We start from the raw sequence: 57,669 nt of genomic DNA on the forward strand, positions 1-57,669 counted from the left end.
CCAGCTTTGTTTCCATGAAGCAAAGACTGTATCTTTTATGTTGCACTAATATGGTTTCAATGGTTCTCCAATTTTCCAGGGAAGTACCTACTCGCATTTCTTAAAACAATCGCTCATCTAAAAATGTTTGTCAGACTGGTTATCATTATTGATTTAAATGGTGCTCTGATCTGTTTACTGATTTCAGATGAGATGACATTTTCACTGGAGAAATCAATAATATGGATAGATGACTTTTTTGAAGTTAAAAATGTCTTGATCCGGACTTATAACAAACAGGCATTGGATTACTTGTGGATTATTGTGATGTATTTTTATCAGCTGTTGTGTTGGGACTCTCATTCTGACGGCACCCATTCACTGCAGAGGATCCATTGATGAGCAAGTTGATGTAAATTTCTACCAAAATCTGTTCTGATGAAGGAACAAACCTCATTTACATCTTGGATGTCCTGAAAGTCAGTGAATTTTCAGCACAACTTTCATTTTTTGATGGATGATAATTTTTGTTGTGTTCTTTAAACTGCACTGAGCATCATAAAAGTGTAACACTGCAACATAAAGAATCTGCAAGAGCAGACAGAAATTTTACCTGGGCGCGGAACACACTTGACCAGTTTCCACAACTCCTTTTGCTTCAGCCTAGCTCATGTACAGCTGCTGATGGTAATCCTATTTGTTCCAGAGGCCATTAAACAATCTACTACAACTTCTTAAAACTGAGAGGAAGACCCAAGAGATACACAAGTTCAGCGTCAGGAACCACAGAGAGGCACACGTCACATTCAGAGACCTACGTCATAGCAGTAGCCCTCCTTCGCGTGGACCGTCCTAACCCGCGTGCGTGTGTAATTAACAATCACACTGTTTCTCATATCCGTCAGCTCGGTGATACTCAGGTGTGGGGTTAGTCACTCACTGCACATTTCAGTTCATCCGGTCGTGTTATTTCCAATTCCGTCTGGTTTTTGGTTATCTCAGATTCTTGCCTGATTTGTCTTCTACATATATTTACTGTACATGTTGCATTTTCGAGATGCCAGCTGCGAATACGAGTATTCAAGGCTAATAATAAACAATAATGCAGCTGGTTTCTGCGTTCAAATTTGGCTAATAAAATATCTAAAATAAAATCTGCAAAAGAATGCTGGAGTGTAAATGTTGGTCATTAAGACGTACATTTGTCATCTTATCTGTTAGCACCACGGCTCTTACCCTGGCCACTACATGCCTAAGATGAACGGGAATCACTCCATTCCAACGCACTCAAGAAACTGTTGCCTACATTCTAAAGCCTATTTAGAACTGTAAGTTATCTTCCAAAAGACAAGCTCTTTGTAATCAATTAATGCTAGGGCAAACTACTGTGGAATGAGTGATGAAATGTGTTATGTGCCCTGATGTCTGTATGTAGAATTGTTCTAAGTTAGACATCGAGAGGAACCATAGACAGAATGAATAAATAGAACTAGAACCAGAGGTAGAACAATAGATAGAAGTTAGAAGGTTAGAACATTAGAACGATAATTCTTTCGACACACTCATAAATTACTAAGTCATCTTCGTCATCGCTTTTTCCTAAAGGCGAACTGACAGGTTATTTGGTCCCTGTCCATCAGTACTTTTTAATAGCATGTGGCAATAACATGGATAACTCCTTAACCCTCCAGTAACAGAATGCAAGATGTTGTCATATAAACCATTTAGTGGCATGAGGGCTCTCTTCAGCGTACCAACCACAATAACACAAGAAACCAAAACAATCAAGGGCCTTCTCCTTCGCGGAGTAACCCATGGTGTCACACACAGGGTTATTGTCTCCTAACTGATTCCGGGTTGTCTTCTATTTTCAATCACTGTGGGTGCTGGACGCAGTGGTTTTTGGCTTGATCCTTCAGTGTTGAAGAGTGACACAAGAGACCCTCAGCTCCTAAACAAAAGGACGACCAAAACAAAGTGCTCATTGATGTGTAAATAATATACAACATGACCTCATTTTTAGTATCTTAAGTCAAATGGGAGAAGCTGTAGACCTGTGTGTTTTTGTAATGGTCATTTAATTATTATTTTGTACAATGATGCCCGAGTTTCCTGTTTTCAACATAGTGGTGGGGATGTTTTTTTTTTTCTTTTGTAAAGAAATTTGTAAGGTGACTGTAATATTGCAATTATAATATAATATAGCTGTCTTTTTATGTCTTTTAGGGTTTTTTCATTTACTAAGAGTGAATCAGTGTTTGTCCCATATCATAAAAGCAACATTTCACATCAATTTGTATCTCTCGCTATGTTACACATGACGCATCACTGAAAGAACAGTAACCTGTGTGCCTTTGGTATTTGGATTTAATCCAACAGTACTTACATATCCCGTAACAGCACATGGAGCTGGATTTCGCACTATGAATAGCCAAAGCACTGTATCATTTGTCAGTTATCGCATTTCACATACCGGAAACACTGGCTGTACAAGATCATGACCCGCATGGGAGAGACAGAAGTATTACTTTTTATGGTTAACCAGCTCTGCCATTCCACAAACTACATAACCTAACCTGCAGAGTGCAGGTCTGAATTGTGACAACTTGTACTATTCATTTTTGAGGCTAATTTTAATGGTGTACAAACCCACTGGTTCCTCATTCCAGCAATAAACTGGATTGCCTCATTCATGACTTTGTGTGCTACACATGTAGGCTTTGTTGCAATTTACCCAAAGAACTAGATTTGCTAAAGGTCCTTAGTCATAAATTTTTTTAAATCAGCCTACGGGGTTGCTTGTATGTTCCACTAAAGTGAAGTCAACTTGTTAAACTCAAAAAATAATTATATGCGCATTTGGATTGTTTGTCAGTATAAGCTTCTTTTATCTTCTTTGTACATTCAGACAGAACATGTACACTTAGCATTGTTTACTGTGTACATGGCTGTTTCGCTGTGATTTGCATTCCTGGGGCATTCTAGTGACCGCAGTCCTTTTAGAATTTTATTTTTACAGTAGAAACCATAAAGCTTACATTTCTCAGAAGTGCAGTATAGGTTGAGAAAAAGAGGCAAAACATTTTTTGAGGCTCAATTAATAGTCTGAGCATTCAAGTGAACCTATTGCTGACTCCAAGACTCTTGGTCTATGGCTAACTTCTGCCAGAATCATGCTCAGATGTGAGTCTCAGTGTTCAGCTCACAACACAAAGGTCCCCTGAACCACTCAATTCAAACAAGGCCGAAACGAGCTTGCATGCGAATGTGCGCAAACTCTGCTTGAAGAACAGCCCTGAACTCTGAATAGTCGGAGAGAGAGTGAAAGGTGGTTGGTGCTTCTCGTCCCTTCCACGGTAGACCTGAGTATAGGCTGTGTTCTTGTCTCTGCACGGGCCATTTTTCTTTTCCAGTTGCGCCTATCATTCCGGTTAGACTTCCAATTCTGCAATATTTACTAAGTCGTAACTCAGTGGGGACGTACGCCGCTCAGGTACATGGTACACATCTTTTTACGTTTCAACAATATCGTGTCTCGAAATGGGGGGGGAATCTTACTCTGTATCGGGAAAGTTTCAAAGTATTATTAAACTTATAACGCATAGTCGACGTGTTGTAGTCGTTCTATCTCCTCATCAAATAGCAATCTATCAGGCGTCGAAATAGCAATTAACATAACTATACCTATTTCCGCACGAGTGTTTTTATATTATCAATGTTAATGGACAAAACTGAATCAGTTGATCATATCTTGCTAACAGGTTTTAAACATGATAAATGCACTGAAAACTTAGAACAGTGTATCAGGTTATAATAATTCGCTATTGTAACTGGCTGATACAACAAGTCATACACCCACTTGACTAGGGTTTTAAGTGCATGGACAAAACAAAATGCGCACATGAAACGTACCAAACCCTTTTGACTGAATGCGCTGCAACAGCATGACTGACTTGTCGACGGTGTATCCCTTCTCGGATTGCCATGTTTAAGACTTTGCACGAGCCCATAAAGGGTCCTTTAATTTCTCTGTTCAATACTTTTGATTGTTCACCTGGCTTGTTAGGGAAATTCTCAGTTCGTCTGACCTGGTATGATTTCCACAAATACCTGGAATGAAACACCATACATAACATAGCTTGCACTGCCCAGACGTGCGTGTCAGCCTCTTCTAAGTGACATACACAGCCGGATAAAACGGTAGCACATTGTATTGTTCAGACAACTTCAAATCGGGTTGTTAAGCAGTGAACGAACAGCGAGAGCGGCATATAGCTGATTGTCACCAGTGGAGAGGTTTCCCTGAAACACAATCTTAAAGGTGGATAGGGTTCATCATCATTCCTCAAACGTCGACAGATATAGTCCATCGTCCCCAAACGCCTCGTTAAGGACTTTCATTCATCTTCAGAACCAAAATTAAGATAGTTCATTTTTCATTGAAATCAAAAGCTTTCATGACCCTGCATAGAGAGCAATGTAACTACCCCACGTTCAAGGCCGCAGAAAGGTAGTAAGGACATTGTTAAAATATTCCATGTGACATTAGGTGTGTTCAAACCTTAATTTTATGAGCATCATGAAAATATCTTTTTTGTTGCAAAAGAAAACAAATAAGACTTTAATTCAACATTTTTTGTACTCATCTGCGCTGTCAGTCTGGGGATGTCATGTTTCACAACGCATGTTCTTTTTGTTGTCGCATTCCTCTGCGTGCCAACAAGGCACAGGCGCCTCTGGGTTCTAACGTCGACTTACCTCGAATAACACCCTGTCGTCCGTGCATCAGCATGCAGCACATATTTCCATCCGCATGCATCGTTGTACATCGTTGAACATGCGGCAATGAAACGTGACACGGAAAAGAGAAGAAATTTGTTGAATAAAGTCTTCTTTTGTTTTTTTCCCCCTTGTGCACACACAAAGTATTCTCGTAGCGTCATAAAATTCACCACTTACCACTACTGTCACATGGACTATTTTTAACAATCCTCTACCTTAACTACCTTGCTGGGCCTTGACTGTAGTTGGCATTTGCATTGCTGTCTAGGTAGGCTCTAGCAAGCTCCTTGGATTTCATCAAAAATAATTTTGTGTGGGTCTGAAGATGAACGATAGGTCTTACTGTTCTGTGGAACAATGTAGAGCTGAATTAAATTAAATGACAGAATTTTTCATTTTTGGGTGACTATCCCTTTAAACTACGCAGCTGTCCTATTACTGAATTTGCATGGACATTATTCCGCATTCCATGTCTTTTCCTTGGTCTGTTTGGATATGGTACTACTTTTTTACGTATGTAAGTGATGTTTCGGTTCAGCTCAAGCTCACGCGAGGGCAGTGGGGGATGTGCAGTTAGATTTTACTGCAGTGCTCTATACGAGGTTAATTTATAACGAGAGATCAAGCAATTTCTCAAGTGCTCCAGCAATGATGTTATCGCAATAATGTGTTTTCCCACTTACAATTTGTTCGAAGTAAACGTGGTCTGCTCAAGTCTAAATGGTTGCTGATGTTTTTGTTGTTGTTGTTGTTTGTTTTGTGTTTTCTCAAGCTTTTGACATTGTTACAATTAACTTTAATGTGCATGTGCACATGGTGGTTTATGTTTAAAAGCGTTTTCATTTGCTATAGATAATCTGGAGTAGCAAAATAAAAATTTAAAGGTTTACAGAGCTTAGTACGAGGTATAAAATATTAATTAACAGTCACAGTTTGCAGTGGTTTTATAGAATTATAGACCTGTAATTGTGAGTATATGGGTAAGCAAATGAAAAAAAATACATATGAATTTTTTCTGCTGGGTTGAAATGGGGATTTCCATTCCAGAAATCACAAATGCATTGGAGTGTCCAACAGATGATCAATGGGAACATCCATTTACATAATGGGCCTGTGAAAGTGAAGCACATATGATGCTGTATGTGAATTAAATCACAGTCATTGCTGTCATTAGCCCCTTGTGTGGCATATAACAAGTGATATCCTGCATTATAAGGACACGGTTATTGAGAAATGCAACTACAGAATGTTACCAATATTCTATCAACCAATTAATTTAACAAAAACAAACAAAAATTGTATAATAATTATTTACTTTAATACACATACCGTTTATATAGGTTTTGGGCTTCTATGATTTTTTTAATATTTATGAAAGAAGTCTCTTAAGCGCCTCTTATTATTATAACTTAAATTTAACTTGATGATGAGAATATGATTGATAGTAATATATATATCATAGATATAATATAATAAATATTATATATGGACAAATCATTTTTTAATATGCTGACTTGCTGCTCACGAAACATTTATTATTATCAATGTGGAAACAACTGTGCTGCTTAAGTATTTTTTGAGGAAATGTATAATGTGAGAAAAAAAGTCAGAATTGGGAGATAAAAGTCACAACGTAGATATTATAAACTCAGATTTTTTGTCGATCTTTCTCTAAATTCTGAGGATCTTGCAAACTCTGAAATTGTTGTTTTTTTACATCTCACAATTCTGATAAAATAATTAAAAAAGAAAAATAATAATAAATAAAACACACAACTGTGACTTTTTATCTCACGATTATTTTTCACACTATTCCAAGGTTTATAGCTTGCAGTTTAAAGTTTGCGTCTCAGAATTCTGTCTTTTCTTTTATATCTCACAATTCTAAAAAGTTTCTAAAAAATCACAGTTACCTTTTTTATTTTATTTTTTTTAGTTTTTTTAATCCTGGGGAGGAAATGGGCCTTCAATATCATGTTGTTCCAAACCTGTATGAATTTCTTTCTTCTGTGGAGCCGCAAAGAAGGTATTATAAAGAAGTTTTCAATTATGTTTTTCATTCACTAAAGCACAAATGGAACACTACACCCATTGACTGTCATGGGGTAATATATAAAAAGATAAAGAGAAAAAAAAAACACTTTTTTCAAAAGGGCTTGGAATGAGCACAATGGCAGATTTTTTCATTTTTTAGTGAACTATTCCTCTTGAAGTCATGAAAGATGCTCCATTATTGACGCCCCATCATCGAGAGAATAAATGTACATTAGACTGTCATCACATTGCTTTCTGTCAAATTGTGCACAACATTAGTGAAGTGGAACCAAACTACAAAGTTCTGTCGACTCCATGAAGAGCAACATATCCACCGACATCAGTCTTCTAGCTTAGACCTTCAGCCAGCTCAGTTGCACGTGTTCCCGAACATTATACACACTAAACACTGGGGGCTAACTAAATTCATCATCCAATTCCTCCACCTGGAGTTCGATCGTCCCTAATCTTTTTTTAAGTCACATGCGATGTTAAATCATTCCTTCACATTTGCATGCATGCATGGAACTGTCTGTATTTGTTTTGGAGTCAGCTTCCAATAACAACTAAGGAGAAAAGTTGAACTCACACACATTACGTTTTATTGGAATAACTAATACAAATTACTATTGTAGCACTTCCGCAATCAGCTGTTACATTGGAAATGTGCTCAGGTGTTTCCCACTGATTCCTGGGAGAGCTTGGATCACTGTTTTTCACATACACTACGTAACTGAATGGTATTTCAGAACCTTTCCCTACATGACAGGCCCGAGTCTTAATCAAGAGCTTGAACTACACTGAAGTTTCTATAGGAGCCTTTAAGACCACTGACTATTCCAATCTGTGCTACGCTGAAAATAATAGGCTTGTTGTTTTCATTTAACTCTTTCATCCATCATATTTGTTGGTGGGGGGGGGGGGGTCTATTGGCCGCTCAAGGGAGTGATTCCTGCAAGATCCTTAAACTGTGTTTTGGACTTTCTTGAAGAGCCTTACTCATTCATTCCTGCTAACAATGTCCTTTCAGACTTGACATAATGGAGTGTTGTTAAGGATTTTCATGGCATTTTGTACTAACACTTCTTGCTGCATTCAGCAGTAATTTAACATGTAGCTTTTTAGAACTGACAGATTAAAGGTTTCTTTGAAGACAAATTTCAAAAGCATATACCTAGCCATCTTTTGATTTAATATTCAGACTTTAATTGGTTTGTAGGATCATTGCATCTACAGTATATGGATAAGAAACTTAACTTAATCTTAAATTTCCAAAAAGAAGATGGAACTGTTTGGATCACATTGTAAACTAAATATCAGACTGACAAAATTAAACACATTTAATTGTGACATAAAAGAAGGGGATAGTTCATCCAAAAATTAAAATTACTGTCATTATTCATTCATTATTTAATTGTCATTATTAAGTCAAAATTGTCATTATTTATGATGTAAATTATGTCATTATTTATTAATGACTACTTTTCCAACAGTTTTTTCATTAAATATATGATAATTTTACAACACAATTTGTTTCCATTACATCTCAAATTATACTATTGTGTTTAATATCATTTTTGTAATGGGAAAAGACATGTTTAAACACTTTTAATAAAATCGTAGACTCCTTTGTCCTTGCTACATGGTTCATTAGCTACAAATTTTTTTTCTATTAATGTCCCAAATTAGGGTTATTGTTCACACATTGTTTTCATAATTGACAAAATTACAGCTTTATTTGGAAAAAATATATAAATATTCTTCTGTATTATGCAGAGACAGTGTTTTAAAAAATTAATATAGAAATCCAGTTTTTCACGATATAGAAATGCACTGATTAAATTGCAATGGATCAAGAGTTTGTAAATATGTAGGCAGTCATATTTTTATGATGGATTTTTTATATTTACAAACTCTGGGTCTATGACAAGAGTAGAATAAAATAGATTTTGCAAACACACAGTCAAATTTACAATTTTCTATAAAATATAATCAATGGATAAAAGGCAATTGAAAAGCGTATAATATTTATTTATTTATTTTTAGTTTTTAATGTAATTTGGGACATAAAAAATGTCCCTGTAAACTGTGTGAAAAAAAAAAACCATAGCATTGATATGCATGTGATTACATTAGCTTTTGAAGTTGTTCAGACAACCAGTATTAGTGTTCCAACCTCAAAGGTTAAAATGCCATATAATGTGTCTGTTTTCAAACGTAATGTTCACATAAATAGTAATTGTTTTAGTACACCACACCGACTCAAAGATGATTGTATCTCCTCAACATCTGTAAGAGGTTTAACACCAGTACAAGGGTACAAAAAATTTCCTTCTCTGAAATGTAAGCAATGGCTCACCAGATGTTTTCAAAGCTATCACAACAACTATGCATAATACAGCCATGTGCCTCTCCGAGGTCACTAATTATAAAAAGCCTTTAGATGGCAGAACAGCAATATTTCTCAGAGGTGACAGCACACAGGCCCCATTTGCAATTTCTTTTTTTTCTTGACCTTTTTTCTTACAAGTCAGCAGTTTCTGTTTTCTCAATGTCAACACCTTGATTTAGACAGCTAATACACATAAAAATGTGAAAACGCATACATTACAGCTTTAAAATTCAATGGCTGGGGCAGAAGAACATTTTATGTAGAATGTAATGTCTTTCATAGTAGAGAACCACTGTTCTGGATCATTCAAACAGAACCTTAGCTTCATCTGCATGAGAACATGTGTTGAGAGAAAATACATATTCTGCCCTTTCGAAGGAATTGCAAACAGACTTGCATACTGCATAAATGTAGACGTGTTCTGAACAATAAAGAGCACAGCTTAAAGGAATAGTTCACTCAAAAATCTAAATTTGCTGATAATGTACTCACCCTTAGGTCATCCAAGATGTAGATGAGTTTGTTTCTTTATCATAACAGATTTGGAGAAATATAGCTTATATTGCTTGCTCACCAATGGATCCTCTGCAGTGAATGGGTGCCGTCAGAAACGAGTCTGAGAAAAAACGTCACAATAATCCACAAGTAATTCCACATGTCTCCAGTCCACCAATTAAAGTCTTGTGAAGTGAAAAGCTGCGTTTTTGGAAGAAACAATTCCATCATTAAGACGTTTTTAACTTTAAACCGTCACTTCCGGACAAAATATAAGATAAAAGTCCATAATCCAGAATAACGCTTCCTATCATATCTGTTTGTGTATATTGAGTATTTGTGAAAGTGACAGATTGCATACAAGAGGGAGATATCTTAACCAAACACAATGCAGAGAGCAATGCTTCTGTTGACAGTTATACCACAAAATCGGAATAGCCGAGAGGGAATTGCTTTGATAACGGGGGATCACAGATAAGAATGTGTATGTGGAGTGTGAGATGATCTCAAGACAAATTCTATCCTAAGTTACGCTGTAAAAATATTTTTCGAAGTTTTTAAGTAAAACAAGATTATTAGAGTACATTTTGCAAAAAATAAAATAAAATACTATTTCAGTCTACGTACTTGTCTACATTATGTTTATTTAATTCAATGTGTTGTTGCTTTGTAATTAATTATGAAAGTTACTTGCAATTTCTAAGTGAATGTTTCTGTTTTTGCTTTTTTTTTTTTTTTTTTTTTACAAGAATCAAATATAAAGACTGACAGCCAAACATTACTTTGAGGTTTCAGACCACCTTCTCAATGTAAACAAAATCAAAACGCATACAGATTTCTTAATTATACAGTTAAAGTTATTTTACTTTTGTGAAGTCCGCTGTGGGTAAGAAATTGTCTGTACCAGTCCATGCAATAGTCATGAGTACTGTATATTATAAATCCAAAAAACGTGGTTTATCATGTGCATTGGTTAATGTCTATTGCTGTATGACCTACATATGCCGCTTGTGACTTGCATGTCCTCTTCTAAACAATTCAAGATTAATTGTCTTTATAACCTATGACACTCAACTATTTTGCCTCCAAATACTTTGCTTAAAAGTAACAATTTTGGCATTTTCCCCTCTACTCAATCCACTTCACCTGAAGGGAACATGGCATAAGCTTGAGTACTCAGTTCTTGTTTTGAAATCATGTAAGCTGATAAAGCATTTAAAAGCAGTTTGGCAAACTGGTTAAACACACACAGGACTTTGGGAATGAGAGAGGTCATATGGGCCATTAGTGTCACTCAATTTATGCTCAAGAGCCCTTGAGTCAAAACTAAACAATCTGCTAATGGCGTAACAAATGAGGTGTTTGTTCTAGACATTAAACAGTAGATATAATCTAACTCTATATTTCTTCTTAGCAATTTCATCAGTATTTATAGTTCTATAACATTTATAATGATGACTGCAAACTGGACTTGATTTACATACACTATAATGTAACATTTGTAATTAAAACACCCTTTTGTGAAGGCCTGCCCAGTCTAACTATTAGTAAAATTAATGAATGATAATTTAGCCGTAAAATAAAATGATCCACATGCTGACCTTTCACCTGATGATCACATCACCTCATATTTGGCTATGAATAAAAGGTCAGGTCATGTATTGACTATCCTGTCTCTTTGAATTTAAATCTAGATTTATTTACACTAGCCCATGAAAACCTCTGTGTGAACACACCTGCCTGAAAAAAGTGTGAGGGAAAAATTAAAAATTGTATTTAAAATTGAATATTAATTCAATATAAAAAATTCAGCTATGTATCCTACAAACAGCAAATATAAACAAAGGTGTCTGTTCTCCTTTTGTTCTTGGCTGTTTGACTGAGAAAAGTTTTAAAGGGAATCGTCGTTTTTTATATGTAAACTATGACTAAAAATAATAATAATATTAATATTTATATTATAATACAATTCAGTTGCTAATTTTCAGAGATATTAAAAGGTGCAAAGACAAAATTCTTCAACGTTTCTTTTTCAAAACTGTCCCGGCATTTGTTGCTGTATATCAGTACAGAAGCACTGATATTGTTATGCGCTATCAGCAATGAATGCGCTACAGTATATTGCTGTATTAATATTTGGAGCACATTGCTGTTTCATCTGCCCCTCCAAAGATCTCTGCACAGCGCTGCTATCAACACTGTCAAAACCTGGTATAGCAACCTAAAATTCACACTTGATGTAGTTAACATCTAAATTAATAGATTTATTAAAGTCATTAAATTATTTAAAAATTAACTGAAGCATCCTGAACAACTTTAGGTTACAGGTTTTACTTTAAGATTTTAAGGTCAGGACCTGAGATAAGCATTCATGTGACAGATTTGATTGAGTTTTGCAGATGACTAAACCATTTGGATTCTCTGCCCATTTTCTGAGACATGACTCACCCCTAATATCATCACCCACAATGCACCGCAGAGCTCCACCAGCTCTCCTCCATTAGATGATCTAACTCACTGGCTCTTCTTTGACCATGTCATAAAAAGCAAGAGCACAAGAGAATGCAGAGAAAAAGAGGCCAGTAATCTCTGAGCTGGAAGGTGGGACTCGTGCCTGAACAGGGCTGGCCTGTTTCCCCAATGCTGTGAGAAAACGCCATGGCAACCCAGTGTTTCAGCACTCAGACTGACAGTGGGAGGGAGTTTATATAGCAAGGGAACGCGAGAGAAGCAGATGTATGCTGGAGGTCATATGAACATCGCTGTCTCCAGCCTCTCATCACAACAGCAGCCAAACTTCTCACTCAGTACTCACCACAATCAGTTATGTGTGTTTTAAAAAAAAAAAAAAAAGGTATTTCATGTGTTGTTTTAGTTCTCCACCGGTTATTTGTCCCAATTATGTCATTGCGAAGTTTAAACAGACTTCGTCTTTCATATGTAATACTGCCACCATCATTTAACTGTCGTTATTGAGCAAACTACACACGATTAACTCTAAAAAGCAGAAAGTTATCCTACTCGTCTTTCACATGTATTTTTTTAATTATGCCAAAGGAAGGCCCACCTAACATGATCCACATTACGTCATTCATGAGAAAGGTCCAGGGTCCTGCCGCCAAGTCTATGTAAAACAAAAAGGGGACAGGTCAGAGTTTAGGTACGACCGTGTGCTCTGGCAACACGCTCATCAAGAGACGTCACAGCTAGTGGCATTTTATTCTCCAAAACCAAAAAATCAGACTGTACTGTATTCAATCACGCAGTCAGACTTTATATTCACCTCACTTGGAGGATTTCATTACTTTATCCAAAGATACATTTGTAGAAGGTTAATGAAAATTATGTCATTAATTATGGCCCCCTCATGTCAGCCAAAGCTACAAAAGTACAGAATTTTTTTTTTTCCCCTTTTGGGCAGGCCATCTCTCTAAGCTGCTCCACCGCTTTTGAGAAGAGGTATTCAGTGGGGTGTGACACAAACTGGGGAAAGCGGATGTATAGCCAGCTTCGCTTTATGGCATGTAATATCATCAGAGCTAGTCATAAAGCAACCACAAAAGTAGTCCAGTTCCATTTTTGTGCACTACAGTATATCTGACTGTGCTATAACTGAGAACACATACTCAAAAAGTATTTTTTATAAAAATAAGATAACATAAAATAAAGTGACCTTATGGTCTGTTTGATATGACTTGTTTTTGTTGTTGTCCTTAAAAGTCCCATCCAATTTGTGCACTATATTTCCACAGATGTGATGACGCAGAAACATACACACACACACCACGAAAAAAATTAACCATGGTGAAATAAGTGACCCTCTTTTAGTCTTTTTTTGGACTCTTTTTGAAAGAAAAGAAAGAAAAGAAAAGACAAAGAAAAGAAAAGAAAAGAAAAGAAAAGAAAAGGAGAAGGAAAGGAAAGGAAAAGAAAGGGAAGGAATCCAGGAATCGAAAAGAATCAGAAAGAAAAGAAAGAAAAAAGAAAAAGGAAAAAGATTGGAAAAGAAAAGAAAGAAAAGAAAGAAAAGAAAAAAAGAAAAGAAAGAAAAGAAAAGAAAAATTAAAGAAAAGAAAGAAAAAACTAAACTAAACCTCAACAAAACCAAACAACCTTGGTGAAAAAATATATAAATTAAAGTAAAAATAAAATAACAAAATACAATGATCTTGGTGAAAAAATGAACCATAAAAATAACCATAAAAAAATAAATAAATAAATAACAATAAAATATATAAAGATAAAAATATATAAAGTAGAAATCAAGATGACTTTTGTGGAATAAAATTACCCATTATATGTTTTTAAATTAAAGCATTTTATCAGATTTATAAAAGACAGATACAGCTTAACCGCTAAAGAGTGCATGAGCACACAAAGCTTGGTGAGCAGTGATTGTCTGCAAAGCTGTGACATCGACATAATAAAAATAGTAACAAAACTTTATTGACAATTAATTTGTTTATAAAAATTTGTCACTGAAATGCCGGGAACAATCATACACAACTTACACAACTCTGCTCTGGAGACAAACAACTGCATCCACTGATGGTTCCCTCACACTGGGTTCTTTGGGAAGCTGACAAGGTTTATCTTTCTCTCACAACCAAAAACATACTTCTTTGATGGCATTGTTGATTTCATGTGTTAAAAAACAAGTGCAAGTCCTGTGCAGCGCTAAGCCGACGACTTATCTTGTAACCAGAATGAAGCTCGGTGATGGGCTGCTCTTGCTCTTGCTCTGGTTGCTGTGTGCGTGCTCTTCCGGGAGAAATGCCCATACAAGGAATTCCCACACCCTTCATGATGTCATGAAGAGTCCATGCTCGGTTCTTTCGCGAGAAAAAAACTCCCAAACCCAGACGGAGTGTAGTGGCACAGGGATAATACTCTACCACCCCCCAACCCCCCGTCCCTTAGGAAAGATTTTAAAAAGTCGTTTAAGCCTGCAAAATCTTCATTATATCTATAGCTATGCCAGCAGTGTGATGAAGCCGATAAATGTACCTTGTTATTTTTTACAAAATGAATATTTCTTAATGCAAACGTATGTCCATTTCAGTTTCTATCAAACCACTCAGGCGCCAGGACTGACTTATTCAGTGCCTAAACAACAAAGCGACCAAATATTAAGCTTTAAACGCCAAATGACTGAACAAAACTAACCTTCTTTACACAGCCAGTCCCGGCCTGAATCACAATGTGGAGCCAACATCACAATAACCTTTCTCTGAGAACACCTTATCCATCTCTCTGCCTCTCTAGGAGAAAATTCTTATTATGTCAGTCTTGCATTTCAGATGAACAAAACGAGCATCTATGGAAGAAGGTGTGGTGGACAATAATGAAATCTGAGAGTCTTTTATTATAATCGCCTGTCCTTTAAGCTCATATTTAGTTATGAGATTAGCAATGAAAACAATCTCTCATTTAATTGTGCTTGGGCAGGATAAAATTGACCTTATACCTCTTGGCTGCGTCCCTCAGAATGGGGTTTTTTAATGCATTCATCATTTGCGCATGAAAATTCAAATGCTTGTGCAGAGATTCCATATAATGCCGATATCAGTTCAAGTGTGGGGCAAGGTGGCTTTTGAGGATTTGGTGGTCTTGTATATAAATCGGGATTGCACAAGCAGAGGTGTTCTCATATACGGCAGTGGGCTGGCCTCTCCCATTGATGTCATTGAGGGATGAGGTCACTGTTGTTCATTATGTTTCCTCAAGGAGCAGCGGTGTCTCCTGCCTGTCTCTCTGTAAGAGCACAGGTGGTAGGGCTCTGGCTGTAACCACAACTACTCTCGTCCTGCAGAACAGCGGCTCATTTTGAAAACATGACTGTGAACTCTCCATCATACAGCACAGTACGTTTCCCCACTTAGCAGGAAAAGAACATCTATGTTATTGCCATTACACTTACACGAAACAGGTCATCTTTATCTACAGCTAAAACATAAGAAAAAAAGACCACTGAATATTACTTCACCTTTACTACAGCATTTTATGGAATACATTTCTACTCATATACAAATCTGGCTTTTAACATATTATATTATATAACATTTGATAGATATTTACAATAAACAGTGAAACAACTTAATGAATTAATCTTTATGGTAGTGAACGAAATGAACCTTGATTGAACTTAATTAAAAGTGTTACTTTTTTATGTATATATAAAATTATACTTAATATACTCTTATTCTTTGTCCATTAAACTGTATAATTATATATGAATATATAAATGTTAATGTTAAGGAACTTAATATATTACTTTACGTAATTAACATTAAATATATGTATTTATATATTATACTTAAAGTATAATTTAAATATAAAGTAATATACAGGTCCTTCTCAAAAAATTAGCATACTGGTAGAAAAGTTCAAGTTATTTTTCCATAATGTAATGATACAAAATTAAACTTTCATATATTTTAGATGTCATTGCAACACCAACTGAAATATTTCAGGTCTTTTATTGTTTTAAAAATACTGATGATTTTTGGCATACAGCTCATGAAAACCCAAAATTCCTATCTCAAAAAATTAGCATAATTCGATCATCCGACCAATAAAAGAAAAAGTGTTTTTAATACAAAAAAAAGTCAACCTTCAAATAATTATGTTCAGTTATGCACTCAATACTTGGTTCGGGAATCCTTTTGCAGAAATGACTGCTTCAATGCGGCGTGGCATGGAGGCAAATCAGCCTGTGCACTGCTGAGGTGTTGTTATGGAGGCCCAGGATGCTTCGATAGCGGCCTTAAGCTCATCCAGAGTGTTGGGTCTTGCGTCTCTCAACTTTCACAACTTCAACTTCACAATATCCCACAGATTCTCTATGGGGTTCAGGTCAGGAGAGTTGGCAGGCCGATTGTTGGGGTTCAGGTCAGGAGAGTTGGCAGGCCAATTGTAAAAAAACCAGTATTTGTATTTTCACTTACGCAGAGCTGAAAAAACAAAATCTTAATCTCCATAAAGCTTTTTTAGCAGATGGAAGCATGAAGTGCTCCAAAATCGGACTCCTGATAGCTAGCTGCATTGACCCTGCCCTTGATAAAACACAGTGGACCAACACCAGCAGCTGACATGGCACCCCAGACCATCACTGACTGTGGGTACTTGACACTGGACTTCAGGCATTTTGGCATTTCCTTCTCCCCAGTCTCTCCTCCAGACTCTGGCACCTTGATTTCCGAATGACACCTGCAAAATTTGCTTTCAATTCGAAAAAAGTACTTTGGACCACTGAGCAACAGTCCAGTGCTGCTTCTCTGTAGTTCCCAGGTTCGCGCTTACTTCCTGCCGCTGTTTCTGGTTCAAAAGCACACGCCTGTGCACGGGTGGCTCTGGATGGTTCTACTCCAGACTCAGTCCACTGCTTCCGCAGGTCCCCCAAGGTCTGGAATCGGTCCTTCTGCCACAATCTTCCCCAGGGGTCCGGTCACCTCTTCTCGTTGTGCAGCGTTTTTTGCCACTAATTTTTCCTTCCCACAGACTTCCCACTGAGGTGCCTTGATACAGCACTCTGGGAACAGCCCTATTCGTTCAGAAATTTCTTTCTGTGTCTTACCCTCTCGCTTGAGGGTGTCAATGATGGCCTTCTGGACAGCAGTCAGGTCGGCAGTCTTACCCATGATTGCGGTTTTGAGTATGCAACCAGGCTGGGAGTTTTTAAAAAGCCTCAGAAATCTTTTGCAGGTGTTTAGAGTTAATTAGTTGATTCAGATGATTAGGTTAATAGCTCGTTTAGAGAACCTTTTTCATGATATGCAAATTTTTGAGATAGGAATGTTTGTGGTTTTCATGAGCTGTATGCCAAAATCATCAGTATTAAAACAATAAAAGACCTGAAATTATTTCAGTTGGTGTGCAATGAATCTAAATATATGAAAGTTTAATTTTTATCATTACAGTATATGAAAAATAATGAACTTTTTCACAATATGCTAATTTTTTGAGAAGTGACGCTCTATATAGATATTATATATATATATATATATATATTAATTATATATATATATTAGATAGCATCATTACTATATAGCATATATATATATGATTATTATAGATTATACTTTACTAATATATCTATATTATAATTTATATATATATATAATTATGAATAACAAATATTATATGATAGCACCTAAAATATATTATACTTTAAGTCATTTCATTTAATATTATATAGTATAGGTAATAATATTAATGTATTAAGTAGTTAAAATTAATACACACACACATATACTAAATACAATGACACTTAATGTACTATAAATTCATTATAAATCCAAGTATTTATATTTCTAATCATTTTAATATATGAATATTTTATTTTATTATATATATATAAAAATATGTGTATATATACAAAAAACAATATTTAATCTTTTTTTTTTCTTTTTTCCGTCTGCTTGGAGAAGTACTAGCATGATTTGATGACAAAGTGTATAGCACCAAAGAGTTTAGATGCAAAAGTAAGAGCAAAGAGCAGTTACAAAAATGGCTACATTCTACAAAGTGTTGTTGCTGGCTTTTGCACAAACACGACTAATATGGCACTTGTATCTGAAATCGACTGAAATGGGAGTAATTTATGGCAAATTCCTGAAAGATGAGTCATAGAATGCAATCATTTTTCATGTGTGATAATTATATCTTTGCATGTTCCCTGTTGAATGAGGAGGAGGGACGGGCTCCCGTTCTACAGTAGTTTCACTCAGGATTCAACTTCTCATTAACTGGCAGTTACAGGACACTTCAGTCTCCCACGGCAAATCACGCATAGCTGGCTGTCAAGATTTCAAAGCACATGGTGGGAGTTTGGATTGAGCCCGGTAATAATGTATCATTCAGAGCCGAAACCTGAGACCACCGAAGGAAACACTGCCTATGAGTCACACCAACCCCCAGCATCCTTCAGTCTATACATTACGGGGTCGGAAGGGCACTGTTGCTGTGCAAGAGTGCATTACCTCATTAACCGAAGCATGTGAACTGACAAAAGATACTGTATTTCTGTTTATTATTTCTGTCTTGGGAACTAACTTGTGTGACATGAATAGCCAAGAACATTTCACATAATATAGAGCGATATCAACCAACACTCACATTAGGAAATACTGTCACTTAATTGTTTTATGAAATGCTTCTTAGGTCATTGCCACAAAATCTGATCTCACCAGACAACAAATGTTTCAGTGTAACAAAGCTGGTCGGGAAATTTCCCTGGCCCCTTACAATGCTAAGGTAACAGATCGTACCATGAATTTACCATGTAAATAGTTTCCCTGGGAGCCCTTTTGCTGATTATAACACCCCAAGTGAGATTTGGACAGAAAGTTACGACTCCTGTTTCTCCCAGAGATATGACAAAATATAAAAGCAGTGGCTAGCATTTTCCCACCAAAGAGGTGAGGGGAAGGGTGAGGTTGACAAATAAAGTGATCGAAGGAAAAACTCTGCTTTCTCCCACTATGATCAGGTTTTAGATGTGCTAATGGTGTTTGTCAGATGAACTGCTCGACTATCATTAATCATTCTTCATCAAGCACTGATGTCCTCCAGTTAAATCATCATTGAGAGAATTTATGGAGACATTCAAGTATTTACTCTTTCTGCTCACTTCACATCTATAGTATTTGTTTCCAGAACAGTCACACTTTTACCACACAGGCTTGCTGGACAAATAAAGAGCTCAATAATAATCAAATAAGAAGCACTTTAACAGCCTCCTTACATCCTTAATAGATCAGAATATGTATGTTCAAATGCTACTTAAATATAAAGTTCACTTCAAAAATGTCATCATTTACTCACCATCATGTCATTCAAAAAAAACAAACCGAAACCTAAAGAAAATTCTGTCAGTTTGCTTTTTTTAAAATTGATTAAAAATAAATAAATTCCACAGGAAGTCAGTCAGTCATACGGTTTTGAAAGAACATGAGTAAATGATGACTGAATTTTTATTGTGGGCTGAAATTATCCCTTTTAATATTGAATTACAGCATCACTTATTATAAACCTTTTGGCTTTTGTTAGCAGCATGGTCATTCTCTGTTTCTGCCTGTTGTGGGAGTGGGTGAGTCTGGGGCAGAAGTTTCCTCATCAGCTGTTCATCTCCTCATGTGGGTCACAGTGCCAGATGCTCCCGGTTGCCACTGCTGCCTACTTCCACCGACCCCAATCCAGGAGAGAGCAGAAGAGAGTCTCAAGGAGCTGCTTTCCAGGAAAACACAGTCAGCAGGCGTGGACACAATACAGTTACAGGATTACTTGCATGATTAAAATAACACTACTATGAACCAAAAAGTTAGCAAGAGCTGATTTAAAACAAACAGCAGGGAGTTGCCATCCACAGAGATCTACTCACCATAACAAACTGACCCTGACAATACCTGCCGTCTAGTAAGAGATATATCTTATCAAAATCGTGATTGGGAAATTAAACACTGCAATTATAATTAAAATAGATAGTCTGTTGCACTGCAATAGTGAGAGCAGCACTGTGTTTCATTTCCACGTGTCACCAGGCTCGTTCACAGTAAATGCTGCTTCTCACCAACTTCATCCCTGTATGCACTGAGAGTTAACTGTTCTGACAAAAGCTTAGAGATGTGAACTTTTGAAAGTGCAAGAATTATAGTTGTAAAGAGTTGAACCTTTACAAACACCTTAAAAAGTAACTATTTCTATTAGCAGGAATCTTTGTGTCTGAATGTCCTCAGCAGCAGCAATATGAGACATTTTTCATATTAAATTAAATGTCAAATCGCAGTTTGAATCAGAATCTCTCTCTCTCGCTATATATACACATGTAGTTTACACACACATTCTGTAAAAAAAAAAATATATATAATTATAATTAATAATGAAATAATAATTAATAATTATTGGAGGCCTTTGGTTATGAGAAAATACAATTTTATCTCAAAATAAAACACAACAAAAATTTTTGGGAACTCTGGGATAGTTAAACCAAAAAAGACTAACCTGTATGATTAATTACTTTTTTAATTCAAAAAAAAAATAAATAGAGCTATTTTTAATTTTAAAAGCAAAGTTTCTTTTGAAAATAAACCAATTAATAAATAAAAAGTCTGTTTTTTTTAATGGGTTTCAATGTTTGTCTTTTGCATTCTTACTTTTAATAATGCATTCTGTCCTATTCCATTTATTTATGTGTAAAAACAAATTGGAAACCTCCAAATAATCACCATGACAACGCCAGTTACATTCTTTCAAGGATTGTAGATATGCAGGTGATCATCAATCAGAACAATACAACAACAGCAAAAAAACCATCTGTCTCATGAAATACTTAATTACTCCATTTCTTCGTCCTCTTAGAGCATCAAAAAATCTGCTTGCTTTTACAAACGATGATTGAACTGTTGCTTTGAACTGGCTGTGACGGGATCTTGGTCTTTCATTGCCTCACTGCACAGCAATGTAACGTGCTGAAAGTGGCTGCATCATGCGTTGTGTGTGTGATTCTCTCTCAGGCCCTTCATTAATCAGAGAAACAACATCTCCTCCTTGCTCTCTCAGCAATCTAGTAAAAAACACAGCACATGCAAAAAGTGATGCAAAAGCACCGAACTTCCCCTGCACACGTGCCAGACCAGATGAGGGATGGATCACTAATCACTGAAACATCCTCCGTTTTCCTCCTCCGAAGAAAGCATGATGTCATCGCAAATGTTGTAACATACTGCAGTGTTAGAAACTTTCTTCTTGTAGACCGCTTATTAAGTGTTCTCAGGTTCCTTGTAATAGCAAAGTTGTCCATAACAATACAATTCATCGAAATCTGACGTCCATATTCACTGTGACTATATGAAAAACTAGTTCCCTAATTACAGGTAAATGATTATAAATAAAGTTTTGCTGTAGCAGCTGTAAACTCCTAATTTTCCTGAATAGATATAAGCATTTGGCTGGTTCATATTGTTTTAATTATCCTGCATTTGGATTGGAAAACTATTAAATACACTTACTTTTTTTGAAAAAAATAGCAGAACTAATAATAAAAAAAGAAATGCACTTGTTTTTAATCAGTCGGCAAACCCTACAAATCCTGTTTCTTGCTCTAGTGAGAGAGGAAAGAACAAAGGCTTGGTGGTTTGTCAATGGCTACAAATGTTTCATTATTGCTTTGCATCAAGATGTAGCTGTTAAGAAATAAATTAGCCGCAAGTCATTTATGTGGAAAACAATGCACACATAACAAAAAGTGCAGACCGACGAAAGCATGATTGAACCCAACAGCAGCTGCAGCTGAAAGTGTGCTATTAATCGGGAATTTAACAAACACATACCAGATTCCTTAGAAAAACTTGCCCTCTCTAACAGATGGTATTGGTCAGTGCTTTTTCCACAGTTGATCCAGCTGAAAGATCCAGAGAGTAAAGTCATCTCCTGAATGGTACATACAGTAGACTGTAGTCCTGTCCATAGGCTACACACTTTCTGTGTCTGTATTCTGACAGTAGAGTCTCATGAAATTTGGCAATTTTGTGTGATTCATATAAATATTTAGTTTTTGTTGTTTTGATTTTTTTGCTTTGGTTTGTTACAACACATTTATTGAGGGTTACGTTTTAACTATAAATCAGATTCATATGAAATTACCAACTATACTATAACGAATAAATATATAATAATGAAATAACTGAATTTTGCTACTAAAAAATACACTTGTTGTATACATTTTGAAAACTGTCGGATAAGGAAAAAAAAAAAAAAAAACTTTGGTTTTTTGATGCTATTTTTGTTGGATGTACAAACTGGAAAACTTTCAGTTTGTTACTCAGTACTGCATAGATAGATAGATAGATAGATGAAGATATATATATAGATAGATAGAATAGATAGATAGATAGATAGATAGATAGATAGATAGATAATTAAAAATACAGAAACGAAACTAAAGATCAAAAATAAATTATTTTAATTTTTATTTCAGAAAATTGGCAAGAAAACATTTTCTCATTTTTCATTTAGTTAAACTTGAAAAATAAAGACTTAAATAAAAAGATAAAAACAAAATTATAAACAATTATTTAAAATGTGTGTGTGTGTGTGTGTGTAAGAAAACAGAAAGTATAAAAATTAGAATCTAATGCAATCTACAGTACATACTAAAATGTGCTTCCTAGACACATCGTCAGCTATCAGAGTAACAATATTATGCCTTGAATTAGTCCGTAATTTGCTTAGGCATGTCAAAGTGATCTTGTGTTTTAATCTTGTTTACAGTGCAGAACTAGTACATAAGAATTGGGTTGGGTAACAGTTAAGTTGAGCTGGGTAATAAACAAAATCACCACAGCATAACGTTTCATAATCGGCAATAAATCATCTGCAAATTTTCTCCATCATACGGTGTGTTTATTGTCGGTGTTTCCCACTGATACATCTGTATGATTTCTCTTGTAATGGAAAAACTTTCTTTTGTTATTACACGAAAAGACCACCAAAGGCTCGCTGGAATTTAAAGTCAGAACACAACACAGAACACAATGTCTAGTATCCCTGTATCGGCCCCCACAAGCCCCTCAGCAGATAATGGCTCATTCTGCTCTCAGGTTCTCTGCTCATAAATGCTGCTATGTAAATGTCCTCCTGAAACAACTTGACGATCAAAACAGGTTTCAGGCTTTGATCACACGCGCCAATTGTAAAGCATGGTACAACAGCACCCATCCGACAAAGATCTAGTCCGAGCGTGATCACAGCCCCTTTAAACTCTGTTAAATGGAGATGACCTAAGATGCAGTCATTTAGGAGCAAGCTGTCCAAAACATGTCATGAGGAACTACAGTATCTCCCTACCCTCAATAACACTCCTCTACTATTAGATCGCCTTTCGTATTTTCTTAGTCCAAAGTGAGTTTCAGTGTGGTTCTGGTTAAAAATTATGACATCATCGTCAAAGCCGAGCTTTTATTTAGCCGTGCAATCTGGATGCTGACTGAGGTGTTGAAGAAAGAAAAGAAAGGGCAAACGACCTCGACTGGACAGCAAAAAGGAGAAAAACAACAAAGATTTATATTACTGCAAGAATAACAGGGATTACGTTCTAATGTTGCGCGTCTTGTAGTTCCCACAAGCAGTCGTTCAGCAAGCACATACAAGTCTGGTGTTGGGGGGGACCATTGTGAGGATCTGGACAGTGTTTGGATTTTCCTGGAAGAGCGGAACAAAACCCAATTTTTTGAATGGTAGTCTGTACGTATTATTTAGTTATTAAAACATTTTGGTGCAAATATCACCTTGACATAATTTTAAAGGTTTAAGTGTAAAGGCAAAAATGTCTCAGAAAAGTGAATAGTTCTGAGAAAAGATCATTTGTTTCCACTTGGTTTAATATTTTCTTATCTGGACATGTTTTGGGGTCTTTTGTGCCGCACAGAACAGCAACTTTTAGTCTTTGCTTATCCCGCCACCTGTGTGGTTGGGGGGTAAACCAGACTATCTCCTAAAAATTCCAACAGCTCTAGGACTCCCTCTGCTGGCAGAACAAGACAGAAAGCTCCACTTAGATATGTTATGAATATGAACTCTGGATGAATAACCAAGTGCAAGCTGAAAGATTTATAAGCGTTGCGTTTTTCTATATATAAACATTGTCAGAAAGCGAGTGAAGACGAGCGGATGCTGAATATAAGCAACTATAGGTGGTCAGCAGGAGTACTGTCACAGAAACACTACACCACTGTATTCCACAACATGTTACAATATACTGGTTGACCCTTGATTATTACAAATGTATTAAGACACTAAAAGGACATGAATGATCCAGTGATGTGTTAACACACGTCCTCGTTGGCTAGGACTAAAGCCACTGGAGTAACACAAACCAGAGGACCATATGAAACCTTCTTTGGCATCAACTGAGTGTCTTAATCTAACGCATACATGCCTTGTATTTTGTTGCACCAAGCTCAGGAGAGATAAACAATAAGAATATAAAAAATATGCATCTCATTTTGCCAAAACTTAAAGCTTTGTCAAACGGTCCTGGAGAATAAACGTTCAGCAAGTGGTTGCATAACCTCAGAGAAGCCATGTGTTTTGTCCACACTGAAGAGGATGGCTTGAGGTTTATGCTAATCGTTCAATTAATTCAACAGCCTACAAAAAAAGAAATCTATTTATTAATATCATAAATATGTGCCAGGGGCAAAATGTTCAACATGACCAAAAATACCAAAAGGCAGGATCCAATTATGAGTGTTCTTTCGTCTTTTGCTCTGCGTACAGCTGATATGATTTTTTGGTTTGAAATACTGAAGTGCTCATGCTCCAAGTGGATGAAATAAGGAACCACTGTCCACTAGCCAGCCTGAGCAGTGATGTAACTTAATATGAAGGTCAAACTAAAATATTTTGAAATGACTCAAAAGATCTAAATCCTGAGCCAGAAATAATCAAACACACAGCCGTCTGGTTTTTCATCATCTTCACCTGCAGCCCTAAGAGTGCTGACAATCTCTTCCTTTCTATTCTCAATTCTCATGCACTGAAACATAACAAAGCCTTCAGGTCGGCCTTAACGGGACAGTTCAATCAAAAAAAACGCAAGGTCCTGTCATCCTTTACTCTCCCTTTTGTCATGCCAAAACAGTTAAGACGTGTCTGTCTTCTGTGAAACACAAAAGGAGTATATTACTGCTCTTTTTCCACTTGAGCGGTACGTTTCGGTACAGTAACGGTAAGCTAATTATTTCCGTTTCCATGTCAGAAGTGGTGAATGGTACCAAAATAGCGAGGTACCGTACCATACCACTTACCCTTCTGCTGGGGACCTACACAGCAAAGTGCTAATATTTGTTAATAATATTTCACAAGAATATTGTCTTTTTGATCAAATGAAATGCAGCATTGTGAGTATTACAGACTGGCAACTTTGGTTACCATTGACTTTTTGGTGTGTCTTACACCTTACTGGGTTTGAACCTACAATCGTTCAGTTAACCAGCCCAGATTGTAATGACTGGGCCCATTAACTCACTATAACATTCCATTCGGAAACTAGTTATAATAACCATTATATTTGTCAACATGCTGTGGACACTGGATTAGTTGACATGTGGTGTTCATGACAGCTCTACTTCTTCCCATTGAGCAAGACGTCACTGCAGGGTTAAGTGAAACACCGTTCCAAGTCTGTAGGCACCTCCCGGAAACATTCCTGTGCTCTGTGGTCAAACACCATATTATTTACTACCTCTGCTGAGTGTTTCCCAATATTTGTGTGAACTTGCTTGTGGGGATGTACTGGCAAATAAACACATTTAACACAAGTGCAAAGGTCCAAAAGAACATGATTTAAGGTTTCTGTTAGCAAAATATTTAGATACTATTGAAATTGTTAGTTTTGTATTCCACAAGCCAGGTGTTTACTTTAAATAGACTTAAATTCCATAAATTTTAAATTCAAAACTAATATAAAAACCACACCCTTGACTTTCAAAGATGTTAATATACAATATATTTAACGAGTTTTACACGTTAATACACAGTTTTAAACATTAAAACAAATACAATAAAACTAGACAGTTTTTCTGAGAAAAAAAAAGTGGTGGATGTGTGTTAGCACGTTTTGGGGCTGGGGTGAAAAAACAGAATGATAGATAGAACTGCAAACAGACCTATGTTTCTCGTTTTATCAGTGACGGTTAGTGGGATGCATTAGCAGGATTTTATTAGGTTGTATTTTTTTTGTGACAGGGATCAGTGAACTCTAAAGATAAAGAAGTCATGGATACTCCGCTCTTAAGACTGTTCCCAACTTGCCAAACTCATTTTGTCGACCTCCGACAATTAGTCCCAGATACTTTATCCGTTATTTCAATAATCCGACCTCTCTTTGTTATCAACTTCGTTGATTTTGGATATATGACCTTTTGTTCCAAGGTTTCGAGATGTTTTCGCCACTAAATTCTTGGAAAAAAACTGGAAGCTCCAAATGTCCGTGCTTATAATCTCATATCAGAGACACACAGTATTATTTAGCATGCAGGCAGGATTTAGCATGTTTTCAACTGACCATGGGTGAATTAGACATGAGGATGCACTGATTTTTTCACTTTAATAGTGTGTGTGTGTGTGTGTGGGGGGGGGGGGTATGTTAACGAATGCGATCGCTAAATGAGAATAACCTGGTTGATTCTCGGCAGAGAAGTGACGGGGACATGTCCGGCTCTTACATAAGAAGAACGTGGTCTGAGTTTGCAGCATGTCAATGAAGAAACAGCATAGTATTATTTAGCATGAGCAGGATTAGCATGTTTTCAACTGACCATGGAATACACTGATGATGCCTGAGTTTTCAATTTAATAGTGTTTGTGGTGTGTGTGTGGCGTGGGGGGGGGGCCGGGGATTAACGAATGGATCAAAGAGTAGCCAGGTACATCCAAGGACAGCAATTCATGAAGACACAGCTGTTTGAAGCAGTAGGCTTCTGTAGAACTGTTACCCAATCTTAGTTCATTCAAAATGGTTAAACAGAATTATTTGCTGTGAAGTTCATTACATCCTTTTGGTGGAAGTTGTGTTTAATCATAGTTCACTTCTTCAGCATTTGACCAAAACTTGGTAATCTCTTTCCATGTGAGGCGTTTGATTAACTAAGACAACCATAGATTGTATTGGCGGGCACATTTGTGAAGGAAGCACTTGGTCAAATAATTTACTTGCACTAAACGTGACTAAAAGATAGCAAAAACAGTTGCTGTTCACATTGTGGTAGATTTAGTTGCCCTGCATTTAATATCTTAAAAGTGTTTTTTTTTTTTTTTTTGGACACAGCTGTTTTAAATTTTGTTAATGCAAATGAATCACATTAATTTTGTATAAGTTAATACCACTAAGTGGTAAACAATGCTAAGCCGCCAACTGAAGCACCTTTCAAAAATACGTGTCAATTTCTATGTAAGAGCATCTCCACTGAATTCATGGACAATATCAATCAACTGCTTAATCTGACATCAAGAACAACAGAAGGCCTCACAACCATAAATGACCAGATCACTTACAAAATTACAAATAGTGCAACATTCAGCGCTTTACAAGCACAGTTTTAAGTCAGTGTAACAAAGCCATTTGAAGCCACTGTTACATGCAACACTGGCAACAGGAGTTCACAGTGCAAAACCTGAATCTAAATCTGCTATGCACGGACACCAGGCTCCCACCATCAGCGCATGGAAAGGACGGACCATTTTTATGCAACTCCTATTGTAGTTTGTCGAGAAACGGAATGGTGACTAGATGACATAATTAATGCTAATAAAACACATTTGAAAGTAATACTGCTTTCAGATTTGGAAACTAAGGACACTTACATTAAGAATGACAAGGTGTTTTTTTCAGACTTTTTAAAAGTACATGTGCATCAATATTTGACAGTTTTTTTTAACTGAAGTAACTATTGTTACACATTAAGGAATGAAGACATCATGTCCTGTGGGCGAATTTACGGAAAAATATGTAAACCCAAAACAGAACCTGTAATTCTCTGATTACTTGTTTAGGTCCTTCAGCTGCTTTGTAATGCACATCAAACTAAATACAAGACATTTAAAGAAGTAGTTCATCAAAACACAAAATTACATCTATAGTCGTTGGTACAGTTTTGGGACTAGACTTCCATTATACGAACAAAAAAAAAAACATCTTAAAAAAGTTTTATATTCCACAAAAAAAAAAAAAAAAAAAAACAAAAAAAAAAAAAAAAAAAAAAAGAATTACAGAATTGGATGGCTGAGTATAAGTACGAATGACGAATTGTCATTTGATAAAAAAGAAAGAAAAAAAAACCTGCCCATTTTTGCTGATTCCTGACTTTTCTTGGCTTTATGTCCGCATGAACCACTAATTAGAGGTTGTGAACAGCAGACATTACATTTAAAGGTTAACAAGTTGGCTGGAGCACACGTGCACCTACGCATTACCGTGACACCAGGACGCAGATGTGATGAATTTCATACTTACAGAGAAAACTTGTGGAAAAACAGGCTTTATCTTAGAGATAAGGCCGATACAGCCTCTAAAGCATCTCTGAAGAAGGTGTGAAGCAAAATTATCAAGTGCACATGTGCACAATAAGGGAATGTGTGTAAACTCATGGTATATCAAGACTGTAAGGCCAGAAACGCTTAATAGGATAGTGCAGAAATGATCAGCGCAGTCCATCTGTAAGAGCTTTGCCCAAAGCTGAAGTGGGAACAAGGTGGATAAAAGTTGGAGAACTTGCAACTAATTCAGATCCTGTATGTTGGGCTTTAGAGATTGGACTTGTGGTTTGATAAAACACAAAACATGTGGCCGTTAATCAATGCCTGCCCGGATCTGCGCAGTGTGTCCCAGAAACAGCGAAAGCAAATTGGTGCCAGACACAGGCTGTCATGAATTCAAATCCACACTTTCTTGATCACATGTTCCTGCCTGTATTTCCACCTAATATTTTAACCGATCACGTTTGTATGAGATACGTATGTATGTAGGCCAGTGTGTTTATGTGGCAGGCTGCACCCAGCACATCTCTATGGGGCAGTTCAGCGTTTTTGGAAAGGCTGTTGCAGAAGGTTTCTGAAAGTCCCATAGATGCCTCAGGGGACGAGAAACTCGATAAGCAGATCCCAGATCAGTACACAAGAGCCTGCCACAATAGAAACCCAAGTCCCAGGAGGTCACAAGCACAGCTACATCCGATACACATCTGTTATATCAGACCCAGGGAAGTTACTTTTAACATTCCTTTGCACTTTAAAAATTCAAAGGAAAAGTTTTGAAGCAAATTATAACTGCTTGCTCTAGGCAGTAAAAATGAATGAAAATTCATCACACTCAATTTGAATTAAAATTCAATTCCACTTTCTGAGAAACATAAAAATTATGCATTCTGTTGTAAATAAAAAAAAAAAGCATAATGAAAATTTAATGAATGAACTGCAGCCTATTACTTCGTATAGTAACAATAAAGAAGTGTGTAGCCAAACTCATGGTATATCAAGACTGTAAGGCCAGAAGCAGCTTAATAGGATAGTGCAGAAATGATCAGTTTAGTCCATCTGTGAAAGCTTTGCCCAAAGTTGAAGTGGGGAACAAGGTGGATAAAAGTTGGAGAACTTGCAGCTAATTCCAGATCCGGTATGTTGGGCTTTTAGAGATTGGACTTGTGGTTTTATTAAACACAAAAACATGTAGTCGTTAATCAATGCCTCGCCCGGATCCTGGCGCCCAGTGTGTCCCAGAAACATGAATAGCAAATTGGTGCCAGACACAGCCTGTCAGTGAATCCAAATCCACACTTTCTTGATCCACATGTTCCTGCCTTGCATTTCCACACACCCTACATATTTTAACCCGATCACGCTTTGTAAGAGATCTGCACGATAGCCATGTAGGCAAAGTGTGTTTATGTGTTCAATCTGCCCCAACACATCTATGGTGGCAGCTTCTCAGCGTTTTTGGACAGGCTGTGCCCAGGGAAGTGTTTTTCTGAAAGTCCCCCATCGGATGCCCCCAGGGACTAGAAACCTGAGCAAGCAGATCCCCAGATGCAGTACACAAGATGCCTGCAAAATATAAACAGTCACAGGAGGTCACAAGCACAGCTACATCCTGAACACACATACTGTATTATCAAGACCCATGGGAAAGATTACTTTCTTAACATTACTTCTAAGCTTATTAAAAAATTCAAAGGAAAAGGTTTTGAAGCAAATTTATAACTGCTTGCTCTAGGACAGTAAAAATGAATGCAAATCATCACACTCAATTTGAATTCAAATTCAATTCCACTTTCTGAGAAACATAAAAATTATGCATTCTGTTGTAAATAAAAAAAAAAAGCATAATGAAAATTTAATGAATGAACTGCAGCCTATTACTTCGTATAGTAGTAAAATAAAATAAAATAAAAATACATCTATTAATTAATAATAAATAAATTTAAAGTGTATTTATAAATTAATAATTGAATGAAATGTAATTATTTAATAAATAAATAATGCATTTAATAAATACTGAAATGTAGTTAATAAATCAATAATACAGACATTTCATAAAGTATGTATTATCCATAATGAATTCATCATAAATATATATTGGACAATTATTCATAAATGAATAAAAATTAGGTGTAAGGGTAGTAGTGAGTAGTATCCAAGTATTATCATGTATGTCTTCTTCTTCTACTTAATAGTTCTACTTACATACTAAATAATAATAATTTTAAAATAATTCTTTTTTTTTAATCTTTCAAAATAAGACACTATCTAGTCAGTAATTCTGTAAATTAGCTCTTTAAAGGGTTAGTTCAGCCGAAAACTATAATTATGTCATTAATGGACTCCCCCTCATGTTCGTTCCAAACCCTTGGAGGAACTCCGTTCATCTTCGAAACCACCGTATAAGATTTTTTTCAGTTCTAGTCCGAGAGCTTTCTTGTCACTCCATTGAGAATGTATGTATACTTGGTCCACGTCCAGAAAAGGTAATAAAAACATCATCAAAGTAGTAGTCCATGTGACATCGGAGGGTCAGTTGGGAATTATAGACGCATCAGAAAACTAAAATTTGTTCCAAAAATAACAAAAATGAATGAACTTTATGCCGCTTTTTCTTTCTCTTCCCCGGGTCCTGTTGTGAGCGCGGTCACGACGCTGTAGTTGAAATCCGCTGACGTTACGCCGCTGCTGATGTGTTTTTCTTTGTTATTGGCGCGACCAGAGAAACACGTAAGCAGCGTCGTACGTCAACAGTCACAGCAGTCGCGTCACAAAAGACCGGAAGAGGGGGAAGATAAGAAAAAGCGGAATAAAAGTCGTAATTTTTGTTATTTTTGTTCTCGAACAAAAATGTATTTTCGATACGTCAGTAAATTGCTAAATGAACCCCCCTTGATGTCACATGGACTACTTTGATGATGTTTTTTATTACCTTCTACGACGGTGGACAGTATACCGGGACATACATTTTAACATGGAGGAGACAGACACTCTCCAGCAGTATGCTCGGCACTAAATCTAAAATATCTTAAACTGTGTTCTAAGATGAACCGGAGGTCTTCCGGATTTTGAACGACATGCGGGTGAGTCATTAATGAACATAATTTTAAATATTTGGGTGAACCTAACCCTTTAACGTCTGCGTGGACCGGGAATTGCGACCTGACTTGACTTTAGATGCCATTTTATTGCTTTCCATCAAAAGGCCCAAAGTAGTGAAGATGCATTCGATGCTGCCTTCAAAAACCGACCAGATTTAGGAATTTGGACATGCCTGGTTGCCTTTCACCCTCTGTATACTGTCGGCTAAGGACCCATCCTCATAAAGCAAAGACACCTAAGGCGAATGAGTACGTGATTGTAACAGCATCTGCATTCCTCGGGACATTTTACAGGCAGACTACCGCCATTGTTCTAGAAGTCAAAGAGCAGCTCTCTTGAAAATTCACGCCAGTGAGAATAAAATCATGCATTCACACTGTGGTAATAATAGTCTAACACAGATGTCACCGAGGCTCCTGCTAACACCACACAGTAGGTATCTTTGAAAGAACATTTTTTTTGCTTTGCTTTTTATCAGCATCGCTTACTTCACTGTGCCATAACAAGAGGATAGTAAGTAAATCACAACCTGACCATTTTAACCATTAAAGGCCACCATGTTCACTAGGCCATGTCTGCTTGCCTCATGACATATTTATGCACGTGTAAGCCACCCCCCCCCCAATTTCACAAAAAAAACCCCAGTAACAACACTGAAAATGCTACTATTTTTGCTCTATTTTTAAAAACTATATGGAAAGTCCACATCAACGTTATTGACCTCATATGGATATTTAAATAGGAATGTTTTGGAGTGTGACATAATTTCATAAATGACAGCGGTGCTGATTTCTATCGCCATCTGTTAGTACTCAAACACACATTGTTTATTGTGTGGTCCTGAAAAAGAATCAACAACCATCTGCCAGAATATCCTTGTCCTTCTCCGAGCCCAGAAATATCAGAAGATCAGATGCTGTTTAAAAACACAGAAGCACACAATAAACTCCGCAAACTCTGTCAAGGAACCCAGAGAGGTGCTGGACACCGCCACCAAAACTACTGATGAAGAACAGTCATTTTCTTGTTTTCCCTGAACTTCTCTTGTTTATGTTTTGATGGATTGATTCATCTCCTCAGCAGTGGGTTCCTTGTGGTGTTACTAAACAGCTGTTTGTCTGAATCACTTTTCAGTTTTTTTTTTTTCTTATTTCTAGTTTTCCAAAGCAAGCTTGATTGCAAAATTTAGAAGCTTGTTTTTTCCAAGCTCTAATTTTACTCAATCCATCCAAAACCAAATGCTAAAAAGAGTTTGAATCGGAAATGTTGACTGAGAAGTTCAAATTCAGCCGGATTAAAATACCGCATGATTGGGCTCTTAATTTTTCTTCATATTTTAACACATTAATGCATTCAGTTGCTTTTTTATTCTGAATAAATTACTGATCTATCCAGTCACTTTAAAGAGGTTGAAAAAACTTATCAGATTATGCCATTTTACAAAAGATCTTTTCTTAATTGTCCGTGGAAATCTCGGTATTTGTACTAGTAGTAGGTAGCAGGTCAGTGCTATTTTACATTAATATCATTTACATACTATTATAGTGTTAATAATATTTGAAATCAGTGTTTTATTTTTATAAATCCATTTTCACTTTAGTTATTAATAGTCATTATTTATTTTTATTTTGTTGTTTGGTTTTGTCATGTTTAGTAGTTTTACCTCATGTTGTTTTTTTTGTATTAGTTTATTTATTTTAGTACATCAAAGTAAACAATCAAAATGAGAAATGTTGCCTTTGCAATTAGCTGAAATACAGTGTTTTAGATTTTATTTTGAGCAACATTTTTTATTCGGTTTTAGTTTAGTTTTAGTTAACTAGTTTAGTCCAGTTTGTAGTTCATTTTGTTTTGTTTTTTGCAGTCTCTCATGCCTCACCAAGGCTACATTTTAAAATAATATAATAGAGTAAAAATATAATAGAAACAGTGATATTGTGAATATTAGTACAATTTACTGGTTGCTATTTTTAGTATATTTTAAAATATAAATTTATGACCAAGCTGAATTTTCAGCATCATTACTCCAGTCTTCAGTGTTCACATGATCATTCTTACTATGCTGATTTGGCACTGCAAGAAACATTTATCATTATAATCAATCTAATCAAATCAAAAAAAAAAAAAAAAAATTCAGGATTCTTCGTTGTGAATACAAAGTGAAAGCTGAAAAACATTTATTTGAAATATCAATTTATTTGAAATAGAATTTTTGTAAAATTACAAAGTCTTTGCTGACGACTTGTTTTGAATTTAATGTGTCCTACTTGATTAAAAGCATTAATTTCTTAAAAGAAAAAATCTCCAAAATTTTGAACAAATAGTGTATAAGTGCATATTATGTGGCGTCTCACTTTGGCAGTAGTTTCATAAGGCACTGCAGAGCCTGCTCTCTGCTAGCCTGTTTCTGCTGCTGGCTGCGGTGGGGGTCTGGGTTTGAGCCGGCACAGGACTTCCTCCAGGCCAGATGGCCTCCTGCAGCACCCGCCAGTATAAATCACCCAATACTGCGCACAGGTCAGGTTAACTACACCACCTCCAGCCACTGCAGGGCAATCACAAACAACTATTTATTAGGAAGCTATCAGAAGCATTCAGAACATTGATTGACCATGCCGTTTTTTCACAGAAACTTCAGGATAACATTCAGCATTGTGCTGGATGAATTGGACTGTGATGATTGTGCTGCAGGCCAAACAGCACCAATACATGCCTCCAAAAAACATGTTGTGATTTAAAATATATTCAAAAAGTCTACCAAATGGAAAGGAAAAGTCAAAGAGAACATCATGTGGTTTGGACTGCGACTTGCTGAAGGACATCTGTGAACAGATTGCAGTTCACATGTGCCACTGTAATGTACTTTGTCTAATTCCAGTTAAAATCTAGGACAGGCCGCATCTGGATAGAAAAATAAAATAAAAATAATTTTTGAAATGATCATCCAGTTGTAATTTTAGTATAATTGATACACTATTACAGTATTTGTTAATATTTTGAATTAAGATTTAATCAAGAGTTAGTAATTTGTTGTGTCTTTGTCTTTTTTAGAGGGGAGGGGTTTTTCAAATAGGTGCCTTTCATGCCATGTAAGGTCAAAAAACACTTTTGTTTTTTTTCAAAATATGCATTTAATATCATCTAATTTTTGCCACGATTTCGTTCAAAGCAGTTCTAAGTGATTCAGTCTCTCTCTAACTCCCTCCTTTATACGTGAGCCTACTCTGCGCTGAATTGGTTCAGATGGCCCAGGTCTGTTTGTGATTGAGCGACAGTGTAAAGCGCAATGTCGGGGAGTAAACCGATATCGCTGTTTCTGTAGTTCCATATTTTGAATCCACGGATAGACGATAAAAATCATCATCTATTATTTATCATAACTACAGGTTTGGATTCAGTGGGAGCAAGCTTGGTTTCAAACCCAAACTGGGCCCTCCACCTGCAGGGCATCATTTTTTCCACATCCCAATTCCGTGCGCCCAACTTTCATACCGTCCGACACTCGACCATCCACCCCACGACAACCTCCTACCATCGGCTGTTCAGACGATAAGCGAGACACTCTTACTGCGCCACGCACCATACACTTTGTTTATCATGACTTTTTGCTTTTTTCAGCACTTTTGTGCACTTGCGATGTTAAGTTACGAGCTCATTAACACACTGCATTGAAATGCAAAATTCGACGAAATGAGGCTAATGAAAATGATGTTAAAGTTTTTATTACAATACTGTGCAAAGGTCATATGCAAAAGTCCAGTTTCATCTGTTTCTTCATCGTAATCCAGACAGATTTGATGATGGTGAGACTCAGAGCACCATGGGGCTTTTTTTTTTTGTTCCAGATACTGAATATTTTGTTTTCCTAACTGACACACTACGCCCAAAAGATTAGAAAATTAGCTAGACCAACACCATTCTTTTGGGGTGGAAAAATACTAACTTGCCCCAAGACTTTAATAAAATCTTAAACCCATATTAAGTATATATTTCAGTTTTAATGGTTTTTTTAAATAATAAAAGTTAATGACCCACAAGGTTCTAGAGAATCGTTGTTTTTGTTTTTTTTGTTCCCAAGTTAAACACTAACTTTTAACTTGAAGCCACCAATTCATGCCAAAAAACACTGTTTTTTGTTTTTTGTTTTTTGCAACACAATTTTTTTGCCAAACACCACACCACAGACAATGTTTTTTCTGCATAGAAAAAACCTAGTATTACAAAAATTAGTGTGAGGTCGCTAAATGAGAGTCTCAAACAACACGGTCTGTGTGAATGGCGTTTTTTTTTTTTTGAATTTTTTTATAACCCCCTACCCTTTTTCCAAATAAATAATACTTCCTCCAAAAAAAAATGTGTGTCTCTTTAATAAAGAAGACTGATTTTTATGGTAGTCAAAGAGACACCATTATGTCACCGCCTCAACACACTAATAAAAAAACCAGTTGTTTATGGGTTGAAACAAGTCGGACGAAAAAAGTCACACAAATTCATAAATGGCTTTATAAATATACAACCCCATTTAGGGCTTTTTAATCCTACAACGCAACTGGTGAAAACAAGTTGCTTTTTTTCACCCTTGAGACCCTTCTTCCTCCTCATGACAATACTAAGTGTTGAAAGTGGAAACCCAGGAAGTTTTTTCCCAATGTTGTCCAACGATTGATTTAAATCTGTCCCTGCCTCTTCGATTTACAGAAGCTGGTTTTTTATTTTGAGACCTGACCCTCCCTTTTGGAAGTGCCACAAAATGCCCTTTACATGGTGGAATGGTGAGCCCAAGATGCAAGAGAACTTTCTTTTTGGTCATGGCCTTTACCTCCATTGCCAAAAAAATTCCAGTTTTTTGAAAGCTCAATATTTTTGTTTTTTCTTAAATACTGAGAAATCTTGGACATACAGCTTTTCCCCCCCCTCCCTGGTGGGGGTTTTCCAGTCCCCCAAAAACATGCAATCATCTTCCTTCTATGTTTTTTTTTTTTTGTTGACAGAGGGAAATACAGTTGTTGTGGTGAAAGCAATAATGGCAAAAGTCAAAGTCTGCTCCCACTTCAGGGCTATGTGTCCCCCTAGTAATAGCTCGCCTTTTAGACTCTCAATTCAGAAATGATTGGTATTTGTGTTTCCCCCCATTTGGCCCATTAAAACACAATTTATGGTTCAAATTGCCAATGACCCCAGTAACAACCATGGACCATGAAGTCTGATTTGCTTTGCCATTTCCTACCTACTTGCCAGAGATCTTTTTTTCTTATGGACTTTAAATGGGTTTTTTAGTTTTTTCAACCAAAATCGAAAAATTTTTTGCCTATACATTTTTCTCCATCCTTCCCAAGTTCATCCAAAAGGTGGAAAAAATATGAACCACTTTCTTCCCCTGTTTCAGACGAATCCAGTCGGAGTTTATAAAAAATTTGTCCCCCCCTTTTTTGATCTTTCAAACCTGTTTTTTACACTGGCCACTCAGCGGGTTTTTTTTGGCAGTGGGGCAATCATGCCAAAATAGTGAAATAAAAAAAGTGCCCCATCCATAATAAAAAAAAAAAAAAGTGTATCCACATGGCTTCCCAAGGGCGGGTGGAAACCAAAGGTCCCTCACTTGATGGAAAAAATCAATGCCATTTTTTTTGGTAAATAAGAAAAATTATCCCATACGCTCATGTTAAAAAATATCCCATATGCCCAGGGTGAGTCATTTGTAGGGGGCTAATTTTTTTTTCATTTTTTTGGTGTGAACTAACCCTTTAAAATTTGGAACAACAAAACTGTCCTACAATAAGTAAAAAACAAAAAAAAAAAACCCCTCAAAATCCCTGTTTGTTTTTCCCCAACTAGTAGGATTGCGCTATTTCTGTTCCATGACAAAATGTGTATTTTGAAGAGCCTACAAGTAGGTTTTAATACAATTTTTTTAACGTCAGTTTGTTTTAATTGGTTTTTTTTTTTTTTTTAATTAGGTTTTTTATTTTTCCTCCTTAAATGAACATTTAAAAAAGTTGGCCTCTTGCTAATAAAAGGTTGGTCCCCCATTCAAAATTTTCTAAGCTTGCTGCCCAAAACAAGACAAGTTACTAAGTCAGCCCTGCAGTTCTGAAAAGGCTTTTACACCGGTTCCTTGACTTGAGGATTGTTACGTAATTCCTCAACGAAGCCTCCCGCCATGGATGTAAGGTGAATTTGGAACCCAAAAACACTAGCTGTTCCCAAACAACAAGTGGAGCCATTTTAATTTCATTAATGTTTCCCCCCCCGTGTTTTGCCAGTTTATAAAGGGCAAGTTAACATGTGGTCTGGCAAGGCCTTTTGACAGAGACCGTGGCAAGCATTAGAGGGGGGAAGATGTTTTTTTCTCAAGCCAACAGGAGTGGAAAAAACCAAGGGAGGCCTGGAGCCTCAACTGGGAGCCCAATTTCAAATTTTAAACCCCCCTTTTCCAGATTTTTTTTCCCAAATGTGAAATCTTTCCGTTCCCCCCTTCTGACACTCCAAAAATATAAACATGGAAATAAATAATATTCCATTCAGAGCCCCCCTGCCTTGATCGTGCTCCTCACATAAACTTTGGAAAAACTGATGTTTGGAACGTTTTCCTCGCTGATTCCCCTATTTTATTTGACTTCCCTTCATAACCTCTAATTCTAGGGACAATGGCTGACAAAGAAAGCATCCCGAACAACCATGATGCCACCACTGCCCAAAACCACGCTTTTTTCTCAGTTGGGATGGTGGGCTTTTTTTTCCTGATGGTTTGGCCCCCTTACACCAGAAATCAAGCCCATGGGTAGGACATGTAGTTCCCTGATTGGCAAAAAAAGACCACCAGAAACCTTCCATCCAGCCTTTGGGCTTTTTCAGAAGTCCTTTCCACAGCCCTACCTTACACACAGTAGCCGAGAAATTTGTCATTTGATACACATGTGTTTTTTAACAGTGGCCTTTCTGCTTTTGCCCACCTCTTGGTCCCCACCCAATTTTCATTAAGCTGGTGACTGGGTGAGGTCAGTGGGTTTTTTGTAAGCATTTTTCCCTAATTAATTCCCCTGTGGCCCACTGAAGCCAGTTTAACTCTTCAGAGTGTCCCACTGATTCCTTCCTTTTTTGGTGTCCCTTTTCTTACCACAGTTCACTTTTTTTCACGTTCCCTTATAATCCAAACTGGATTTCAAACTTTTCCACTCCAAGGAATTTAATAAATCAGTGACTTTTTTGGGAAATCCGCTCTTGTATCCAGTGCCCCCTGGTGGCTTTTTTTTTCCATTTGTTTTATTTTCATTTGGACTTTTGTTTTTTTATGTACTTTGTTTTTTCATGCTTTAACGTTTCCTGCGCCAACAAATTCTGACCGTCCCAGATTTGCCAAATGACCCCCTTTCACAGATAGAGGTTCCCAAATTTCTACCTACAAATAATCACCACAAAAAAAACCAACTGGCACTTTAAAAAAAATTGGTTTTGGCGAAATTCTAACAGTAAAGTTGTTCAGCCGTTTTAACCTTAATCACTGTTTTTCCCTTTCCCCCCCCGTTAATTTTTTTTTTTTCTTTTCTCAAGTTAATGTTTTTCTTTAGGGTTTTTTTTATGTTTAATGTTTATTAAATTCCCATTTTTTAATTGCATCATTGTAGTGTCACGTGTTTACCCAGAATGATGCGTGTTTTAGCAGGTTTTGGTGGAATGACACTGTGTCACATAAAATATTTAGGTATTTTTTCCCCCTTCTTTTTTGTTTACTGCCAGTAAGAGATTAGGAAAGTGTCAATATAAAAGGGAGTGGAATACTGGTTATTTATTTTTAAGATCACCGTTCTATGAAAATATTTTTTTGTTGGGTTATTACAGTGTTAAGTTGAAACATTTTTTCCACAGGCTTTTTTATGTGTTTAAACAATTTTAACCATTTGTTAAGTTTTTTATTTACCTTCCTATCAGAATTTTATATATGGAAATTTTTGATTAAACTAAAACTAGCCAACTTGGTTGTTTAGTTACTAAAATAGTTCTTTGATTAGAATTTTTAATTTTCTTAAACCTTTAAACAAACAGTAACTGTTCCCCCAAAGAAAACTATAATTACGGATGCATGAAATATTAAAATTTTGTTTGTTTTTTGATATCCTATTAAATTATTCAGTTTAATTTTTGGTCCCAATAGCCACTTTGTCCTTGTTTTAAAAAAAAAAAAAAAACCTCTCCTAGCAGAAATTTTTATGACACAATTTTTATTTTTAATTTTTGGTTTTGTTTTTTTGAGTTTCTTTTGTTAATGAGAGAAAGAATGACAAGCCCTTTTTTGAAAATAACTGTAAAAATAACAAAGCAATCCTTCTGCTGTGTTTTTTTTTTTTTTTTTACTTTAAACATTATTTTTTAGTTTTGTTGGATTTTTGAACATTAATTAGATGGGTCTTTAGCCCGCCAAGAGAAGCCTGTTAAAAATTTTAAAAAAAATCTTTCAGATTGTTTCATAATCCATTTTGAAAATATAATAACATGTTTTAACTTTATTAAATAGAACCTACACAATTTATTAAAAAGTGGTTTTTTTCCATTTTTGTTTTTGAAATTTTACATTCATGTAAGCCAACAGAAACACAAGTATCGTAAAATGTTTTATTTGTTTGGGTATTTTTACTTTTTTCATTTTTTTTTATTTACAAGGTAAGCCCCTACAGAATTTTTCCACCCTAAATACAATAATACGCCTTTTACAGGACATCCCATTAGGAAACCCGGGGGGAAGCTGTGCTTGCTGTCAAAATCTAGTGACCATGCTGCAAACTTAGTCGCACACAGGGACACATCCATAATATGTAAGACATTTCTCAAAAAATTTAAATGCCCGTGTAGCCCGAAACAAGTGGAATCCCTAAATCATCATTTTCCCAGGGAAAGTGTTCACATTCAAGAATGACCAAAAACACTCGCTTTTTACGTGATCTTATCACTAGGCACAACCCTGAGTACAACAAATTTCCCTCTATATCGGGAAAATGGCATAACCGAGCATCAATTTTTTTTTCAATTCCGATAACGTTAATATTGTGCATTCCTACCCTAAAAACTGTCAACAACTCTGAAATACATTTAGAAGGTGGACAGACAGACTTTCAGACAGGACTTAACGACAGACAGACATTTTTAGAAAGGTGACAGACAGCCAGACAGACAGCAGCCAGACAGCAGACAGCAGACAGACAGACAGACAGCCAGACAGACAGACAGCAGACAGACAGCAGACAGACAGACAGACAGACGACAGACAGCCAGACAGGAACAGACAAGACAGACAGACAGACAGAAGACAGGATAGATAGATAGATAGATAGATAGATAGATAGATAGATAGATAGATAGCTAGGATAAGATAGGGATAGATGATAGATAGGCTCTCATTTTAGGTAAAAACATGGGGAACTAACCTGAAGACTCGCAAACAATACACAGTCCCCTAGTACACTGAAATTGCCACACAGAGACAAAAAATCGATTCCTCGTTGCAGTTTTTGTCCCCTGTGTAAACAGGTGTGTCCCCCCCCCACTGGTGCCAGACTAATTTATTCCAGAGATTTTTTTCCCCTTTTTGTTCCCCAAATTAGAGGCAACAAAAAAGGAAATCCCAAATTGCAGCTTCCTGCCCCCCTTTTCCTTACCAACTGGAACTTAATTAAACCCCCTTTATGGGCACGCCAAGAACCTGAACTGGCAATCATGTTTGCAAAACTTGTGGAAACTAATCCAACGCTCTGGTTTTTTTTTTTGTGTGTCCCATGGCTTTTTTTTTTTAAACAAGCTAGCAGGTCCCCCCCTGTTCAAAACCGCAGAGGAAATTTGTTTTTGGACCCCAAAAACAAATTTGGTCTTTTCCCAAGTAAACAAAATTAACTTGGGATTGATACTTCAGATTAATCTATTCTCTATGGCACAACTATTGCAAAACCAATTTGCATACTTTTCACCTCGGAGGCCACAAATTTCCTTAAGCTAAAAACCTAATTTGTTTTTTTTGTTGTTGTTTTTTTTTGGCTGGGAGTAGCCAATCTTGTGGTTTTAACAGGTACATTTTTTGGTTTGATGTAAGGAATGCATCTCTGGAGGCAATTATTTTCTCCAAAGAAGACCAGTTTGTTATGAACACCAAACTGTAAACTGGTGGATATGAAGATGAAAGCAGCATTACTGAATTTTGTTCCATAAGGACCCCGAGTAAACTGGCCCTCAAATTCTCCTTTTATGTTCAAAAAATACTTACGAAAAACCGGCGCAGCACTCCTCTGCAAGCAACTAGTTTTTCCTTTCTTAGCAAAAGAAAATGGGTTAACTCTGGTGAGGAATTTTTTTCCATCCCAGGATTGTGTTAGGGACAATATCCATTATCTACTGAGACTGCCTCTCCTCAGAAAGGGTTACTACAATAGACCTGCTTCCCTTTGTTAAATCCGATCCCATGGGGATTTTTTTTGTTTAATCCCTTTGTCCTCCTGTTAGTGGCTACTGGAAAATTCTGGGCACTGCGTTGTGAACACCTAATTTTTCGACTCACGACAATCTGCTTGAAGTAGACACTAACAAAATTAATGTTTTTGGCCATTAGTGGAAGTGGCAAGGCAATGGTTTCAATCTTACTTATCTGAACGGTCAATCAATTTTTGTGGGCACTGAAAATTGAAAGAGGTAAACTAAGGATATTATTTTGGCAAGTACATAAATGGGAGTAAAAAACCACAAGGCTTAGTAAAAACTAAGGGCCCACTGTCCTTTGTTTTCAGACCTTTACGTGTACCCCCCTTGGGGAGAATATATCTGGGAAACGTGTTCTAGCCTTCACTGTTATGCCTGATTTGATAATTAGGCTTCTAAAAAAAAAAAAATATTTCTATCGTGGTTTCTGACCGCAAAAAAGCCCATACCAATGAACGCAAAAACTAATTGGGAATGGCATATTTTTTGAACCATACACACACCCACATGTGAATGACCACACTAATTTTCTACTGGCTAAGATGTCTGCAAAAACTGAGGTTTTTTAATTAATTGGGACGCAACAAAACAGAAAACACTTCTTGCTAATAGAGTCACTTAACAAAAGCCCCTAAAATGGTTTTAGCTCCTCCAAATACTTTGAAAGGCGAGCTCATATTCCGCATTAAGGTATCCCTTCCACGTCCCCACTGCAATCTCCCAAAACATCCTGGCCCCCCAAATTTGTTTTGAGAATGACCTAGAATAGTCACTAAATCTCAAACTGTGGTGGTAGCAAGATTCTCTGTTTTCCTATTTAGTGCCCAAACTCTTGGGAACAAATCTACCTACAGCATTTGTCCGGGAGGCCAAGACAGCTCACTCTCGTCCAACTGTAAATCTAGATGTAAAGACCCATCCTCCTTTAACCTGGCATACACCCCAGATAACACACTTAATCGCATTTTCTATTACTCAAAATCCATTAAAGGAATTGTTTAGCGTGCTTGCATTGTTTAAGGTCCCCCAACCCAGAACCAGGGAACATTCCTTCCCAAACACCCGAATTTGCACTCCGTACATCGGAGAAGAAGAATGCATCTACACTAAAATATTTGTTTGCCCCTCCTTCTTCCATTCCTTAAATTCCGAGGTCCAACTGTAGCGACCCAGAATTAACAGTCCACGTTACTCCCATAGACCAGGACGGGTGGACGCAGCCCACCTAACAATCCCCCTGAATGTCAGCGGAGGACAAGTCCCCACCACTATTTTTGAGCCCCTGAGACAAGATTTTCCCCCTTTTCGAATCGGCCCCATGTCCAACCCCTAGAAATGGGCAATCCGGATCAAGAACCCCATGGGTGGAAACCAAACCCCGACAAAGTCCCCCTGCTTGTCAACAACATCTATGACCCCTGATGTTTAGCTCAGAACTGGAAATTAAAACCCACACCAATGCTGGGTTTTTTTTCGTCTGTCTAGATGAAAAAACTCCTTTCTGAATGCCCTGGTTCTGTGCTGGTGTAAATGAAAACACAAAGAGTTACAATACCTAACAACTGTTTGTTTATTTGTTTATTTTTTCCTTCCATAACCAGTGGTTTGTCATATGAAGGGCCTAGATGGAAAAAAAGCCTTTAATTTTTCAAACACATTCTCACCTATTGCCTATAGAAATTATAATTTTTTTAGCGGTATTCCAGAACTGGAAATAATATCATCCACAATTGTTTATGAAAAAAGCGACTACCGTTTTTTTTTGTGATTAAATAACTAAAAACTGCATTTGATGAAATTAAGAAACCATGCCGCCCCTTAAAACTTGAAGTTTTTTCAACTATACTCTATAAAGCGTCACATTTTCTGTAATTCGTGTTTTTTTGTGTTGTTGGAATAAATCCCCACACATCAAGGGATTTTTTTTGGAAGCTTTGAAGTGGGGCTGTTTTGTCCCCCAGAAAAACCAAACAAAAAAACAAGAAGGGCGAAATTAGGCAGACTATGTTTTTTTTTTTTTAGCCATGTACAGTCTTGGGCTGTTTTTATATCAAGCATAACCCATGGATGGGTTGTGCAGTTTTGTTGTTCAACAGCTAAATGGTGGGCTAGACTACAGTCTGGTACTATGCAGTACTACCAGCACAAAGTCTTTCAGAATGATTGAAGAGAGGAAGAACAAATGTTTTTTGTTTTGCGGTGCAATTAAAACCATGGTTGGCAGGACGTTTTTTCTTATTTTCCTCAAACCTTACCAAATTTCCTTGTTCACTGAAGGAAAAATATTTGGCAGACCCCGCAGAACAATCTATCATAGCTATTTTTCAACACATACGCCCAAAACAAGAAACAGAATGCAACCTTTAATCCCCTATTCTTGTCTATATGTAATTATGTAACGTAGTTCATACAGTTTTCACGACGGACGCACTCTTACGATCTTTTAAGCTTATAAAAAAGGGAGGGAAATTTAAATCAATTTTTTACAAATGACACCAACAGGGTGAGTAAATTATTTAAATTTTTTGACGTGAACTAATTATTTTAAGGCCGCATATAAAATCAAAGATTAAAAGGAAACGGTTCATGTAAAAAAATTAAAAATGGCTCTTTTTTGTGTTGTTTCTCTTTTTTATAATTTGCATTATTACTTTTTTCTTCTGCAGAACAAAATATTCTAAAGAAATGTTGTTTTGTCCCCACATAATGAATGTCCAAACAACACTATAAGAAATGAGAAATGCAGAGTCCCAGTCATTCAGGTTTTAAGCTTAAGTAAAGGGTAGTACATTAAAAGTTTCCAAAGTTTTGAATTGGGTAAGATTTTTTTTTTTTTTTTTATGTTTTGAAAGAATGCTCCCCCCCCACTAAAGCTTTGCCCATTTATTTGATCAAGAAGAATTCCAGTGAAAATAGTACAGTGAAATATTATAACAATTTAAAAATAAATGTAATTTACGTCTATTTGATGTCCAAACCAGTTGAATCTTTTTTCAGCTTTTTCATATACACGCCCAGTTATCAGTCACATGATCCTAACAGAAGTCATTCTAATATGCTGACGTTTTTGCTGCTCAAGAACACAAAAACAGTTTCTCAGTATTATCAGAGTTTGAAAACAGCTGTTGGGGCTTGCTTAATATTTTAACAATTTTTCATGTTAAGTTTTTTAGTGAGAACAGCCAATCAAAAGATAAAAAACATTTCTTATAACTTCTTGACATCTTCAAAACAGCATTTGACCAGCAGACACCGCCGTCAAGTGTTTTTACACACGATTCACAAACGAAGAAGCATTAACTGTGCTTGATTTTGCTTATGAAGAGCTACACTTCAATACAGGGGTTCAGATCCACCCTCTAATGAAACACACCCTGAGCCGGATAATCAAGGGTCTTTTAAGTCCGCTTGGAAATTACAGTGCAGGTGTGTTTTAGAGCTGGAGCAAGAATCAGTCCCCACACGTTTTTATAATAAGAACAGACAGGTTGCCGTGGTTTTTTGTCCCTCAGGGGTTTCACAGTCATTGCCCAGCAGTGGGCTAAAGTTTTAGGATCAATATGGTGGCTAAAATTCGTTGATCACAGTTAAACATTCCATCACTGTATCAAGGGCACAGGCATACATTTTAAAATAATTTCTCATCCGGCCGCCCAGAGTGGTTATAACTGCAACTAAACTTAAGTCTCGTGGCCATATAATAAGAAGTCTGACTGTCATTCTGGGACACTTTGTAAAAAGGCATGCCCGTGAGGATCGTGTGGGAAAAAATGGCGTTTTTTTCCCTCTGGATATTAAGCAAACGAAGACATCCTCCGCCGGTGCTTTAAAGAACCACAGACTCGGATAAGTAAACTAATTCTATCCCTCAGAATTGATGTCCCGACGTCTGGGTTGCAACCGCTGTTTTCACACCCGATGCATGAGCAGCAGCTTGGCTCTCATGAGTTTTTTCTGTCCTCACTTCCCCACATCACACTTGCCTGCCGTTTTCAACTTAGAGACTAGAGTCCAAATCACCGAAGCAAATTTTTTTTTTTCTTGGCTGAAAAACCTATGAGGTTTTACAGTTTTTTTCTTTTTTTTTTTCCCAGATTTCGGATTTTTCTTTCTAAGAACCTATAAATGACCGCATTACCACAAACATAAAAATCTACTTTTTGTCCCAAAACAAAAAAACTAAAATAATAATAATTAAAGAAATTATTAAAAAACTACAATTTCCCCACATTCTGGACTAAAGTCACATTTGTCTCTCTCCCTCGCTTAAACAACTCTAAAAATAAAGTGATTCTGTGACCTGGAAAAAGAGGTAGAAATAATTAACTGAAAAAGTAATTGCAGTATACAACAAAACTTATTTATTCCCACTATGTTTATAAAAGTCAATTTTTTTCTTCCCCCCCAAACTATTATTAATGGTGTGTCCATCTTTCACATCAAATTCTTACATTCTTTACAATTAATTTGTGGGTATAAAATATCATTCTGTAACTGCAATGAAAGAGTATAATAAATGAGCTGTAAGATTCCCCGCTGACATGCAAAGCCTATATTTAACATCATAACTTGAACAACAATGGAATACTCAGAGTCAGATATGCAAATGATTTAGCTATGTTTTTTTTTTTGACATAACTACAGCGGAACATAACCTGATTTATTAGTAAAGTTTTTTTTTTTACGTAAACGCATTTTTTTACTTGCGTTAAGTTACTGACGTGCTCAAAAACGTAAACGTGGAACTAGTTTTATTTTTTTCAATAAGCTGATATTTTTGTGATTATCAGCTTTTACTAGGGTGCATGTAAACAGGCTCATTTAAAGGGACTGGGTTGCTGTATGATGAATATTTTTTTTGTGTCGGAACTGCTTTTTTTCGTAAAGTAAAACAGTAACTTTTTTTTACTTTAATGGGTCATACGATTGTTTTTTTGCCCCCTAAAAAAAACGAACATTATTTTTGTGTGTAAATGTTTGGTGTACTGAAATGTGTTTGTTAATGCATTTTTTTTTTTTTGGAAGGTTGTTTCAAAAAAACTTCATTTTTTTTTTTTTTTTTTTCACTTACCTGTTTACATTTAAATAGTTTGTTTTTTTCTCCTCCTTATGCACCGGCCTTTCGGAAAACGTGAACACTTTTGTTGTTTTTTACAAGCTCATTTGTTTTTATCTGAAAAGCGAGGTGGGGGGTGCGCTTGAAATTGGCCAGCTTATTGATGTCATTGGTGGGATTGGCCCCCGAATGACCTCAAGCCGTGTTGACCGGAAAAATCGGGTTCAGAACACCCCTTACCAAATGTTGATGCCCGTGGGGTTCCCCGTTTGCAAAACGGAAAACAAAACCAATTTACAAACACCATCTAATAAATCAAGGCAATTTTTGGTTTTTGCAATCAAGTGTGGACATTTAATGATGTTATAATGGACGTGGGTAATTACTATCTTTTTTTTAGCACATTGCTATGCATAACCCGCCAAGTAAACATAAAAAACCATTCCTTCAAATTTTGTGATTGGGAGAACTGACAAACAAACATGCCCTAACGACCGTATACCTGCCCTCAAAAAACTCGCATTTTTAGAAAGCATATATGTGGCAAATTTCCCCCCTTAAATCTGAAACAATACCCGTACATGGCCCTTGTTGAGTTCAGAAAAAACAGTCCTCCCGAAAATGTGCGCGCAGATCCAAAGACCACATCCTGAATTACGCAGATTGGGTTTTTTTAACCTTTTTTTATGGAAATCAGGGTTGCTAATTATGGGTCCCTCTTTTTTTGGAAGACAAAACAAAGTATTTTTGCTTTTCACAACGAAACTAGCATTATGCTCCCCAAAATCGTCCGCAACATCGTGGACATACGGGCTTGTGGGCGTTTGTTTTAAACTAGTGGTTTTTTTAGAGGCACATGGGACGAGTCTTAACTTTTTATAAAAAGAAATGACCAACTTTAGTCTTTGTCAACGTTAGGGATCTTTTATCCTATGCCCGAACAAGCTGGTACAAACCTCCAAAGAAAAAGGTTTAAGAAACAAAACATTTTACTTTTTTTTTATACTGGAAATTAAAACAACGAGTTATGTAGTCCGGATGGTTGAGACACTCAGGCAATCCCAAGTCTGCTAATTGGAGGGCCCACTATTTCCTGACAAGACCTGTAGCTTTCAACTACCACCCCTAAAAAACCATCTTAAGGAATACTAGAAACTTTCCCTGAGGCAAGGTTGGGGGGTGGAATAGGGCCCAGGTCATAAAGAGGTGGGCCTAAAGACCCTTTTCACAAAAAAAATAGTGGTTTTTTCCCTGCCCTCATGAAACTCAAACTAGATATTTATATGAGCTATTTTGGTTTTTTTTTTTTTTATTACAGTTTTGTGAAAAACATTTAGCAACCCTGGTTTTTATGAAAAAATTTGTGGGACCCATGCCTCAGTAAGGGTTTTTAAAACCCACTTTATTTTGCTGTTGTTATATTTTTTTTTTTTTTGTTTTCTATCAATAGACAAGTTACACTTTTAAAATCCACCAAAAAATTGTAAAAGTTTTTTATATTTTTAAATTTTAATAAATGCTAATAACATCATTTTGTTTTTCTTAAATAACTCTTAACAGGGGTTTGTCAAAGCCAACCCAAAACACTAAAAGAAATGTAATCAAAAAATGGTGAATAAAAACAAAAACATTTTTTGTCCTAGTCCGCGGGTTGACTTTGACCAGATTTTAAAAAAACCCCCTCTGCCACGAAAAAAAAAACTCAAAAATTTTTTACATTCTGAGCTTAATTGTGCCATAACTTCTAACAGGTCCATTACCAAAAGCCCATAAATTACTGTATGTAAAAACAGCATTTACTAAAATTTCAAAATTGCTTCTTTTCTATTAAGTGGCTACATCCAACATGTGGCCACATGATTTTTGGTAAATACCCAAATGAACAGAAGGCCCCTTTAACAGAAGGGCCTGTAAAACACAGAGGGCAGATGGTGCAACAATTTTTTTATTACCACCACAAATTGGCAGTAGCATGTTTAAGTTCCTTTTACCAATATACAAAACAAAATCTTTACGTAAATGTGCCCGTCTCATTAAAAGCTATTTCTACAAGAAGTGGTAAAAACTGTGATTTTTCCATACTAAAGAGTTCAAACAACATTAAGTGTCTCTAAGTTTTTTTGTTTAGTAACTACACATTTTCTTGAAGGAACAAACCTTTTCAGATTCGCCAAACTCCCCCTGATAATGGTGAGGGTGGAAATTCAGTGAGTGATTTTTCTAAGACAAACTGTAGCTAAGAACTGCAAGATCTGTATAACAAGAGATGCCTGTTTCCCATAAACCATTAATTTCCAAAAAATATTTGAAATTTTGGAAATCTAAACCTTTAAAAAAGGTCAATTAATCTAAAACCACAAAAACAAAAAAAATAAATAATTAAAAATTTAAATCCTTGGCATATGAAATTGAAATGGACTACACCTCCGCCACTTAATTGAATATTTAATACAAGAGGGAGCTTTGGTTTATCCAAAGAACCTCTCCACAAAAAACTGAGGACTTGGCAACAGCCTACAATCAGTCAGTACAGTCCAAAACATTCTGAGACACGCTCCTTTACAAAGACACCAAGAGTAAACTCAACAATGACAATGTAAAACAAAACATTTGGGCTCCAAATTAAAAATGCCATGCCACTCAGTCTTCTAACTGTTTTTTTTTTTAATGTCTATTTTTTTGAGCTCAATAAAATTCTAAAGCCAGAGTTGCAAAAAAACCAAACAATTTGAGGGAAAAACATGCCAATTGAATGGATGTGGACTCCCCTGGCTGGTTTTTTTTTCTCTGTGCTTGTACTTTTGGGCATGAAATTCTCAAAACCTAAAATATTTTTTTTTTGTGAACAATTATTGTTATGGTTATATACACAAAATTGGCCTAAAAACACAAACATTAAGTTTCAAGTTAGTCAATCCAGACAACACCAGCGCTGATGTTTTCCCCCAATCATTTGAAGCGCCAATCCCCACCCCCACAGGCTAATTTTATTGGATAAATACTAAACATGCAGTCATCTGTCAAGAAAAGTCAGGGGACAGTTACATAAACCTTATCCTTTATGTCAAAAACAGTGTTTACTGTAAAGTACGAGTTTGACCAACTAACAGTTAGCCTAGGGGGACATGAGACAATAGCACTATACTTTTAAATGTGTCATGCGGAATTAAAAAAACAGAGATCGCAGGTGGACAAGTAAGTAAGAGAACAACAAATAAGATGAACAACTTGTAAGACCAGTGTAAACCTTCTAGGCAGCTGGCCCCGAACTGGATGGCATTCAGTCCAGAGTCAAATAAAAAATTATCAGTTTGGTCTTTCCCCCGATCAGTGACAAACAGTAATGCTATATATCAAGATGTGCTTCCAAGCTTTGAAAACATGGATTATGGGCAAGTATAGATCGCATTATTGAACAGCAGCCATTAAGCCAAAAAGTGGAAGACCACATAGGAAACTCAGTCTACCCAAAAAGCGCCCAATGCTCTGCCTGATTCCGTAGCTGAAGAGTTTCAAACTTTCCATGGGCATTGATCGCAGCCACAAAAAAACTGTTAGTGTTGTGGCGGGGAGCTAAACAAGCTTAAAAAGCTGGCAGGACGCTTGTCAAGCTAACAGGGTTGCTTAAGACACCGCCTCACAAACGAAATCATTTGAAACAAGCTTGGATTGACATCACAAACACAAGGCTCTGCAGAACAGCTTGTGTATGGAGCTGAGGCGATTTGCGTCATGCTATCTTATGTCAGTTGGAGGGGGGCCTGACCTTTCCGCCTATACACAATCACCCGTCACGGACGGGGTGGTGGGGTGCAAAGAACATACACGAAACAATCGCGCTCTCCTATTTAAAAAGCACCAATGTTTTCACAAATCGCCATGCACTCACAAAGCAGCAATCCTGGAGCGTGGTGTGCATCTGCTGTGTAAAGAGCTATACGCGGCGCAGCAAAGATAAAAGAACCACACCGAAGCACACATTTGAAATATAGGGCCGGCCGGCATGAGGAAGCTGCGTATGAAAGCTGATTCAAGACTAAAATGAAATACCTAGCCACAGCTGCAGACGAGCGTGGCTCAGCGGGACATCCCATGCCCTTGTATTCATAGAGCATGCCACCGCAGAGAGAGGGCCGGGGAAGCCAAAGGTACAGCGTGGGGGAGAAAAGCGTGCATGTGCAGATAATTTAAAACACACACGTTCACAAGCCTCCTACATTCAAGTTGTCATCGGTCCCCCCGCAGAATTGGTTTAATAAAGTAGTTTATATGTCATATTAAAAATAAGAATGATCACACAATGTACCGCAGTTTGGGGAACCGGACTAGAGAAGAGTGATGCCTTCACGCAGATGACACCTCACGCAGTCAAGTCATCTGTCGGCCGTTCCGTCTGTCTTTAGGCTCCTGTATGCTAAGCCTCAGGTGGATTATTAATACACTACTAGTTTCAAAAGTTTAAGGTCGATAGTAGAGTTATCAGGTTTTTGAAAACAAAAAAAGCAAAAAAAAAAGAAAACAAATCTTAATGATGGCAATGTATATTGTATTAAAAATACTTAAAAATAATGTTGAATAATTTTACATTGTAAAACTAATTTATTTTTGAAAATACTACGGTAAAATGTAATTTATTTCCTGCGCAGAGTTTTGGCAATAGCTGAATTTTTCAGCAGCCATTACCTCCAGTCTTGTGTCATCATGACTCCTTCAGATCGTCTTTTAATATGCTGATTCGCTGCTCAAGAAACATTTTCGTAGTATAGTAAACATGTTGGGGGAAAACAATTGTTGCTTGCCTGAATGTCTTTTTGTGGAAAATTCATCAGGATTCCTGTAATAGGACACAGTTTTTAAAAAATTGCACTTTATTTTAAAATATAAATCTTTTGAGACAATAAATGTTATATGCAAAATTAAAATTGCCTAAACAGGCAGAAATCCCTGTTCCAGGCATGATAGGCAAAATGTTTTAGATTTCAGTGCCACAATATATCTGCACAAAACGAAACTTTAACAAAAGTCCTACTTTTTACTTGCATGCAATTTTGTATTTTAAATTTATAGAGAAGGTCTAGAATTTATGGGCATTCACAAGCTGAAAACACTCCTTTCTACATCAGAGAGATGAGGACGACTGTGTTGGAAAACGTCATCTAAAGAAATCATCTTAGAAAGGCAGCTCCATTAGAAAGGAATCAAATGAATGAACTGATAGCTAGTTTAAGCGTGTGGCAAGGGGATGACTGGTCTATAGAAACTTCTGTGTGCTACTATGGCCGCAAGAAAAGCAATGCTTTACGTCACGTCTCACATACTTAAAAAACATAAGTATATAAACAGTGCCAATTCAAAAGCAATCGCAGAATTGTTTCACACAGTTGGTTCAGCTTTGAGATCCACAATCCAAAATACTGCAAAAGCCTGGGTATGTGAATCTGAAATGAATTCAAGAAGCTAGCTAAAGATGAAGTTAATTACACCGGGAACTGGTGATATCAGAGAGGGTGAACACACCTTTCAATGAGGGTCCCAAAACAGCATTCTGATGCGTCCTCTCGGATGTTCTCATGTACGAAAGCCAGCTCCACCTGATCCTTCATGAGCACACAGAACAAGGATACTTGTACACTAGGGCAGCTTGAGTCCGGATAGAAAGTGTGCCTCACTAGCATGTGCACACTACAATATGAAAGACATCAGTCAGTCGGGCTGGGAAAAGATTATAAGAGGACATTGGTCAGATATCTATTGAAAATGTTGTTGGTGAAATGACTTCCGAAATGAGAGTCACAATCATGTTCCATAATCCAGACCATAGTCAGATAAAACTAAAAATAGGACAATATGAACACACACAGATCCAAGCACTGACCATGGTTGGTATAATATGGAGATCTGATGATGACTTTCGTTTGTTTTTTTCCAGTGAAAAAATAAAAGACGCTGGGTTTTTGTCAATGGCCAAGTGATACTATGCAACATATGAAAAGTAACAATGCTGGCCCTCTAGAGAGTATAATTTTTACAGTAATACATGCGTTCAGATTTAATCGCTACTGTTACAAGCAATGCCTTGTTAAGGTCGCGCCTGTTAATATTCGCATCATTGAGCACACCGAGAGTTCTTCATAGTGGTCAAAAGGGGGTTTTAATACTGGTTATGGACAGGACTACTGGTAAGAGCAAGGTCAGTAATTACGATACTTTAAGAGTTAGTCTCATTAATTATAGAATTTGTTTGGGTTAATATATATTAAAATAATCTATTTCCTAATCTAATTATACAGAATTCGGGATCTATTCGGGCATTCTTTTCGCAAAATTTCAACAGCTGTGATTGGATTAACTGTGTCATATGAGCTGAACTCATATAGTTATGTAGAATACACTATAAGATTTCTCTGATACTAGAGACATTTACCCGAGTCACTGATGGCAGGTGCATTCTGAGCTCGTGCTCTGGCACATGTGCATGTGTTCATATCCATTAATCCTGGGGCCTCCGCTCTCTCTCAATCAGCATCAAACCAGGCTTTACCTCTAAACGCTCCTTCTCTGAGATGAAAGTCTCCCGCGCATTCAACGAGGCGAAGCCATTGAAAACCTTCAAAACCAACCAACAAAGTGCAATGCATATTCCCTGTGTAGCTGATCAGTAGTGACTATTGCAGACTAAGTGGAAATGAACAAAAGCGATTTTCTTTCCTTCTAATGGTGCATTGGAAAAGGCTCAGTTACTGATGATTGGTACTTACACAGCTGCTTTCATCTAAGCAGTAAAGCACTTTGGGTTTCATGTCAGACACACTGAGAGCAGGGGCAATTTTACTAGAGAACCTCATTCTAGACCTAGAAATGAAAACGAGAAAAGCGTGTGTTAGGCATACAGGAAATTTACAGCTATAAACATTCAGAAAAAACTTTAAATAAGCAGCTTTCTTGCCATACTTGGATTTCTTGTCAGTGGACAGTTTCCCATCAGGATCTGTGTCAATTTCATCAGTAGGGACTTTGTGGTTCTGAGCGAGGGAAGGCCGTCTTCAGGGTGTCCACTATAGCGTTCACCACAATCTGCCAGGTCACATATTATGTCATGAAAGAACTGAAATAAGAGTTTGTCAAAACAAACAATGTGCATTTTGAAATTACCCTGTCTATCGTGAAACAATGAAGGGTTTCTTCACAAAGGCAATTCTTGCATCAGTGTTTAGAGCAAGAAATTCTTGCATTTCCTCACTGTTGGCCGTTTCAGGAATGGCACAAAGTTGCTGTAATAAAAAGAAAACCAATAAACATTTAAAAGAATTTCTGTAGAATGGAATACTTATATATACATATAGTCAGGTTTATGTAATGTGTGTATATATATATAAAAAAGTAATTCAAAGAACATACTCTAAGGAATGTTTCCAAAGACCTTTCCTGGCCCTCGACTTTGTCACTGTCCATGTTTCCAAATGGAAGCTCAGGGAAATATTTTCTTTGGTCCTTTCACATCTAGTTAACAGAACAAGACAACCAATGAAATACAGTGCTTGGAAACTGACAGGACTAATGTGCTCTGCTCACTTTTAAGAATCTTGCGTAATTCTGGTTTCTCCTCCAAACGGGTCTGAAGGTTGAGGAATTCACTGTAGCGTCGGTTGACAGTGTGGTAGGCCATGGGCTGCAAAGCGTCAGGATTCTCAGTGTCCATGGCTGTCTCATACTGCAAGAAAAAACACATCATTATTAAGTAACCATATTATAATGACTTCTTGCTCTTGATTACTATTACTAACTAAAGCTTTTCAATGAATAGTGTGATGTGCTTATTGTTTAATTAGACAGCAATATGATTAAATACTGTAGAGACTAAAATTACAATCAAGGCCAATATTAAAATTCTGTCATATATAATAATTATTTTTATGTTTGGAAAAAAAAAAACTGAAAAAAAAAAAGAAAACATAAAAATAAAAACTGAAATTAAAACTAATATCGATAGTTCCGGAGACAAACAAAGCTTTTACGGGTTTGGAACGACATGGGGGTAAGTGATGAATGACAAAATTGTAATTTTGGGGTGGAGTATCCCTTTAAGTCTGCTTTCACGACAGCAAAGTTAATCCCAGAATCTCAGCTCTCGCTTTATTGGCAAGTGTGTTTTACACACACAAGGAATTTGTCTTGGTGTCAGAAGCTTCCAGTACAGAAAGTACTAAATGTAAAATTAGAGAAATGAGTGTGAACTATTAAATATCAAACATCGTGTCCAATTTTGGTAAACTTAAACCACGCATTTAACTAACTTGATAACTGATTTAACAGAGAAAAGGAGAACCAATTCACCTTTACAGTGTAGAGAGTGTAGGGATGTGAGCCAGTGCCTCTGCTCCTTGGCAGTGATGGTGCCAGTGATGGGAGGTTCTGGATAATGACTGGACCCTCTGGGCTGCTAAGGGGCGTCGAAGCTGAAAGGTGCCAGGATGCCATCCCAGCTGGTGAAGAAGCCTGGATGGGTGCAGTCAGAGCCCAGCTCACTGGGGTTCACCAGGCCTGGCTGGTCTGCACTCGAAGTTTACTCTTCTCTAGCGGCTGGAGAGTGCAAAAGCTTGATGACTCTTCCTCAGGCACACCTGCGAGATGTACTGATAGCGTCCTTCTCTGTCGTATTGGTGTAAGTCGGAAGTTCATCCTCGAGGTCTAACACAGTGTCAACCGGGAGTGGTGCATTCAGCAAGTCTTTCTGAAAGGGTCTCCTCCCTGAACTAATCAGAAACCAAGCTTATTCTAGAGAGCTCCGCTTGAAGTCCCGTTAGAGGAGAATCCAAATCAGAGTCAGTTTCTTGATAGAAAGGATTGGACTTACCGAGCCTCAGAAAATCCTGGGGCTAAAACCCGACGGAAATGGTTTGGTTATCGGCCGTGGTTCGTCTTCCTCCCAGGTTGTGTGGAGAATAAAGATCAGAGGAGTCAATGACATCGTAAGCTGCAAGTTCTGGCGTTGGGGCCTCCACTGCTGTGGGGGTCTCTGGGGTGACTTTTAGAGTCAGAACGCATGGAATTTCAAGTTCTTGCAGTGTGTTTTCTTGATCAGATACAACTTGTGGTGGAGCTTGAACTTCTACTGGTTCTGGGCTCTGGGGCTGGTTCACTGGATTGACTGAAGATGCTTACAATCAACATGTTTAGCCAGTCTGGGTCGGACAGTTTTGCAATTAAAGGCAGCAGCACATTGCAGGTTATAAGTTCGCCCGCACCACAAATCGACCAGTTTCTGGTTTCTAAATCGTGGAGGGAGGTACAAGAACACATGAAGAAGCAGGTCTACAATGGCCCTGCACGCACTTTTACCTCGACAGCAGAGCTCTGAAGGGCGGGATGATGAGGGGAAGAGTTTGTTGCCGTGCACGCCCCAGAGATCTCCATCTTTTGTCCACCTCTTGATGTTTAATGGCTTCCCTGGCACTCAAATAACACTGAAGGTGGCATCCAGATAAGTCTAAAACCCTCTGGGATAAAGCTTTCCTGTCAATCCTTGCGCTCGACCCTTCAGCTCCATCGTAATGGAGATCATGGCGTTGTGCACCTCATCCTCAAACTCTTTTTCTCTAGAAATGGTGCTGTACCACGAGGTGACAAAGTCACGTATGATCTTAGCGGCAACGGTCTTCTGGATCCACATCTTTCCAGTTGTTGCCGCTCCCGGCATTATGTGTGGACCTCCTCCAGCCCAGCAAAGCGTTCCAGATGAATAACGCTGTCTGAGTCCAGGACAGCCTGGGAACCAAGCCAACCACCTAAGACCACTAAGAGGCTGGTAGAAGACACAGAGAGCCAAACGTTGACCAGCAGGTGGAACAAGACTCATCCAGGCCAGCAGCACCCCAAAACCAAGCAGCCTCCTCCTGGACCAAAAACTCAGACAAGACTCCAGGGGCTCATGTTGAGATGCTCAGGCAGAGACATTGCAGAGGTTTACATGATCCTGTGAGGGGGAAAAATGGAGAGACAGACCAACCAAATAACTGTGGTTCCCATTGACTTCCATTGTATGGACAAAAACACTAAGACATTTATCATTTATCAAAATATCTTCTTCGAATTTTCACAGAAGCAAGTCATTTGGTTTTGGTAGAACATGAGGGATGACCACTGATCTACATATATATATATATATACACATATACATACATACATACACACACATACATATAACGTAACGTATATATATCTCTCAGTGGGGATAACTTCGATTGTTCATTTTGGGATGGACTAGTGTTTTGATCAGTAGTTTCTAAAATGCAAAAAAAAATTGCGGTAACTTGCAGCAGCCAACACTGTCATTAAAATA

General features: G+C 37.0%; 1 pseudogene; it reads right to left on the reverse strand.

The window, feature by feature from the left end:
* Positions 1–29,216: 29,216 nt before the first annotated feature.
* On the reverse strand, positions 29,217–57,299 carry LOC122144513 (annotated as a pseudogene).
* Positions 57,300–57,669: the final 370 nt, after the last annotated feature.

This window comes from Cyprinus carpio, unplaced genomic scaffold (assembly GCF_018340385.1).
Source record: "Cyprinus carpio isolate SPL01 unplaced genomic scaffold, ASM1834038v1 S000006701, whole genome shotgun sequence".
NCBI lineage: Eukaryota > Metazoa > Chordata > Actinopteri > Cypriniformes > Cyprinidae > Cyprinus > Cyprinus carpio.